Source organism: Rutidosis leptorrhynchoides, chromosome 9, assembly GCF_046630445.1.
Source record: "Rutidosis leptorrhynchoides isolate AG116_Rl617_1_P2 chromosome 9, CSIRO_AGI_Rlap_v1, whole genome shotgun sequence".
Lineage (NCBI taxonomy): Eukaryota > Viridiplantae > Streptophyta > Magnoliopsida > Asterales > Asteraceae > Rutidosis > Rutidosis leptorrhynchoides.
This window is the reverse complement of record NC_092341.1, coordinates 226,685,276-226,757,364: the sequence shown is the minus strand read 5'-3', so window position 1 is coordinate 226,757,364 and position 72,089 is coordinate 226,685,276. Positions and strand designations below refer to the sequence as shown.

The window sequence follows — 72,089 nt, the reverse complement described above, 5'->3', positions numbered from 1 at the left end:
ATTAGTTATGATAGAGGGGGGTAACTGATTGATATCGTGTTTTAAAGAGGAGTTCATAATTTTCTTATGGGATGATCAAAATGCTGATTTACCTCTCAGTATATCACATTTTGAGGGAGAGAAAGAGAGAAAATAAAAAAGAAAATTGATTTTGAAAAGTGGATTCATAAGAACTTGTGTTTTGAAATGATAAAATTCACTTTGACTTGTATACATCTCAGTATGCAACCCGTATAACAATTAGTATCACTGAAGATTTGTACTTTGTAAATATTTCAAAATTTTATAAGTACAAATCTTAACTTTAGAAAAATCTTAAAAATTGGAAAAGATTAAAATCCAAAACGATTTAATTTTTCAAAAATAAATGTTATTTTTAACATGTTACCGAATCTGACAACCAAACAGTACAGATTCAGTATGTCTCAAAATGTTCAAAATTCACTCAATCTTAATGTTTGATGGAAAAACAATAAACTTGTGACTATATTAATCTGGATTAATCAAACTTTGAATTTAAAATGAATAAAATACTTAATGGACTGACATTCGGTTTGTAAGGCCCATTTGACCCAAATTCGGTGTATAAATAGAAGAGTCAAAGTCAAAACCTTTACTTTTCAAATTCTTAAGCAAACCGAATCTGAGCCTAATACCGAATATGTGCCTAATCTACCGAATCCGTCTCTTTTTCAATCAAATTTTTGGTAAATCTTCCTTTTAAACAAGTTTGTTTATTAAGATACATAGATCTGAGTTGAATATGTGTGTCTAAACCAAAATAGATCATTGATTTCATGATTAAGATAATCAGATGATTAAATCATCGAAAAACCGAATTTGAAAATAAAACTTTTATTCTTTAACCAAATCAGACTTGTGTGCTTTGATGATGATATCTTGAGTTTAAATGATGACTGATAAGTAGATCTTTCATGAAAACGACTTAGATTGCATGTTTAATTTTAGTTTAATGGATTCTCTACATACCGAATGTGTTAGTGCTACAGTTACCGAATATGTTTTACTGATTACATGCTTATCTGATTGTTTTATGTTTAAAAGTGATTCTGTTTATGAACATAATGATAATATGACAAGAGATGCATGATTAGGATATTATATGAGAAGTTTTAATGTTACCAAATCTACCATGATTAATATGATACCGAATCTGATAACTTTGTGGTTAGATTTCAAACATTATACTCATGCTTTCTATCTGAAAGTTTTACATGTTGATCTAGTCCATAAATATAAAGGGAAAAGTAAATTTGGTAACCGAATCTATGAAATTTACAAGTTACCGAATCTGCTCAAAGTTTATACAAAATGACTAAGTGTTGTTAGAATTATTGGTTACTTTATTTGATTAATCATGATGAAACTTGTGAAGAGTTTTGAATCTCAATTGTCTTAACATGAATCTCATGGTTGTCAAATACTTGTAAATATTTGGAATAAAAGTTCTTATAAGTTATAAAATCTATAAAAACTTATAAAATTGAAATGAAAAAGATTTCAAAAGGAAATAAGAATAAAGACATGTGATTATTATTAACATGTTATGGTCTTTTATTCTTATCAAGCAACTAATGGCGAACAACTACTTTGTTAACTCTGAGACAAACATTCCTGGCAACTACTGGTTGGCCATATTAGAGAGACATCAGTTATGAGGTTCATTGAGCTATACTGTTAGTGTACCTGAGCTGGATCTAAGACTTCTGAATAGAACTATTAGATTTGTTGAGGTCACACGACCATCTGCTTCTAACCCTCAAGGAGAACCTGCTCGGTTTGAATTTGAGTTAAGAGGTATTAATGGAATGAGGTCCATTACTAAGGCTAACTTCAGGAGGATCTTTAGACTTCCTGTTATTAATAATGCTCCTGCATTGCCTTCCACCATTACAATAATGAACTCAATCTTTCAGCTGGGATACAGTGGAGATACTACTGTCACTGCTGCTAAGTTTCAAAAGAAATTTTTAAACTACAGGTGGTATGTGATCTTCTCAATCATCAATATGTGTCTTCTGATGACACCGGGTTCTGACAACATGATGATCCTGATGCTGAAGCTGTTCTACTTTTTCACCGGAGTTGAAAATCTAGATTATGCTGAACTTCTATGGGATTTGGTTCAGGCACAAGTGATAAGACAAGGAATACATACATTCCTTGTGAAAGGTTTTTCTACATATTTATACATGATGCACTAAATTTTTGTAGTAATAACAACATACCTATTTCGGATTCTCAGGGTATGAGAATGGTGAGATTTGCGGAGGTGAAAATTAACACTCCAATTTTGTCTGATAATCAGTTCACTACACCAATTCCTACTTGGTTACTGAGGCTAGCTAATCCCACGAATGTTAGATTATGTCCTTACCTTGAAGCAGTAGGTATACCTCTTCCGAACCAGGTACAACAACAAGAAGTTGAACCAGCCATGGTTCCAGCCCCAAAGGTTAGAGAGGAACGTGGAAACCAACCTGGACCAGCTGAAACCTCACTTAGGGTAAACCTCAAACGCCCTAGGATCACCCGATCATCTCAACCCATGAGGATCAGAGAACCTAGTCCAGTTAGGGATGAACCTACCATTTCAACTACACCAGAAGGGAGTGAACACGACTTGTCAGCAACTGAATCATCTCCCGAACAAATGAAGAAGAAGACACGTTATGTACCTGATGAGATGATTCAGACTCCCCCAACCACCCGCGTAACTAGATCTAGGACTTCGACTCCTATCTTTCACCAAACAGTTACGGAACCTATTAGTGATACGAACCAAGACTTAGAGCCTTCTAGGACTCCTTCACCCATTTCTGTATCACATCTAATAATAATAGTAAGCCCTACACTAAATGAAGCGCAATCTTCGGTAGGCAAGAGAGCTGAACTCAAGGATGGTAAAAAAGAACACTAAGCCCATCCAATCTAAACAGGATTTAAGAATAAATCCCATCCAAAGCGATGCTTCGGCATCTAGAAAGGAAGTAAAGTCTTCCTCTACAGTAAAGTCTGCGTTGACTTAATCAATAGAAGGAAACTCGGTCATTGAAGTCCAGAACAGCCGAAGGGGAGCCGAAAAACCTTGAAAAGGTACAATGCGTATCGGCCAAAAATCCTCTTGATATACTTAATCCTAGTGATGTTTTATTGCCTCAACGTCCAACAGGGCCTGGAGGTTCGACTTATCTTGATGAGGGAGATCTGTCGCGTCCCATGGAAATGAATCAACCTGACATTCCTTCAGGAAATTTATCAGACTTCCAGCAGACTGTTCCTCTGGTTTAAGAAATTGATCCTTTGGTTCAAACCACTTCTCATCCGGATCTTGAAACTTAGGGTCTGGGTGTTGAGTCTTTAACTGAAAGAGATGTGTCACCTCATGATACATTGATGACTTCAGGAGTCGTGGATATTAATATCTCTGTGAGATCTATAAAGACGGGTAGTTCTTCTACTCCGTCAGAGTCCCATGAGACATATATCATGGAGGCGACTAACCCGAAAGAGTCTTCACCGGTTACAACTTCGGTTGTTAACCAACCTCCATCAGAAGGGGATAATCTGACTAGTAGTACGTATCAACCCACATACAAGAATAATACCACATCTTTATCCTCACATGCCCTCACGATAACTCACACACTTCCACCGACATAACCGACATCATCTGTGGCTGCTTCGTTCTTGGCAATTCTTCCAGCACCACCTGGTTACACTGTTGTTTCACTATCTGGGTCACCTTCTCGAACATCCAACATTTATGGTTTTCAATATCTCTCTGATGATGAGCTGGAAGCATTATACCTTGCTGAATTTTCTAGACATACAGATCTTGACGAAATTCGTGAGACGATGAATATTTATATTGAGCAAGTAAGGTTAGTGTTTCCTCTTTCTCCATGCAAGTCACCTGGACCAATTCACATGCCTGACCATGACGATTTCGATCCCGATAATCTTCATGAGGGGGTGAATATATATGGTTAGGGGTCCAGTGCTTTTCAACGCTCAACATATGAAGCTGGATCATCTAGTCAACACTGGGGAAATGATGAAGTAGTTGAGATTTCTGATTCTAAAAGTGATGAATTTTAGGAGATTCAACATGATAATTTTCTTGATGATACAGTTACACAGAGAGAAGGTGACTTAGGGATGTTAAGAATTTTGGATACGGTGGAACAACAACATGAACAATAGACAGAGGATGAAAATCGTAATTTTGATGATATCGAGGATATTTTGAAGGGGGGGAGTATAATAAATGAGTTCAATAAGCATCACTTTGTAAACATTACAGCTCCAACCGAGGAAGTTGGTTTACATTTTGAGAGGGAGATATTCTCAAATGGCGAAGAAGATACTACAACACCTCCTGATCCTGATGTTCCTTCCAAATTTTAGAAATTATCCTTGAACATGGTGCTGATTATCAATTAAGTGATGATGAAGAGAAGTTGATTCTACGTTCACCATTCGTGGAACAACAAGCTTACAAGATCTTCGGAGAATCTGATCTCATCCTTGCTCCTTCGATGTGTATTCTTGGTGCCTGAAAATTTCACAAGAAGCCAGAATACTTGTAAGCTTATTTGAATGTACTTGAGAAGTATAAACTAAAGAATAAGGAGAATCTTCAGGATCAACGAAATTTAGAGATCAGAAGCATAAATAAGATCTTGATGATTAATAAGGATGGAGTACAGATGCCTATATTCTATGTCACGAGAATGGATGATGAGGACTATTAGTTCTCAGAGGAAAATTTTGATATGTTAAAGATGAACGACATCATCTTTATTTATGACTACTTGACTGATCTGAATGAATTTGCAACAACTTTTCATGCTATTGCATTAAAGGCGGTCTACATGTTTATTCTTGACTCAATGAGATGGATATTCGTTCACGATTTTCAGATGGGGTTAGAATCAGGGCATAAGAAGATTGAAATCAGACAACCGAATCAAGTGATTGATGGATTACAATACATGTCTTTACTCGAAGTGAGTGACTGTCCATATAGATTCGTGTTTGTCAACTCTCATTATACAAAGATCTTCATCAGACTCTCAGACTTCAGGAGATATACCTAGACGGAACGTTAGTATATGCTTTTAAATATCTACGATGGAGATTGGGGAATAAGTGCTACTCAAACGAAGACGGTGAGATCGTCAAAGTTCTTATCAAAAGGTTGAATAGTCATCTCAATACAAGAAGAAACGTAAGGAGATATGAGAGACTTAGAGGATTCAAAACAAAGATTCATTTTACAGTGACAGTGTTCCTTTAGATGTTTCAAAGTAGGATTACATTGTATTTTCACAATTAACACTAAGGGGGAGATTTTTAAGACCCCAAAGGTGTATAGTGTTAATTTGAAACAAGCTTAATAGATGGTTCCTTGGAAGAGGGCTATATAAGGAACCTTAGTAGTCCTAAATAAATAGTAATTGCATTGTAAACTAGTTTAAGAAGTTGTGGAATTGTAATATACCGAAACTCTCTAATACTGAATCTGTTTACTATTCACCCAAATCTCAATCTATCTCTTGTATCTTCGATTCTCATCATGATCTGACCTTTCAGTAGTATACACTATATAATAGGGTCTCAGGTTCCAACTCAAGGTTACACACTCATATATAACCCAAGTCGTGTGGAAACACTCTTAATCGTATAGAAACTTATTCTTGTCGATTTCCAGCCCTAAAACGTTTATTCTTACGTGAATCGGTCAAGTCTTTATTTAGTTTTTATCAAAACCTTAATATCGAAAATTTCACACTCAACATTGAATTAACGATTGATTTATTCTGTCTATATTGATCCTACAAAGTGGTATCAGAGCATTGATATTGTTTTTCAGTTGTGATAATGGAAGGTTTGAATATTGGGTTACTATTGAAGTTTGATAAAATCATTAAAGTTAAATTTGTATGTTAAAATCGTAATTTTGTTAGTGGGTTAGTGATCAAAAAGTGTTTCCAATCGGTCATTATTAACAGTTTACATGAAACAATACGAACTCGTTTAGGAAAAATGACCAAACATTTTTTTTTTTTTTTTTTTTTTTGCAAAGTTGTCTTTCACCTGACCATGTTATACTGCCTGGCGCGCCAAATTCTGCGTTGCGTACAGTATAACTGAGGCCAGACCCCAGATCCAAGTTTAAGCTCGATCTTCAAACCATGCTTTACTGCGCAGCGTGCTACCGAACTACGCGACGCGCAGTATAACTAGGTTCAGACCTGCAGTTTTTGAATACTTTTACACATTCCCAAATCACAAAAATTTTATACCATCAACATTCCAATCAGTTTAAGAGTTTACATACATTCAAATTAAGTGGTCTAAATGAAATCATCAAATTAAGATCTTCAGTCACGCTAACCGTCAACCTTACCCTTGTCATTTCTCATACTTGAATCTATAAAATGATAAACAATTATATTGTAAGCTTACGCTTAGTGAATATAAAAGATATACACACATATACATAATGCATACTATCCGCATTTATACAAACAATGACAAGTAAATCACATAGCATATACTACACAAAAATAAAGTATATTACTGCATCATTATCAATCACTAATTCATTCATAACAATTATGAATATCCAAGTCATCGGTGGCCATCCAGACGACATTTAGTGACTAGTTTATAGTCACACGATGTCGAATGGTCTAACTCATAGTCCACTCTTGTGGTCACTTACCGGTTCAGTTGATTTGTGATAATAGTTATGCTATTCAGATATCTGGTAATCCTATTTTCCATAAGGAAACAAAACATTTTGAATTAGACTCACATTTTTTAAGAGAAAAGATTACTACTTGTATAGTTAAAATTTCTAAAATGGTCACTTGACAACTTTAGTGACATTTTTACCAAAAGGACTACACCAAGTGTTGACTAATAGCTTAGGTTTAATTGATTTGTTCCAAACTAAGTTTGAGGATATGTTAAAAGGTTAAGTGTTATAAAGCTTAGTTTAGAACGTAATTTATTGATTAGAATCTCATTTGTGGTAGTTCTAGAAAATGTAGGTATATTTATCACTGAAGATAAGTTGAGGGACTGCAAGTGTTAAACATAGAAAGTTGGAGGGCTTGGATTCAATTGAAGACTGCTGGGTTAGAAGCATATTGGACTGAATATATATATGTTTTATGGGCTTAAGAGTTGTTGGGCTTCTGGTCAGTTAGTGAGCCCAAGTGATGACATATGCCCATGACATAAAACCCTAACTTCCACTTAGGGATTTCATTCATTCATCACCATCATCTCTCATCCGATTTCTTTCTTTCTCTCTCTCTAAAAAGAGTTCCGTTGTTTTGATTCTACTTCATATGATTTAGATTTTATATTATGTTTGTACTTTACAGATTGTGTGAGATTTTGAGAGTTTAGTTTTATGTAGTAATAATTTTTTTAGCAAAAAACAAGAAATTAATTTAATAAAGGTTTTTCAACAAGATGTGAAACCATAAACAACCACCATCACATGAACTTACAAACATAACGTCCAAATAAATTTATTATTGAGATGAATTTATAGTTTGTGTTTAATTAAAAGTTAATAACTCATTGGAGGTTTGCTATCTTTGTTCATCTTTCCTTACCATTGAACAAATGGCAGATGATATTTGATAAATTGACTTTTTATTATGTTTTACTTTTACAGTATTGTACACTATAAATATTAATGTATAAAAATAGCGGATTTATTAAATCCATAAGGGGAAATATCATCTTCCTGAGTATATATTACGTAGTATAAAAGTAGATGTGTGATGCGCTTGAAACACGTGGTGTATTTTTTTAAACCATTGCGTGAATTACATTATTTATTCATCCAAAAGTTTGTAGGTGATTGATTTATTTATTCAAGATAAATAAAGGTCTTATAATTATAATTAGTAGGTGATTGATCAATTCCATATTGTCCGGTTTTTATATCTTTGAAAGCAACAAAACACACATGAGACTAGTCTCTTGCTTGACAGTTAACACAATACACAACTTGTGTTGTTGATTAAAAACTTTTTATATTTTTATTATTTATTTTTGGATTTTTCTAATGTTAGCCCTTAGAGCTATCCTTAAGGTACTAACTTCCAACTAAATATTATAACTTCCATCTAGATGTCGATAACTGCTCATATATTTTATTATTTAATATTGATTGAAAAATTTTCCTCTCAGTAAATTACAAACCACGTTCATATATTAGAAAGTCAAATCTCTTTTGTTTTTTTTCTCGATTCGCTGTTTACAAACAAAATACACAAACAAATCGTAATATTCAAAAATAAAGGAAACTCGTACAGTATTATACAGTAATCGAAGGAGATAAAAGTTAAGAATAAACAATGATATCGGATTACAGTTAACACTAAACAATTATACGGATGAATGTAATGTGGCAGTTAACAAGGACATGTATTGATTATATTTATAAATCCATATAATAATATACACAACGATCTGAATTGTAATAATGTCATTTACTTGTTGAGAATGAATCAAGTTGGTCTTGATTTTAACATATCTGTATCTTAAAATTGTGAATGCGTATAGTAGAGAGACTATTTTCTCCTTTTTGCTTTTATCTAATCGGAAAAAAGGAAGTTAATAAAATCATTTTGACTTTGGTTGGTTACTAAACGTGTGTAGTATTTAGAGATTTTTTCATTTTTTATTTAATTTGTGGTAGTTGGAAGTTAATCCCTTAAGGATAGCCCTAAGGGCTAACATTAGAAAAATCCTTTATTTTTTAACAACAAACACATTTTACGGACTTCAAATTCATAACTTTAAAGTTGATAAGTTACCTTGATACCATTCATTCAAAAGTACTTAGATTACTATCATTTTATTTATTTATTACTCCGTATTATATTTTTTCAGAAAATATGAATTAAATAAAACAACAACAACAACAAAATCTAATACCACATAAGTAATGTATGGGAGAGGTGAGATGTGGACATTCCTTCCCCTATCCGAGAATAAAGACAAGTCATTTCTCCACCCAAAGTGAAAACACTCTCAAAAGTAGAGAAAGTCATCCCTCTCTCTATTCGACGGATAGAGATATTGCTTCCGAGTGGACCTCCGGTCAATAAGTAGGAAAAAAAATTTCAAATAATAAAATAAAATTAAGACGCCATGATAATGGTAAAATCAAATTTTCATGGGTTTTTAATGTAGCATGGGATTTAATTTAGGCTCTAAGAGTCAGTCAAGTTGCTAATAAATCGACGTTTGCTGTCGACTAAATAACTAGAGCCGTATGAATTAAATAAAAATTAATCTAAAAGTGTTGTTCCCTCCGATCCACAAAGAGTCCCCCTCCCCCCCCCCCCCCCCCCCCCCCCCCAACACCCCACCCCACCCAAAAAACAAAAAAAAAAAAAAAAAAAAATTGAATTAAGATGCTACAAGGAAAATGAGCTTTTAGTAACGAGAACTATTGATCAATAATAACACTAAATTTGTAACCAAATCTAGTTAGTGACCAAAATAGGTTGGTCACTTCTCCTTACCTAAAATTTGTCACAAAACGTTATTACAGACCAAAATACTAAAAGTTGATCACTATAGTGACTATTTGTTTGGTGACTGATATCGTATAGTAACAAAAAATTTGTAAAGAATTTTTTTTTTGGTAACTAAATAGCATTATTAGTGACTAAATAATAAGTTTTCACTAATAGATCGTTACAAATGATCATCTTTCTTATAGTAAGCTATTTTATTAAAATGTTTGTTTTGTCATTTATCTAATATGTGCCGTTCAAAAAAAAAAAAAAAAAAAAATCTAATATGTTATCGAAATTAATTAGTTTCCTCAAATAAATAAGTGACACAAGAAATTATGAGTTGTTTTAATTACTTCCATATTTAGTTTCGTTTTTACTCTTTTCATTCTGGCTCAACTTAGTTGTTGTTGGGTTTTCATGTACTGTACTGAACATTGTATTCCATTTTCTATATATTTAAAAAAAGTTTTGTCGCCGTTTAAAAAGTATATATAAAAATGATAGAATGATAGAATTGGAGTTTAGTGATTTTTCTAGTATTATTTTTACCATACCGTATTTACCTGCCTATCATGAAACGAAGGTTGCGGATTTCTTTCGCTATTGTTCATCCTTGATCCATATGTGGTTGGTCAAATTAGACAAATGTACTGTTTATTTTAGAATATTAGTAAATAAATTTTAAAGTGAATAGGAGTGTGCACCATTTAATTTCAAATCAAATATCGAATTGAATCTAAACAAAAAAAAAAAAATTAAACCGAATTTTTTAAACGGTTTTCGAATCGATCGAAACTGGAACCAAATTCGTAATTTAGTTTTTAGTTTGGTTTTTAGTTTTGAAAATTTTAAATTTGATTATCCGAAAATCGAATTAAAAACTGGATTCAGATTAATAACATATTAAAACATATTTATAATTATAATATTATAATATTCATATTATATTTAATGTATTATTACATTTTTATTAAACAATAAACATGTTATATACCTTGTATACTTAAATTAATTCCACAACACTTATTCCTAATTTATATGTAAGTTTATGTTGGTTAGGATTTTTATTTTTAATGATTTTCGGTTTTAATCGAAACCACACCAAAATCAAATTCGGTTTTCGGTTCGGTTTTGGTTATGGTTTTGATATTTAAATTTGGTTTCGGTTTGATTTTTGGTTTTTATTTTATAAGTTTTAAAATCAAAAACATCGAATCGAATAAATCGAAAATCGAAAATCGAACCGATGAACGATGAATCTAATATAAGCAAGACAAAAGTTGCAATTTATAAATATTTGAATTTCCACGTATACAAGTTTTCGAGATATATAAAGAATAACATGACTACATGTTTTCTTTTATCTTGAAATAACCAAGAAGATGATCATCCCAAGGATGACTCGATTTGGGAGGATCAGGCTACTTCATACAATCATATCTACAGAAACCATTAAACCTTCTTCTTCAACACCTTCACACCTCAAAACTCATATGCTTTCAGTGCTTGATCACATAGCACCCAACATTCACTTGCCATGGTTATTTTTCTACCAAAACTACAAAAATAATGATATCGAAATCCTAAAGAAGTCATTATCCCAATCTTTAACACATTACCATACTTTCGCAGGTAGACATCCCTCACCTTTTGCACCTCATATCGACTGTAACGATAAAGGCGTTGTGTTCATGGAAGCTTCTAATGATCGAAAACTTGATGACTTCATTAATATTAAAGATGAACATGATAAAACTCTAGACCAACTCATTCCTAATTCTCTAGGTTGTGCTAATAACAAAAGTAGCCCTAATATGATGGAGGTGCAGTTGAACCATTTCACGTGTGGTGGAGCCGCATTGGTTGTGACCATATCACACAAGGTTGCTGATGCATTCACTATGGTCAAGTTCATGAACCACTGGGCTAATGTCGCACGCGGTGGATCAGCATACCCTACATCTTTTTCTTCTTACATTGGTGACATGAAACTTTTGGAGCGCTTAGCGGCCGCAGTTCAACTTCAACCAAAAAGGGAAGAAGTAAAACTTGCAACAAAAAGATTTGTGTTCCCTAATTCAAAACTACACGAGCTCAAGCGCAAGATTAACGCCATATGCGCAACTCCTGTTAATCCTTCTCGAGTTGAATCATTGTCATCTCTATTATATAAATGTGCAGTAGATGCAGCTGCAACAATATCAAGTTGTTTTCAACCGTCAAGTTTGACTACAGTGGTGAACTTGAGGAATAAGGTAGAAGGTACACTCATTCCTGATTCAACAGTCGGTAACTTTGTAATGGGCGCAACTGCAAAGATGGCGGATTCAAATCAAATTAAGTGGGATTACGTTATCACTAGTTTAAGGAAAGAGATAATGGAACTACGAGGATCGAAAGATAATGAAGAGTTGGACAAGAAGGTAGCAAAGAATATGTTATCGATTGTGAATAATCGAAGTAGAAACTATGTAGCTACAAGTGTGTGTCGGTTTCCGTTTTACCAAGTGGATTTTGGATGGGGAAAGCCGGTATTAGTAATTTTAAGAAGCGAAAATACGGGTGGTGATCTTTTTGTTTTGATGGATGCTCCTCATACAGATGGTATTGAAGCAACAGTACAATTGGATGAAAAAGAAATGGCTATTTTTCAGAAGGATAAAGAACTTCTTGCATACGTTGAAGATATCTGAACAATTTGTGTTCGACAAAAAGTTAATAAGTGTGTATAAATCTATATTTATCACAGTTAAAAGTGTTAAGTTAAATTTTCATACCTAATTTATTCGCAGTGGTATGAAGAAATGGGTGTTGGAAAAATATGTTGAAAACTGTGTTTTCACTGACTTTGAACACCAATTAATAAATGATCGTATGTAGATAACCATTTAGTCGGTGTTGTATCGAAAATGGAATAAAGTTGAATGATATATTGGATCTCAAAGTTGGTTGTTTGGGTTGTTTTTGCAACGACCTGAAGACGTCGCAAATTTATTAACAGAAAAGTTACAAGTCAGTTTAAATTATTAATGACTTTGATTTTGGATCTAACCGTTAATGTTAAACAGTTATCAAACAGATTAAACGTTGTTAAATTGTTAGTATGCGGTTTGATACATATGAAACATAACTGTTACAGTATAACGATTGTTTTGCTTACTATTATGAGCTTAAAATTTTTGATAACAATGGGCTGCTGTTCTAAAAAGCTTTACAGTTTGTGAAAATGAATATATGGTAGGGTGTTCTATTCAGATTAAAATGTTAGTTTATTAACAGATTATTTGTTAGTTTAAATCCAGTTTTCTGTTTTCATTAGAAGCAGATTTTCGTTGGTTTTCTGTTTGCTATATAAAATGAGTTTATAAATTATAAGCGTTGATAAACAGATTTTGCGTTAATTACAGGATTTCTGCTATTCAGTTTACAAAACTCACTTGCTACAAACTGAATACAGATTTATGAAACTTGCTGTCTGTTCTGCTGCGTAAAAACAGATTATTGTTTTGCTGTTAACTTGCTGCTAATCTGCTGTTAACATGTTGTTAGTATGCTGTTACTCTGCTGTATAACTTGTTGTTAATCTGCTGTTAACTTGCGGTTAGTCTGCTCTTAACTTGCTGATAGTCTGTTTGATGTAGATTCGGGTCAAGTAGTTAGTTCGGGTCAAGCTGTTGCTGATGGTCTCGCGAATGATTCAGAGTTGGGCCTTCTTGTTATTCGGCCCAATATCTGGGCAGACTATTTCGGCCCAACGTATGAAGGTTATGGTTCCAAAAGAATGGATGATCAGTGGGATAACACTAATCCAGTCTCTCTGATCAACCCAGTGAACTCCGAAGAGATTATTAGGAGTTTTTAACCCAACTCAAGTACCTACTAAACAAAGTAACATTATTATATATCTATGAATATCTGCAACTGAACTTGGCAAATATGATGATTATCACTATTTATTGTGGTACGAGAAACGTTTTAAGAAGTCAATTTAAACAAATTCAGAAAATATTTGACATACATTAGTTATTGATATATATTTTGTAACAAATGACATTAGTAAATATGTTTAGTAGAGATGTGGATTCGAACAGAAACTCGTTTTAATAAAAAAAAATAAGAATTACAGATTAAAATTTTAATTTTAATTTCTGACTTAAAAGCTCTCAATATCTTGCATAAGCTTAAAAACACGAGTTGAATCATCGTCATCTCAACTATTTATATCTGCAGACTGCAGTAGATGGAGCTGCAACAAAATCAAGTTCTTTACAGAATTATAGGCAGCATGCTCAACTATAGTGGTGAACTTGAGGAATAAGGTAGAAGGTACACTCATTCCTAATTCAGACAGTAGGTAACTTTGTAATGGGCACAACCGCAAAGATGGCGGATTCGTGTCAGATCACGTTATCACTAGTTTAAGGAAAGAGATAATGGAATTGAGAGGATCGAAAGATAATGAAGAATTGGACAAGAAGGTAGCAAAGAACATGTTAGCGATTGTAAATGATCCAAGTAGAATCTATGTAGCTGCAAGTTTGTGTCGGTTTTCCGTTCTACCAAGTGGCTTTTGAATGGGAAAACCCCGTACTAGTGATTTCAATAAGTGAATATACGGCTACTGATCTTTGTGTTCTAATGAAAACTCCTCACAAGGATGGTAATGAAGCAGCAATACAGTTGGATGAAAAAGAAATGTTTATTTTTCAGAAGTATAAAAAGCTTCTTGCATGTGTTGAAGACATCTAAACAATTTTGTGTTCAACATATGTCACGATAAAGTTGTAAGGAAAAAAGTTAGTAAGTGTGTACATATATAGGGGCGTCTTCAGTATATGTGCAAAGTGTGCAACCGAACATGTTCCAAAAAAATTTAGGGGCCCAAAATTTTGAAAAATAGTAGTTTAATTATAATAAAATGGCAATTATTTGTGAAAATAGATTGTAACGTTTTTTTAGAACTTTTTTGCATTTATAATTTTTATGAGATTTTTTTATATGCATTAAAAAGATTTAATGTCTATAATGGAGCTCATTTTATGTCTCCATCAGGGCCCTCAAAATCGTTAGAGACTATACATATACAAAACTGAGGTGAAAATGAACTTCGTGAGGTCTGTATAGAACATGAAATAATGTAATTTCAAACTTGTAGATGAAATGGAGTTTCCTTTCCCTAGTTGAGTCACCTAAAGGATGTATGATGTTGGAGATCATTATAATAAAAATAACTCCATTAGGACTTGGTATCTATGTTTTGCTTAGCGCATCATCTTTTGGCTCGATCGATCAACAAAGTTTCATTGGTTTAGCGGTTCAACCATTCAACAAGAGTCGTCATTTACTTGTAATCAATGATTTGATCTGAAATGCTAAAGCCTATTTTCTTAATATATAAATGACTTGGAGTTTTATTATCACTTTAAAATGGTCAGACATGAAAGTGGGAGGATAGATTTAGTGTAGAACAGGATCAAAAGCCCTACCAATAAGTAACTTAAAAGGCACAATGTTTGCTTAAATACCTACAAAAAAAGAAGCTAATGCAGAAAAAACATGTCCTGAACAATGAACGATTTTGATGAGATCATATCAATCAAAGTTTAGCATCCAAAGTAGACAATGGCTCAGGCACTCTGTTGCAAAGCTTCATCCCTCATCTTACCTTTACTAACTTTAATACCACCTTTTTGTTGTTGCTCAGCCTTCTTTTGTGCTCGAACCAAAGCTCTTCGTATACGTGGACGCATTTCACGAACTTGTCGAGGTGGCATCACATATGGTTCAAGAAGCTTGTCTCCAAATGGATGCTCGTTACCCGGGAATATTCTCAGCTTACGATCTCTGTCCTGTATGGATGAATAGACTCTTCTTGTTAAGATTCGGGGTCAACAGACTAATGTTGAGGTGACAACTTAGGCCCGTTCAACCTAAACATGGGTCAATCTGAGTTCAAGTCCATCCCACATGGGTCAAAAAGATAACTTTTAACGCTCAACTATAGAGATAGGGGCTCAAATGGTCCGAAATAAGGCATCTAAATCATCCTCAAACTTGTACATGACAAAGTGCATTACTTAACAATGAAAACCTCTTAAGTTAATAGTTAATAGTCATCCAAAGTTTTATCAAACCTTTTTTTTTTTAATTCTTAAAACCGCTATTGCAGGTTATTACAATCATAGCAACGCTATATTGCTTATTGTCAATAAATACATAAATTAATTTAAAATGTTGTAAAAAACTTACATCGCGCAGTTTATTTCTTGGCAGCATGCGCATGACAGCTTTTCGAATGACTTCTGTAGGATCCTTTGCCATTTGGTCCTTCAAACTCCGTTCCTTGAGATGGCCAACATACCTACATATCAATTATACGTGACATTGAGAGATCTTTAAATAAACATGATATCATAGGAAACAAATATTATTTTACTATAATGTAATCATGAAATCACATTACTTATTTGTTGTAAGCTTTGGAAGACTGCATTAGTGACATTAACATTATACAATTCACGGTCAATAATGATAATCTAGAGCAAAAGATATCATACCCAGTGTGCCAATGGTAAACTTTGTTAGTAAGTTTTCTCCCGGTGACACATATATCTTTAGCATTAAGCACAATACACATATCCCCGTCATCACGATTAGGTGTATATGTAGGCTTGTCTTTTCCTTGCACCACAGTTGATATTTGTGATGCCAATCGCCCTAGGACCTGCATTGTTTAAATAATATTACATCCCATACGAAATAATGGGCACATATAATTATATTATAATATGATAGTAAAAGAAACATCTAGCCCTATGAATAAAGGGACTCAAATGTACGTGGCCTAACAGAGTTATCCCATTACCGTTTTATACAATTTTCCCTGGCCACAGCAAGATATGCCGCTAATAAGATTTGAACCTAAGACCTCTTGTGAGAATTTTAGGGAAAGCGCCACATATGTACTATTTATTCTAATCTCAAAAAAAGTACCAATTTTTTCCTATCCTACCCAGCTGAATTGCCAACAGAACCAAAAAGTTTACAATCCATTAATCATTACACACCATTAAACGATATCAAGAATTCAAAGCCACACATATATAATTGAAGTATCTTGTCAAATATGAGAACTCGTAATGGAGCCATCATGGCCTCACTAGGGTTGTTGAGTCATCCACGACATGCTAGCTCCGTCATGTTCGTGGTAACACACATTTTGTATCTTTTTTATTTATTTATTTTGTATTTTTCTTTAACAATTTAGATTAAAGAAAAAATGGATCAAGTTAGTAACAATATTTAGGTATTGTTCATGGGCGAGTGGTGTCGACGTGGTACTGATGGCAGCAAAAGCGTAGGCACAACTCAGGAACCACTGCGACTGCACTAAAATGCATTATTCAGGGCCTAATATAGTTGTAGTATGTGTATCCTAATGTAAACTGTCTAATAAATCCTACATATAACACCAAAATTCAATGCATATAAAAGTGAATAAAGCAGAAACATATACCTGGCCCTTGGCATCAAATACTCTCCATCGCAATCCTTCCAAATTAATACGCCTAATCCCCGCAACTGCTTTCTGCAACAACATTAAACAGATTTCAGATTATACCACATCGGACACAAATTATATACAGCAGTAATATTATCATCAACAAAAGTAACACTATTATATCAAATTAATAATATTGTTATATACATCATACCCAAATAAAATATAATATTCAATATAATACCTAAAGATCTAATATATATCGAACTATACACTTATGGTTCTCAACTGACAGAATTGCCTCAGCAATACGTTATTTATATTTAAGTTGGAAACGCATATATTGAACTGAAAAAAAAATGAAATCCGAGGAGTGTGTGTGTATATATAGATAAAAATATCAATTATTATCAAGATTATGTTGGATAAGAAAGATAGAGTTATGTATTGTATTACCTTGAGATTTCCATTGAAAGATTGAGCTGCAACAGACATTTTATACAAATCTTGATCGATCTATAATCAGGCAAATTTTACGTTTTATTGAAATCGAAAAATATAAATAAAAAGGATTCTAAAACCCTAGAAATTAGATCATTTTGCCGTCGATAAACAAGTGAGTTTTTCACCTCTGAATCACTATTGCGAGTTACTACCAAGCGTGGGCTTTTGAAATTGATATGGGTTATGCTAATTACATATGGGCCAGCCCAAAAGTTTAGCTGAAAAACTTAAATGAAAAGATGCACCACTTTTTGAAAAGAAGAGAAGTAAAAATAAATAAATAATTTGAGTTTTCAAGTTTCGATAGAGAGAAAAAGAAAAAGAAAAAGAAAAGAATTGAATATTGTAGTGAAAAGATCTCATTTTCTTTCTTTTTATCTCTCTTCATTTTTTTTTCATAATCAAACTTAGGAACACACCCTCTTCATTTTCTTTCATAGATAAGTGCTTATAAATAGGCCACCCAAAACATGACACCTTTGAGTCAAATCTAGATGTCGTGGGTAATGATTTCAAGCATAATTGTCGAATAACCGTTATTTCTTTTTTATATTAATCTCTTCTTACATTTGAGCATTTTCCCGGTGCAAATGTTAACTATATGTTGTCTTTGTAGAGGAACAGTAGAATGTGACTGTCAGCTCAGTCATAGTTGAAGCAGGCAAGCAAGGTTATCATCAGACGATGTAGTGTAAATGACAGGTAGCGCTTGTCATATGAAGAAGGAGACTACAATAGGATACGAGGGAGATGTAAGCACGACTAACTAATTATGTTAAGAACACTAAACAAGCTTGGTTTACGAACATAGTTTATGTGGCGCTAATGTAGCTGCTTGTTGAGCATTTCACAAGCCTATCAAAACGCATGCCGAACTTGTTGAAATGTCCCGTTCTTATTGATTAAAAACGTTCCATATTAATTGATTTCGTTGCGAGGTTTTGACCTCTATATGAGACGTTTTTCAAAGACTGCATTCATTTTAAAACAAACCATAACCTTTATTTCATCAATAAAGGTTTAAAAAGCTTTACGTAGATTATCAAATAATGATAATCTAAAATATCCTGTTTACACACGACCATTACATAATGGTTTACAATACAAATATGTTACAACAAAATAAGTTTCTTGAATGCAGTTTTTACACAATATCATACAAGCATGGACTCCAAATCTCGTCCTTATTTAAGTATGCGACAGCGGAAGCTCTTAATAATCACCTGAGAATAAACATGCTTATAACGTCAACAAAAATGTTGGTGAGTTATAGGTTTAACCTATATATATCAAATCGTAACAATAGACCACAAGATTTCATATTTCAATACACATCCCATACATAGAGATAAAAATCATTCATATGGTGAACACCTGGTAACCGACATTAACAAGATGCATATATAAGAATATCCCCATCATTCCGGGACACCCTTCGGATATGATATAAATTTCGAAGTACTAAAGCATCCGGTACTTTGGATGGGGTTTGTTAGGCCCAATAGATCTATCTTTAGGATTCGCGTCAATTAGGGTGTCTGTTCCCTAATTCTTAGATTACCAGACTTAATAAAAAGGGGCATATTCGATTTCGATAATTCAACCATAGAATGTAGTTTCACGTACTTGTGTCTATTTTGTAAATCATTTATAAAACCTGCATGTATTCTCATCCCAAAAATATTAGATTTTAAAAGTGGGACTATAACTCACTTTCACAGATTTTTACTTCGTCGGGAAGTAAGACTTGGCCACTGGTTGATTCACGAACCTATAACAATATATACATATATATCAAAGTATGTTCAAAATATATTTACAACACTTTTAATATATTTTGATGTTTTAAGTTTATTAAGTCAGCTGTCCTCGTTAGTAACCTACAACTAGTTGTCCACAGTTAGATGTACAGAAATAAATCGATAAATATTATCTTGAATCAATCCACGACCCAGTGTATACGTATCTCAGTATTAATCACAACTCAAACTATATATATTTTGGAATCAACCTCAACCCTGTATAGCTAACTCCAACATTCACATATAGAGTGTCTATGGTTGTTCCGAAATATATATAGATGTGTCGACATGATAGGTCGAAACATTGTATACGTGTCTATGGTATCTCAAGATTACATAATATACAATACAAGTTGATTAAGTTATGGTTGGAATAGATTTGTTACTAATTTTCACGTAGCTAAAATGAGAAAAATTATCCAATCTTGTTTTACCCATAACTTCTTCATTTTAAATCCGTTTTGAGTGAATCAAATTGCTATGGTTTCATATTGAACTCTATTTTATGAATCTAAACAGAAAAGTATAGGTTTATAGTCGGAAAAATAAGTTACAAGTCGTTTTTGTAAAGGTAGTCATTTCAGTCGAAAGAACGACGTCTAGATGACCATTTTAGAAAACATACTTCCACTTTGAGTTTAATCATAATTTTTGGATATAGTTTCATGTTCATAATAAAAATCATTTTCTCAGAATAACAACTTTAAAATCAAAGTTTATCATAGTTTTTAATTAACTAACCCAAAACAGCCCGCGGTGTTACTACGACGGCGTAAATCCGGTTTTACGGTGTTTTTCGTGTTTCCAGGTTTTAAATCATTAAGTTAGCATATCATATAGATATAGAACATGTGTTTAGTTGATTTTAAAAGTCAAGTTAGAAGGATTAACTTTTGTTTGCTAACAAGTTTAGAATTAACTAAACTATGTTCTAGTGATTACAAGTTTAAACCTTCGAATAAGATAGCTTTATATGTATGAATCGAATGATGTTATGAACATCATTACTACCTTAAGTTCCTTGGATAAACCTACTGGAAAAGAGAAAAATGGATCTAGCTTCAACGGATCCTTGGATGGCTCGAAGTTCTTGAAGCAGAATCATGACACGAAAACAAGTTCAAGTAAGATCATCACTTGAAATAAGATTGTTATAGTTATAGAAATTGAACCAAAGTTTGAATATGATTATTACCTTGTATTAGAATGATAACCTACTGTAAGAAACAAAGATTTCTTGAGGTTGGATGATCACCTTACAAGATTGGAAGTGAGCTAGCAAACTTGAAAGTATTCTTGATTTTATGAAACTAGAACTTTTGGAATTTATGAAGAACACTTAGAACTTGAAGATAGAACTTGAGAGAGATCAATTAGATGAAGAAAATTGAAGAATGAAAGTGTTTGTAGGTATTTTTGGTCGTTGGTGTATGGATTAGATATAAAGGATATGTAATTTTGTTTTCATGTAAATAAGTCATGAATGATTACTCATATTTTTGTAATTTTATGAGATATTTCATGCTAGTTGCCAAATGATGGTTCCCACATGTGTTAGGTGACTCACATGGGCTGCTAAGAGCTGATCATTGGAGTGTATATACCAATAGTACATACATCTAAAAGCTGTGTATTGTACGAGTACGAATACGGGTGCATGCGAGTAGAATTGTTGATGAAACTGAACGAGGATGTAATTGTAAGCATTTTTGTTAAGTAGAAGTATTTTGATAAGTGTATTGAAGTCTTTCAAAAGTGTATAAATACATATTAAAACACTACATGTATATACATTTTAACTGAGTCGTTAAGTCATCGTTAGTTGTTACATGTAAGTGTTGTTTTGAAACCTTTAGGTTAACGATCTTGTTAAATGTTGTTAACCCAATGTTTATAATATCAAATGAGATTTTAAATTATTATATTATCATGATATTATCATGATGAATATCTCTTAATATGATATATATACATTAAATGTCTTTACAACGATAATCGTTACATATATGTCTCGTTTAAAAATCATTAAGTTAGTAGTCTTGTTTTTACATATGTAGTTCATTGTTAATATACTTAATGATATGTTTACTTATCATAGTATCATGTTAACTATATATATATCCATATATATGTCATCATATAGTTTTTACAAGTTTTAACGTTCGTGAATCACCGGTCAACTTGGGTGGTCAATTGTCTATATGAAACATATTTCAATTAATCAAATCTTAACAAGTTTGATTGCTTAACATGTTGGAAACATTTAATCATGTAAATATCAATCTCAATTAATATATATAAACATGGAAAAGTTCGGGTCACTACAGTACCTACCCGTTAAATAAATTTCGTCCCGAAATTTTAAGCTGTTGAAGGTGTTGACGAATCTTCTGGAAATAGATGCGGGTATTTCTTCTTCATCTGATCTTCACGCTCCCAGGTGAACTCGGGTCCTCTACGAGCATTCCATCGAACCTTAACAATTGGTATCTTGTTTTGCTTAAGTCTTTTAACCTCACGATCCATTATTTCGACGGGTTCTTCGATGAATTGAAGTTTTTCGTTGATTTGGATTTCATCTAACGGAATAGTGAGATCTTCTTTAGCAAAACATTTCTTTAAATTCGAGACGTGGAAAGTGTTATGTACAGCCGCGAGTTGTTGAGGTAACTCTAGTCGGTAAGCTACTGGTCCGATACGATCAATAATCTTGAATGGTCCAATATACCTTGGATTTAATTTCCCTCGTTTACCAAATCGAACAACGCCTTTCCAAGGTGCAACTTTAAGCATGACCATCTCTCCAATTTCAAATTCTATATCTTTTCTTTTAATGTCAGCGTAGCTCTTTTGTCGACTTTGGGCGGTTTTCAACCGTTGTTGAATTTGGATGATCTTCTCGGTAGTTTCTTGTATAATCTCCGGACCCGTAATCTGTCTATCCCCCACTTCACTCCAACAAATCGGAGACCTGCACTTTCTACCATAAAGTGCTTCAAACGGCGCCATCTCAATGCTTGAATGGTAGCTGTTGTTGTAGGAAAATTCTGCTAACGGTAGATGTCGATCCCAACTGTTTCCGAAATCAATAACACATGCTCGTAGCATGTCTTCAAGCGTTTGTATCGTCCTTTCACTCTGCCCATCGGTTTGTGGATGATAGGCAGTACTCATGTCTAGACGAGTTCCTAATGCTTGCTGTAATGTCTGCCAGAATCTTGAAATAAATCTGCCATCCCTATCAGAGATAATAGAGATTGGTATTCCATGTATGGAGACGACTTCCTTCAAATACAGTCGTGCTAACTTCTCCATCTTGTCATCTTCTCTTATTGGCAGGAAGTGTGCTGATTTGGTGAGACGATCAACTATTACCCAAATAGCATCAAAACCACTTGCAGTCCTTGGCAATTTAGTGATGAAATCCATGGTAATGTTTTCCCATTTCCATTCCGGGATTTCGGGTTGTTGAAGTAGACCTGATGGTTTCTGATGCTCAGCTTTGACCTTAGAACACGTCAAACATTCTCCTACGTATTTAGCAACATCGGCTTTCATACCCGGCCACCAAAAATGTTTCTTGAGATCCTTGTACATCTTCCCCGTTCCAGGATGTATTGAGTATCTGGTTTTATGAGTTTCTCTAAGTACCATTTCTCTCATATCTCCAAATTTTGGTACCCAAATCCTTTCAGCCCTATACCGGGTTCCGTCTTCCCGAATATTAAGATGCTTCTCCGATCCTTTGGGTATTTCATCCTTTAAATTTCCCTCTTTTAAAACTCCTTGTTGCGCCTCCTTTATTTGAGTAGTAATGTTATTATGAATCATTATATTCATAGATTTTACTCGAATGGGTTCTCTGTCCTTCCTGCTCAAGGCATCGGCTACCACATTTGCCTTCCCTGGGTGGTAACGAATCTCAAAGTCGTAATCATTCAATAATTCAATCCACCTACGCTGCCTCATATTCAGTTGTTTCTGATTAAATATGTGTTGAAGACTTTTGTGGTCGGTATATATAATACTTTTGACCCCATATAAGTAGTGCCTCCAAGTCTTTAATGCAAAAACAACCGCGCCTAATTCCAAATCATGCGTCGTATAATTTTGTTCGTGAATCTTCAATTGTCTAGACGCATAAGCAATCACCTTCGTTCGTTGCATTAATACACAACCGAGACCTTGCTTTGATGCATCACAATAAATCACAAAATCATCATTCCCTTCAGGCAATGACAATATAGGTGCCGTAGTTAGCTTTTTCTTCAATAACTGAAACGCTTTCTCTTGTTCATCATTCCATTCAAATTTCTTCCCTTTATGCGTTAATGCAGTCAAGGGTTTTGCTATTCTGGAAAAGTCTTGGATGAACCTTCTGTAGTAACCAGCTAGTCCTAAAAACTGGCGTATGTGTTTCGGAGTTTTCGGGGTTTCCCACTTTTCAACAGTTTCTATCTTTGCCGGATCCACCTTAATACCTTCTTTGTTCACTATGTGACCGAGGAATTGAACTTCTTCCAACCAAAATGCACACTTTGAAAACTTAGCGTACAATTCTTCCTTCCTCAATACTTCTAACACCTTTCTCAAATGTTCACCGTGTTCTTGGTCATTCTTTGAGTAAATAAGTATGTCATCAATGAAAACAATGACAAACTTGTCAAGGTATGGTCCACACACTCGGTTCATAAGGTCCATGAACACAGCTGGTGCATTAGTTAAACCAAACGGCATGACCATAAACTCGTAATGACCGTAACGTGTTCTGAAAGCAGTCTTTGGAATATCATCTTCTTTCACCCGCATTTGATGATACCCAGAACGTAAGTCAATCTTTGAATAAACAGACGAGCCTTGTAGTTGATCAAATAAGTCATCGATTCTCGGTAGTGGGTAGCGGTTCTTGATGGTAAGTTTGTTCAACTCTCGGTAGTCGATACACAACCTGAATGTACCATCTTTCTTCTTGACAAACAAAACAGGAGCTCCCCACGGTGATGTGCTTGGTCGAATGAAACCACGCTCTAAAAGTTCTTGTAATTGGCTTTGTAGTTCTTTCATCTCGCTGGGTGCGAGTCTGTAAGGAGCACGAGCTATTGGTGCAGCTCCTGGTACAAGATCTATTTGAAATTCAACAGATCGATGTGGGGGTAATCCCGGTAATTCTTTCGGAAATACATCAGGAAATTCTTTTGCGACGGGAACATCATTGATGCTCTTTTCTTCAGTTTGTACTTTCTCGACGTGTGCTAGAACAGCATAGCAACCTTTTCTTATTAGTTTTTGTGCCTTCAAATTACTAATAAGATGTAGCTTCGTGTTGCCCTTTTCTCCGTACACCATTAAGGGTTTTCCTTTTTCTCGTATAATGCGAATTGCATTTTTGTAACAAACGATCTCCGCTTTCACTTCTTTCAACCAGTCCATACCGATTATCACATCAAAACTCCCTAACTCTACTGGTATCAAATCAATCTTAAATGTTTCGCTAACCAGTTTAATTTCTCGATTCCGACATATATTATCTGCTGAAATTAATTTACCATTTGCTAATTCGAGTAAAAATTTACTATCCAAAGGCGTCAATGGACAACTTAATTTAGCACAAAAATCTCTACTCATATAGCTTCTATCCGCACCCGAATCAAATAAAACGTAAGCAGATTTATTGTCAATAAGAAACGTACCCGTAACAAGCTCCGGGTCTTCCTGTGCCTCTGCCGCATTAATATTGAAAACTCTTCCACGGCCTTGTCCATTCATGTTCTCCTGGTTCGGGCAATTTCTAATAATGTAGCCCGGTTTTCCACATTTATAACAAACTACATTGGCATAACTTGCTCCGACACTACTTGCTCCGCCATTACTCGTTCTGACACCATTTGTTCCTTTCGTTCTATTAACCCCTGGTCCGTAGACCTCACACTTCGCCGCGCTATGACCATTTCTTTTACACTTGTTGCAAAATTTGGTGCAGAACCCCGAGTGATTCTTTTCACACCTTTGGCATAGCTGCTTCTGATTGTTGTTGTTGTTGCGGTTATTATTGTTGTTGGGATGATTGTTGTAGTTGCTGTTGTTGTTGTTGTTGTTGTTGGGCCGTTTGTTGTAGTTGCGATTGATGTTGCGATTGTTGGGATAATTGTTGCGATTATTGTTGTAATTGTTGTTGTTGTTGTATTGGTGATTCTTATCACCGTTTTCCTCCCACTTTCTTTTGACTTGCTTCACATTGGCCTCTTCAGCAGTCTGTTCTTTAATTCTTTCTTCAATTTGGTTCACGAGTTTGTGAGCCATTCTACATGCCTGTTGTATGGAGGCGGGCTCGTGTGAACTTATATCTTCTTGGATTCTTTCCGGTAATCCTTTCACAAACGCGTCGATCTTCTCTTCCTCATCTTCGAATGCTCCCGGACACAATAGGCACAATTCTGTGAATCGTCTTTCGTACGTGGTAATATCAAATCCTTGGGTTCGTAACCCTCTAAGTTCTGTCTTGAGCTTATTGACCTCGGTTCTGGGACGGTACTTCTCGTTCATCAAGTGCTTGAATGCTGACCACGGTAGTGCGTACGCATCGTCTTGTCCCACTTGCTCTAGATAGGTATTCCACCATGTTAACGCAGAACCTGTGAAGGTATGCGTAGCGTACTTTACTTTGTCCTCTTCAGTACACTTACTTATGGCAAACACCGATTCGACCTTCTCGGTCCACCGTTTCAATCCGATCGGTCCTTCGGTTCCATCAAATTCCAAAGGTTTGCAGGCAGTGAATTCTTTGTAGGTGCATCCTACACGATTTCCTGTACTGCTAGATCCAAGGTTATTGTTGGTATGTAGCACAGCCTGTACTGCGGCTATGTTTGAAGCTAGAAAAGTACGGAATTCCTCTTCATTCATATTCACGGTGTGTCGAGTAGTCGGTGCCATTTCCTTCAAAATAGTTAAATGGAACAAGTTAATCATACAGAATATTAAGAGTAGTTAATAGTATTTCGTAGCATAATATGAACTCATTTATAAAAGCTTTTTCTTCATATTAGCATTTTATAAGTTTAAATTCGGGTAGTACCTACCCGTTAAGTTCATACTTAGTAGCTAATATACAATTCAACTACTACAATTCTATATGAAAAACTGATTATAATAATATTTCGCGTTCAAACTTTTATACAATATTTTACAAACTTACAATACCGCTTATTTTACATAAAGCATGAAATATAGCACACAATAACTTTGATACAAGATAGTTGTGAAGATAATTCTAGCTAGTACACAAGTCGTTCAGCAAAGGCAATAAAGACACGTAATTCATACGTCCAGAAACAAGTCATGCATTCTGGTTTTACTAGGACTACTTCCCATCCTTGGTCTTGTGCAACATAACCATTATGGTCGTTGATAAGACAGCGTGTTGTAACGTCGTCAAAGGGACGAGGGTTACGTAATGTCCAACAGTCCCGTAATAATCTAAAAACCTCATTTCTTACCCCAATTACCGACTCCGTCACTTGTGGAAACGTTTTGTTTAATAGTTGTAGCCCAATTTTCTTGTTCTCACTTTGGTGAGAAGCGAACATTACTAATCCGTAAGCATAACATGCTTCTTTATGTTGCATGTTAGCCGCTTTTTCTAAATCACGAAGTCCAATATTCGGATATATTGAGTCAAAATAATTTCTTAACCCGTTGCGTAAAATAGCATTTGGGTTCCCCGCAATATATGCGTCAAAGTAAACACATCGTAACTTATGGGTTTCCCAATGTGATATCCCCCATCTTTTAAACGAAAGTCTCTTATAAACCAAGACATTCTTGGAACGTTCTTCGAATGTCTTACAAACTGATCTCGCCTTAAATAGTTGTGCCGAGGAATTCTGGCCGACTCTAGACAAGATTTCATCAATCATGTCTCCGGGTAGGTCTCTTAAAATATTGGGTTGTCTATCCATTTTGTGTTTTTAAACTGTAAAATAGACAAGAGTTAGATTCATAAAAAAATACTTATTAATACAAGCAATTTTTACATATATCATAAAGCATAAGAACACTATATTACATATATTACACCACACGAATACAACTATCTTATTCCGACTCGCTCGTTTCTTCTTCTTCGGTTTTTGGTTCGTTTTGCCAAGTTTCTAGGGATATATGATGTTCCCCTAATACGAGCCGTCGTTGTCCACATTGGTTTAGAAAAACCTGGTGGTTTAGAGGTTCCCGGGTCATTGTTACAACTTAAGGACTTCGGGCGTTGACGATACATATAAAGTTCATCGGGGTTGGAATTAGATTTCTCTATTTTTATGCCCTTTCCCTTATTATTTTCTTTTGCCTTTTTAAATTCAGTTGGGGTAATTTCTATAACATCATCGGAATTCTCGTCGGAATCCGATTCATCGGAGAATTGGTAATCCTCCCAATATTTTGCTTCCTTGGCGGAAACACCATTGACCATAATTAACCTTGGTCGGTTGGTTGAGGATTTTTTTTTACTTAACCGTTTTATTATTTCCCCCACCGGTTCCGATTCTTCTTCCGGTTCCGATTCTTCTTCCGGTTCCGATTCTTCTTCCGGTTCCGACTCTTCTTCCGGTTCCTCTTCGGGAACTTATGAATCAGTCCACGAATCATTCCAATTTACATTTGACTCTTCATTATTATTAGGTGAGTCAATGGGACTTGTTCTAGAGGTAGACATCTATCACATAATATCAAACGCGTTAAGAGATTAATATATCACATAATATTCACATGTTAAAAATATATAGTTTCCAACAAAATTTGTTAAGCAATCATTTTTCAAGTAAACACGGTCGAAGTCCAGACTCACTAATGCATCCTAACAAACTCGATAAGACACACTAATGAAAAATTCTGGTTCTCTAAGACCAACGCTCGGATACCAACTGAAATGTCCCGTTCTTATTGATTAAAAACGTTCCATATTAATTGATTTCGTTGCGAGGTTTTGACCTCTATATGAGACATTTTTCAAAGACTGCATTCATTTTAAAACAAACCATAACCTTTATTTCATCAATAAAGGTTTAAAAAGCTTTACGTAGATTATCAAATAATGATAATCTAAAATATCCTGTTTACACACGACCATTACATAATGGTTTACAATACAAATATGTTACAACAAAATAAGTTTCTTGAATGCAGTTTTTACACAATATCATACAAGCATGGACTCCAAATCTCGTCCTTATTTAAGTATGCGACAGCGGAAGCTCTTAATAATCACCTGAGAATAAACATGCTTAAAACGTCAACAAAAATGTTGGTGAGTTATAGGTTTAACCTATATATATCAAATCGTAACAATAGACCACAAGATTTCATATTTCAATACACATCCCATACATAGAGATAAAAATCATTCATATGGTGAACACCTGGTAACCGACATTAACAAGATGCATATATAAGAATATCCCCATCATTCCGGGACACCCTTCGGATATGATATAAATTTCGAAGTACTAAAGCATCCGGTACTTTGGATGGGGTTTGTTAGGCCCAATAGATCTATCTTTAGGATTCGCGTCAATTAGGGTGTCTGTTCCCTAATTCTTAGATTACCAGACTTAATAAAAAGGGGCATATTCGATTTCGATAATTCAACCATAGAATGTAGTTTCACGTACTTGTGTCTATTTTGTAAATCATTTATAAAACCTGCATGTATTCTCATCCCAAAAATATTAGATTTTAAAAGTGGGACTATAACTCACTTTCACAGATTTTTACTTCGTCGGGAAGTAAGACTTGGCCACTGGTTGATTCACGAACCTATAACAATATATACATATATATCAAAGTATGTTCAAAATATATTTACAGCACTTTTAATATATTTTGATGTTTTAAGTTTATTAAGTCAGCTGTCCTCGTTAGTAACCTACAACTAGTTGTCCACAGTTAGATGTACAGAAATAAATCGATAAATATTATCTTGAATCAATCCACGACCCAGTGTATACGTATCTCAGTATTAATCACAACTCAAACTATATATATTTTGGAATCAACCTCAACCCTGTATAGCTAACTCCAACATTCACATATAGAGTGTCTATGGTTGTTCCGAAATATATATAGATGTGTCGACATGATAGGTCGAAACATTGTATACGTGTCTATGGTATCTCAAGATTACATAATATACAATACAAGTTGATTAAGTTATGGTTGGAATAGATTTGTTACTAATTTTCACGTAGCTAAAATGAGAAAAATTATCCAATCTTGTTTTACCCATAACTTCTTCATTTTAAATCCGTTTTGAGTGAATCAAATTGCTATGGTTTCATATTGAACTCTATTTTATGAATCTAAACAGAAAAGTATAGGTTTATAGTCGGAAAAATAAGTTACAAGTCGTTTTTGTAAAGGTAGTCATTTCAGTCGAAAGAACGACGTCTAGATGACCATTTTAGAAAACATACTTCCACTTTGAGTTTAATCATAATTTTTGGATATAGTTTCATGTTCATAATAAAAATCATTTTCTCAGAATAACAACTTTAAAATCAAAGTTTATCATAGTTTTTAATTAACTAACCCAAAACAGCCCGCGGTGTTACTACGACGGCGTAAATCCGGTTTTACGGTGTTTTTCGTGTTTCCAGGTTTTAAATCATTAAGTTAGCATATCATATAGATATAGAACATGTGTTTAGTTGATTTTAAAAGTCAAGTTAGAAGGATTAACTTTTGTTTGCGAACAAGTTTAGAATTAACTAAACTATGTTCTAGTGATTACAAGTTTAAACCTTCGAATAAGATAGCTTTATATGTATGAATCGAATGATGTTATGAACATAATTACTACCTTAAGTTCCTTGGATAAACCTACTGGAAAATAGAAAAATGGATCTAGCTTCAACGGATCCTTGGATGGCTCGAAGTTCTTGAAGCAGAATCATGACACGAAAACAAGTTCAAGTAAGATCATCACTTGAAATAAGATTATTATAGTTATAGAAATTGAACCAAAGTTTGAATATGATTATTACCTTGTATTAGAATGATAACCTACTGTAAGAAACAAAGATTTCTTGAGGTTGGATGATCACCTTACAAGATTGGAAGTGAGCTAGCAAACTTGAAAGTATTCTTGATTTTATGAAACTAGAACTTTTGGAATTTATGAAGAACACTTAGAACTTGAAGATAGAACTTGAGAGAGATCAATTAGATGAAGAAAATTGAAGAATGAAAGTGTTTGTAGGTGTTTTTGGTCATTGGTGTATGGATTAGATATAAAGGATATGTAATTTTGTTTTCATGTAAATAAGTCATGAATGATTACTCATATTTTTGTAATTTTATGAGATATTTCATGCTAGTTGCCAAATGATGGTTCCCACATGTGTTAGGTGACTCACATGGGCTGCTAAGAGCTGATCATTGGAGTGTATATACCAATAGTACATACATCTAAAAGCTGTGTATTGTACGAGTACGAATACGGGTGCATACGAGTAGAATTGTTGATGAAACTGAACGAGGATGTAATTGTAAGCATTTTTGTTAAGTAGAAGTATTTTGATAAGTGTATTGAAGTCTTTCAAAAGTGTATAAATACATATTAAAACACTACATGTATATACATTTTAACTGAGTCGTTAAGTCATCGTTAGTTGTTACATGTAAGTGTTGTTTTGAAACCTTTAGGTTAACGATCTTGTTAAATGTTGTTAACCCAATGTTTATAATATCAAATGAGATTTTAAATTATTATATTATCATGATATTATCATGATGAATATCTCTTAATATGATATATATACATTAAATGTCTTTACAACGATAATCGTTACATATATGTCTCGTTTAAAAATCATTAAGTTAGTAGTCTTGTTTTTACATATGTAGTTCATTGTTAATATACTTAATGATATGTTTACTTATCATAGTATCATGTTAACTATATATATATCCATATATATGTCATCATATAGTTTTTACAAGTTTTAACGTTCGTGAATCACCGGTCAACTTGGGTGGTCAATTGTCTATATGAAACATATTTCAATTAATCAAATCTTAACAAGTTTGATTGCTTAACATGTTGGAAACATTTAATCATGTAAATATCAATCTCAATTAATATATATAAACATGGAAAAGTTCGGGTCACTACACTTGTTGCCCCATTAACTAAGAGGTGGGTCGGCGCAACAGCTACATGGACCCCTTCGATCCTACCAACTATACCTGACAATCTAACATAAAACCGCTCTATAACAATTCAAGACAACAAGAAAGAAAGAAAATTATAGCGATCGATTTGGGAGCGTCACGGGGGAGGAAGATCAAAAGGTAATTTACAAGACCGGGGAGTTATGCTTATTTATCAAGGTTGTAAAAGACGTGAGTCGGGGACGCATCGACCATGCTCAAACAACGACGCGTCGGACGCAACGGGAACGCACCGGGCGTTGACTAACGTTGGCTTTTTAAAATATTTTTATTAAATATATATTTATACATAATATTATATATATAATATTATATAGATCGAATCTTAAATATAAACTATATTTACCATAAACATGATCCATTAACAATATTACAAAAAAAATAAAAAAATGACCGACTTTGACCGCCTTTGAATGACTTTGACCGACTTTAACCGACTTTTTCCGAATTTGACCGACGTTTTCCAACTTTGACCGACTTTTTACCTTTGACCGACTTTTTAGAAACGATGCATCGGCCATGCTTAAAAAACGACGCGTCTACCGACGTGTCGGTCAAGTCGGCCGACTTTTGCAACACTGTTATTTATACTTTCGAGCATTCCTAAAAGCCGTGAAACTCTTCGTGTTTAAGCACGGTCGTCTCGTTAATTTCAATGGTCACGTTCGAGACATAAAGATGGACATTTATAAACGTTAAACTTTTAAATACATATATAAGAATAATACTTTTAAAAAGCTATCAATAAAAATAATCACAAAACGACCTTAGCAAAGTGTTTTTCCTGAAATATTTGGCGTCCTACTATACTTCTGGTGTGGTTAGATTGTTTAACAAACGGATTTCCATCGATTGATTTACTATAAATGAATGGATTATTCTACAGGTTTTTAAAAATTTGAACATCTTTAAAATTTTATGTTATGTTTGATTGCACATTTTCTTATACAGAAGACACCTCTGTATTTATGTTTAACATATAGACTATATTTGGCGTAGATCTTTTAGAAATATTTAGTAGCTTTTAACTTTTATGAAAAAACATCTATATAAAAAAATTGTGTTTGGTTTAATGAACTTAAAACTTTTAGAGAGATGGAAAAAACTAAAAGCTATCAGAACTACCGTTTAGCTTTTTGCTTATAGCTTTTGTCATTTTACTATTTATTTAACAAATTAAGCTATTTTACTAAACACCAAAATATATCTAAAAAGATTATAGCTATCAGTTATCAGCTAACAGTTGACAGCTATCAGCTAAAAGCTAATAACTACCAACTATTAGCTAAAATTGTGTTACTAGAGGGTGCGAATAATGCTAATAAAAGCTAATCTTTTGAACCACACAGGCTTGCCTGAATGGCCACTGAGTTGCCCAATGAAGCACACCACCCGGGTTCAATTCTTGACTATGCCAAATTGTTCAAAAAGAGAGTGTGACTAGAGGGTGCGCATAATGCGCAATTCACCCGGTACCAGGTCTCGCGCTCGGGGGCTTGATTACCCGAGGTTTTACCTTGTATGAGGAAGTCAATGTACTCGTTCATAGGAGGGTTTACTCGTTTACCAAAAGAAAAAACTACTAGCTAAAAAAATATCAGCCACAAACTAAAAGCTACGGAGTATCATTTAATTTTGCCAAACATACCCATAACCGATACCTTAGAACCCCTTTCTCCCGGACCTAGAACAAAAAAGTTTACCCATTTAACAGACTTAAATTGACAAAAGCATTTGTCCGATTAATAATGTAGTTCGTATAAACTGAGGATGAAATTGCAAAATTTAAAAAATACGAGGGGTAAAGTGATAATCCGGCAAAGTATCAAATTGAATTGCATTCCGATGGGGTTTTAGTAGAACCCTAGGCAGCTGCGCATACCAACGATACCGGTGAAATCAAAGTAAAGTAAAACCTCAAAACCAATTAATAATGGCGATTTCAATCAGACGAGCAATTATATCCTTTCGTAAATGTAATCCTTTACTTCAAATTCCTCGCCGGAGTTCTAACTTCACCGCCGCTACATATTTTCTGAAAACCGCCGTTAATCCGCGCTCTGATCTTCCAAATTCTCCGGCTATCGGATTCCTTTATGAATCGCGCAGACACTTCGCTAAATCGAGAAAAAAATGTAATCACCTCTTTATTTCGTTTATCGTATACTTCATTTTTAATAATAGAATTAGAGTACTGACACATTTGATCAGATTCTAGAGTTGTATACATTGATTGTTTCTACACGAATTTAAATTTTAGTTTAAGTTTTTACACTTTGTAAATGATTTGTTCGTGTAATGAATTGTAATAGAATTGGATGATTATTAATTATGTAATACACTATGCCAATGAAGTTTGTTATTTGTGACTATAAGTCATGTTTATTCGTGCAATCAAACTTACATGTTGTTGGAATGCTTTTTTGTGCTGTCTTTTGCATTAAATTCTACAGAATATATATATTTACTTAATAACACTTTCAGGGGATGAGGATGACGATGGAGAACTTGCTAATGCTGAGACTATTGAAGTTGTGAATATAGGGCCAATTATCAAGGCAACTGCTATTTCTGAGATGGAGGCAGGGATTGAAGCAGTATCAGTTGAGCTCGCTAAGTTACGCACCGGGAGAGCGTCACCAGGTTCGTATATCGTTCATTCAGTTGCTTTTTAAGTTCCTTGAAAGCTTTTTCTTTGTTAATTTTGTATCTTTTGTGATATTGTTTTATGTAGGAATGCTTGATCATATTATTGTGGAAAGCGGGGGTGTGAAGATGCCGTTGAGTCGGATGGCTGTTGTTTCAGTTTTAGATCCCAAAACCCTGTCAGTAACTCCATATAATCCAAGTGTAATGCTCTCTATACCTTCTTTTGTAACTTGAAGTCATTTGCTTATATGCCTTTATATTAGTTCTCTTGATCGTATGGTGTATAGTTATCTAATTCTCTTACGTTAAAAGTTTTATGATGTTGGTGACTATATATGCATTGTAAGCAATATGATGGGTGTACTTAGCTAATGTTTAGGCATTTTTGCATTGACTATATATCATCATTTAGATTAGTGAATGCAGTTTTTGATTTGATATTGTTTTTGAATTGTCTAGGCCTTGAAAGAACTTGAGAAAGCCATTGTTTCATCACCATTGGGTTTGAATCCTAAGCCCGATGGAGATCGGTTGATTACGGCTATTCCTCCGTAAGAATTTATTTTAAACCTGAAATTTAATTTACTGGCCTGGTTAAGTTTTATCTTGGCTGCTAATTTTTTTTTTTCTTTTCTTTGCAATCAGCATGACCAAAGAGAATATGCAGGTGATTTTATCTTTTATATTGAAAGCTATTTTTAGTACAATCTTTAGCACTTTAGAATATCATGAAAGTTTACGTTCTATACTTAGGCCGTCTGCAAACTGGTAGCAAAGTCTGCAGAAGATCTTAAGCAAAGAATCCGAAGAGCTCGACAAAAGGTATTGTCATCTATTTTTTTTTCCTTGGTTGTGTTATTTTACAATTTTCACCTTTTTTACTATATGTTGAACATGATACAGTATGATTCGAATCTTTCATGGCTATGAAGGATTCTTGTATGTTCATAACAGACTGTCTACCTAATTTCAACATTTGTTATTCTATAATGAGTTATTGAATAAAATGCAGCGTGTTAAATACATCCATCCTGAGTCAATTTTCAGAAAGAGGAAAGAAAAAGCAATGTATTAAATGTCTGACTCATATCTTCAACTTTTCAAAGAATAATTGATTGTTAGAATTTGATTATATGGCTTTTAAAGATTGTTATAGGGATAAATTAGTGATCATAATTCTCGTACAGGCTTTGGACTCGATAAAGAAATCTCTGCCCAAAAAGGAAGGGAAGGATAAAGGGAAGGGCAAAGCTAAACCGGTTGCAGGTTTTTCAGCTGATGAAGCTAAAAGATTGGAAAAGGAGGTGATACCCTATAAAAACATACATTTTTGTTGTTGCAGTATTTGGAATTACTCGGCGAGTACTCGGTCAAACTCGGGATTTTTCGAAAATCAGTCAAAACTCGGGAATTAGATGGGAAATTGGTTAATATCGGTCAAAGTCAAACTTGGTCAACATTCTAGTACTTCTCGAGTTCTCCCCGAGTTTTCGAGTACTCCCTAAAAAGTCCCGAACGAATACTCCCCGATTAGCGATTTTCGCAACCTTGACATTTGCAATCTCTTACATATTTTGACATTCTTTGATACGTATCTAATTATCCTTGTTGTGCCTTTTTGCAGATTGAAGAGATGACAAAGAAGTATACCAAATCAGCTGAAGATTTATGCAAAGCCAAGGAAAAGGAAATCACTTCAAGCTGAGGACAATGATTCATTATGCTTCATGGATGGGTACTTTGTCTTTGTTTTGTTCGATTTAATCTACAATGTTTTTGTCATTAGTTGTAGAGAAGTTTAAGGAGCTTCACGAAATCCGTTGACTGAAGTTTGACGGACAATAGTTTCTGGAGATAAAATTCAGGAATATATATTGATTTATAAAATCTTATATTAGGTTATTTGATTTGATGTGTTAAAGGGGCTTTGAGAGCCTTAAATAATGTGTATATGTTGTTATCTGCCGACTAAGGGTCGAGCCTTAAAGACCAGAAGAGTTGGGTATGCTCCGTTTTCAATTTCTGTTGATTTGGAATTTGGATTCAGTTCCGAACGACTCTACTTGAGTTTAAACTATGCTCGTTGTGTACTTTGGGTAGGGCTGTAAATCAGCCGAGCTACTTGAGCTCGACTCGTTAAAAGCTCGATTAGAACTGAGCCTAAACGAACCGAGTCCGAGCTTGAACTTTATTTCAAGCTCGTTTAGTGAACTAGCTCGAGATCGAGCTTCATATCTCAAACTCGAAGAATCTCGCGAGTCTAAATGAACTTTTCATTTATATGCATCAAAATATTCAATATTTTAATAATATATAATATAATTATAATATAATATAATATAATATAGAATTATAAATTATAATAATTACTATTATTATGTATTATATCAATAATAGTTGGAAGAGTAACGCTAAACCTTTATGTGGATAAAAATTACACAAACAAAAAATATGAAATATAATAAATTTGAATTATACAAAGAAAAATAAGATTATATGATTAACGAGCTTGAGCTTGTTATATATCACACGAGCCGAGCTCGATCTCAATGAAATTTATACGAGCCGAGCTCGAGCCTGACAGTGTTCGGGCTCTTGCTCGGCTCGTTTACAGCCCTAACTTTGGGGATAATTACTATAACATGTGTTCATTTTGGCGTGAATCTGATTATTTTAAGGGTCTAATAAAGCTAGCAACTGCTTATGTGATGGCAATTTCAAATTGATAACGCACTTTGTGTTGACATCAACGAGTTTATTTTTTTTAACCTCGATTCCATCATGGGAAAGGGTCACTATGATTACTGTGACTGTTTTGCTTCTGGATATTATGCTAAGATTGGCATACGTAGAATGTGGTTGTTTCGAGGGATTATTGTTGAAGTAGAAAACGATAACAGTTGCTTGCGGTGGGAAAAAAGAAGCATACAAGGAGGTTACCAGGACATAAGAAAACTAGATGGGGTTTAATTCGCTAGATAATAAAACATAACATAGGAGAGGATACCAATGAGCTAATAGTTCAGTGGTACTCATTGACTTACAAACTAGGGTCTTTACTCTTTACAACTCCTGACCATTGACTTACAATCTAGGGTCTTTACAACCCCGACAAAGTGGGATGATCCTCTCCCGTCTCACCTGGTTATTCGGTGGAGATATTTAACATGTATCCGAATCTTAGTTAGTTTGGTGGGTTTGCAAAGAAAACCAACGGTTAAGTATACACTTTTTGCCAACATAGGAGGGGATCATTTTGTAGGTGATAAAACTAAAGAAATGGCCACATTTCCTCCCCTTTTTTTTTTTTAACAGCGATTGGGATCATCCGAGGGGGACTAAACCACCTGTTGCGATCATCTCCCGTTTCGACTATGTCGATGCAGCGATAATAACCCCGCCCCCATCGCTGCCCGGGAGGAAACCTTAAAACCGATCAAAGAGCACGGGCCAAGTAGAATTCTCGAAGTCGTGTGAAGCCAAGTTAATGGGTGAGTGTATTCGCACAAAAATTATATACGAGTTTGTGTGAACGAATAGTGTATTTTGACAGTTTCTAATGTAAAAAATTATTTTCTTCAATTTCACATCCCCGATCAAAAGGTCAAAAGATATTCGAGACGACGAGATACGACCAAACCCACCCGACTCAACTTGATCCGACTCGGAAAAACAAGTACCCCGTATATAGAAATAGAAAATCATTCAGATTACAGCTTTCATTTCTGTTACTGAGTAGCCTATCCTTTTCGCTTAAGCTCGAGCTAGTTTTTATTCCTCCAGGTGAGTTCACCCACAGAGACAAACCAACAACAACAATGACTTCACCAATTTCAGATGATAACCAAAGTTAGGGTTTTTCTTCTCTCTCGTCTAATTGCATTTCTTTCATGATTATTACATTTCTGTCGCATTTGCAATTATAAATTACTACTGCAAGTGAATATATAGTTACTTATGTCAATTTGCATTCTTCTGCTACAGAACCTGCTACTAAGAGAGTTGCGGTTATCGGTGCTGGTGTCAGGTAGACTATAATATTGAATTTGAAATCGATAACTTCATCAACTATATTTGAATATATCTAATTAATTATGTTTATACTATGTACTATGTAGTTTTCGTTATTGAAGTCACAATTTATTTTCTGTAATTCATGATTTGAGATAACAAAATCATGATTGAAATTGTCCAATTAACATCCGTAAGGTATTAAATGTACGACTTTTTTTTGAAAAGCAAGATAATTTTATTGACAAGGAAATGATACAACGAGGATTACAACATGAGTAACACTAATTTGAGCGAAACTCGATGACCTATACTAGATATAAAGTAAGAGACTAACAAGATGTAGAATACCCTGATTTCGGAGCAGTATTAACAAACTTAACATCAATCACCATTACCCTCATCATCTACTAATACATAAAAAGGATTGTTTGTTTCAATTCTATCTTTGGAATATGTCTTATTATTACCTTCATCATCAATGCCCTTCCCTTTATCTCTTTTCCTTAAAACATTCTGATTTCGATTTTTCTGGGACTCCACATTCCAATTTGTTTCCTCCATAGCAATATTGTCTTTAATACCATGATTATTTTTCTGGGACTCCACATTCCAATTTGTTTCCTCCATAGCAATATTGTCTTTAATACCATGATTATTCTTAACTGCATTTTGCTTGATACCTTTTGCTTCTGTTGACTGCCATTGACTTTTATTATTATTATCAAAATTCAACTTATGAGATACCCTTCCTTTCTTACTAACAACTTTAGAGCCATCCTCAACACACTGGTTATTTAAATCAACTGTTTCACCATCATTGTTGTTTTTCAAAGCGTCTTTTAACACTTGTTCTGAAACTTCATCTTCTGTTTTAGGCCTAATTTTACAAGTATTAAAAGAGTGCCCAAACACTTTGCAATGAGTGCATAAAGGCGGTTTCCATTGATAAGTCACCTCAAGTTTACCCACTTTGGCTGGAAAAGAACCAATCACAGGATAGGAAAATTCGACAAAGCTAGGGAGGTCATCAGCTGCATTGACTTCAGTCAAAACTCTAGCAAAACCTAGTCTTCCACTTTTACTTAAACATCTCTCTGAAGTAACTTTGTCCATCAGCATAGGCCTACCAATACCACTAACTAGTTTACCTATACTTCTGCCACTCCATAGTTCAATGGGTATATTGTGAATGCAAATCCAAATTGGAACTTTTTCAGGTTCAATTTTTTCAAGCCAAACCCCAGGTTCCCACTGATTCACGAAAAAAGGAACATTATTAACTAACCATGGACCACTCTCAAGAACCTCCTTCATACCCTTTTCATTATTAAATTTGCATAAATAAAATCCTGCAGCTGTTTTGACGATTTCTTTAAGGTCATACCTTCGCCACATTCTCCTTAGATGGGCATTAACAACCCTATATTCCATAGAAGTTCCAATAAAATACCCATATAATTGAAGAGAAAAAGCACTACCGCCCTTCTTAACCTCCTCAGCGGAGAAAACTACTCTCTTTTGACCATTAGACATTAAAACTGGAGGAATGAACTCCATTTTTAATTCTTCTTCATCTTTGTTTTGTTTTAAGAAGTCAGCAAAAGTGATGTTTGGATTTACCCATGCTCTTGGGGTTTTAGTATTTGTATTGCCTTGCCCATCACTAGTCTCAACCCCTTCCATTGTTGTAGATTTAATCCCAGAAACAACATTATCTTTATCACCGCTATTATTATCCTGCGTATTCATTAAATTTACATTGTCACCCAATGTAAATTGGGAGAAATCATCAGGAACAACAATTGACTCTCTAATACCATCATTCTTAAATAACTTAACAGCATTCTCAGCAGCAGCCACTAGGTTTACATCAACCTCATTATAACTACCATCTTTTGAACTTTTAAAGAATACAACAGGACTAGCCGGTTTAGCAACAACAATAGTTTCACCAATAGATTTAGCAATAATATCATCGTTACTAGCAACAATATCATCAATAGAATGATCAGTTACAGCAGAATTCTTACCATACCCGCCTTTCTTCCTGTTACCCTTGCGTTTTTTAATTACTTCAGGGAGTATTTTTTCATTAGCAGGAATAGAAGAATCACCAACATAAGGAACAAATTGAGCACTCTTCTTTTCCTTTGACGGACCATCCCCAACTTCAATCAGCTGGTTCACTTTACCCTTCCTCTTTCTAGAACTATAGGTTTTCAGAATCTTCCCTTCTGAATCACGATTATCCTTTCCAGGATGATCAGTTGGCACATCTCCCTCGTTCTTATTTGGCTGATCAACTTCATCTACCATCAGATTGGAACGTACGACGTCTTCCATAATCGGAGATGAACGATCCCCATCAGAATCAGATGAAAACACTTCTCCATTTTCACATGAAAACACTGTTCCACGACTAACCGATCGGTTTCGCAAAACCCTAGTAGCAGTCTCCGTTAAATCTTGGTACTTTTTCTTCTTCTTGGACACCATGATACACAACAGATTGCAATAACAGAGAACAGGATCTATGAACTGTAACTCAAATTTGAAAGCAACAAATCAGACCAATACTCACCAGGGATTTGGTCGGAGATCCAAGACAGTCGAACTGGAAGAAAACGGCAGCGAACGGCGGTGAATCAGAGCCTCACGCGCCGGCGCGTGGAATTCCAGTAGCTGAAGAAGGCGGCGCGTGGGCCGACAGTCGTGTTCGGAACTGATTGAAAATTTCAGGTTTTGCAATTCGAGTGTGTCTGAATCGATTGGCGGGGGTAGTGAGATGCAAAAATCAAAAGAAAGAACTAAAAATTCGACTGTGAACAGTGGCAATATCGCCCTTTTAGGAGAGAGAAAATACAACTGATGTGTAATTTTTCAATGACCCTTTACATTGAATGCAAAATGCAGGTTTTTTTATTAAATGTACGACTTGAACGTTTAGGTGAACCATATGCTTAAATCAATCCATCAATTAGGTTGATTTTTGCTAATAAGATGATCACTTCTACAGTTTTTATTGTATTTTTGTAATGGAAACGTGTTTCGAATTGCTTATTGAAAGGTTGTGGCCAAACGACACCTCTTTCTGCAAAACTGTGAACTGATGAGTATTTTTTTTTTTTTCAGTGGGCTTGCTGCTGCGTATAAGCTTAAGGTACATGGTTTAAATGTTACTGTATATGAAGCTGATGAGAGAGCTGGAGGTAAACTACGAAGCATTTCACAAGATGGTTTGATATGGGATGAGGGCGCAAATACTATGGTACGACTCATTTTTTTTTTTTTTTTTTTTTTATTTTCATTTGTAAAACCATGATCCAACTCAGTTTAATATCAAACATTTGTTTTGGTGATGTCCATCGTATATTTTACCTTGTTATAGACCGAGAGTGAGGCAGATGTCAGTAGGTTGCTTGATGATCTTGGGCTTCGAGATAAACAACAGGCTGTAAGTAATTGTGTTTGATATAAAAGTCATAATACTTCCTGTAGCTTTTCCGGAAATTTATATTCGGGGACCTCTGACATTATACGATAATGTATACAAATTGTTTGTTGTATTCCGTTTACTCCTTATATTCTTTATTTATTGTGGTTAAGTGCGTATACCTTTACTTTTTGCAGCCAATTTCCCAGCATAAGCGATATATCGTAAGAAATGGAACACCTGTACTGGTATGAATTTTTCAACACCATGCTTAAAACTAATCCTATATTGTATATGTTCTTTTTAATTTAAGAAATGAAACTCAAATTTCAAATCAGAAGTAGAAATTATGAATTAATAGAGTTGAAAACACAACCTAATTTCCAATTTTGTTTACAAAATTTTGTAAGACTGATTTTGGATTCTGGAAGTGTAAGTATTCGTGAACCACGGTTTTTGTCCGGTTCTCACGTTTGAAAAACGTAAATCCAAAAACAAAAACTAATTAATTGCCAAAGGGAGTGTGTTGGTGTCTTTTTAATTATCTCAAGTTCGTTTCTTTCTGTATTGTCCAAACTTGTGATTGCAGATACCTTCTAATCCAATTGCACTGATCAGAAGCAATTTTCTTTCTACTCAATCAAAGGTGCGTTGTAGCTCTTGGATGTTTGAGATTGAAACGTCAAATATGAATATATTTTTTTTTTCTCCATTCTATATTATCTTCTTAATTGTGTTCTGCGTCAAGTTCTAAGAGCACTCTTATCCTACTTTCTTCCAATTATATATGATGCATGCTCTTTTCAATTGTAGCTTTAAAATGTTTATTTCCAATTGGGAGCCTTAATAAAAGATTCTTCAGAAAACATGTATTTCGTGTGTGATAGTGTCCAAGTATGCTATGTAGCGTATTACACATGGGTTACACAGACCGTGTGTGTTTTGAGATTAAATTATCTTTAATTATACAAATGTATACTAATATTTATCACCCTTTATTTTTGTCGTGATGTGTTGGAATTGCAACATCAACAACACTACCCAATCCCACTGAAGCGAGATATGGGGAGGTAAGATGTAGACAGTCATGCCCCCGAAATGCCCCTTAAAGGAGAATGCTTGGCTGATCAATATGCATAAAGATAAATGTGTTGGAACTACATACAGTACAAAAGTGAACCCAAAACAAAGTAACATGTAAATAAGCCTTGATAATGTGTAGGATCGATTTAAGAGCATAAATCAATCATTATGACAATATCGAGTTCGGATACCTCAATATTGTGTTTTATATCAAAATCACTTAAAAGAAAAGATCGATTCGCTTAAGATTGAACTTGTAACAGTTGAAAATCGATAAGAACTGATGCTAGACGTTTTGGAACTCAGGAATACGGCTAGGGTTGTGTAATGGTGTGTAACCTTGACTTGGAATCCGAAACCCTCTATTTTTAGTGTCTGACGACTAATCCGCACGGATGTAATTTTAATTAGGATAAATGATTTAGGAGGATATTTTAGCATTGAAAATGCATGTAATAAAAGCAAAAGTTGTGCCTTGGTTGAGCCAGGAAGCTTGCTATGTGCAAGGAAATTTGGGAAATTATGTCTATGTGAGGATGTCTAGACTATTAGATTCTGTGTAAGATAGTCCATTGGTATCATGGGTTATTTATTTAACCTATATATCATGACATTATTACAAGTTTGCAACATAGACAACCAATAAGCTACCATGTCTATATATTAGGGTTGTAAAAATCAGGATTAATCCCTGATTAGTTGGTTTTAAGAGCAGGCCGATTATTCGATTAATATTTGCCAGAATATATTCGGTCAAATATTTCAGTCAAATTAATCGGTCAAAAGGTCAAAAACAGTCAAAGTCGGATTTAGTCAGATTTATTCTATCAAAGTCGGAATCAATTTGTCGAAATTGGTCAAACTCAAAGTTGGTAACATCCGATTACACCCGTTTTTCTGGTCGATTAATCCTTACAAGGTCCGGCCGATTAGTCCATGATTAGCGATTTTTACAAATGGGCCATATGTTGGTTCATATAGAAAGGGTTTCCAGCATCACATAGGGGCAGTTTACATGGGGAACCTCTGTTATATAAAGACCCAACATGTGTTTGGCATACGAGTCTCCACAGCCCCCAGCGTCTTCACTTTGTTTCACGTATTACTACAACATCTTATTAAAGTGGTGTCAGAAGTGAAAAGTTGACGATTCGAGTGATTATATTCTGTAGTATGTTTACATTTATTGGGTTTGTTTGCAAATTCTACAGCTTCAAATACTTTTGGAACCATTTTTTTGGAAGAAGAATGACTCATCTGACACACAAGAAAGGTAATTTATACTGTCTTGTTCCCTTTTAAATATTACATGCCATTAGATACTTTATGTTTGATATTTTTCTTATGCAGCGTTGGAGGATTCTTTCAACGTCATTTTGGGAAGGAGGTATGTTTACAGTAGTCCTTTTTGCTTATTTCATATGTTCTAATACAAGTATTTTGATGATATTCAAGTTGTCATTATATTGTACTTGTTAAAAAAAATTCATCATTATTCTGTTTTGGTTAAACATTTATAGTTATGTACACATGTAAGGTTGTTGAGTATCTCATTGACCCTGTTGTTGCGGGAACAAGTGGTGGAGATCCTGAATCACTTTCAGTGAGTAACTATTCCAGATCTTTTTTGCTTTGTGGAAATTGACATAACTGCTTCGGTTAACAATAAAAATCTTAAAATATCATTACAAAGATTTTATTGAGCCTACTTACTTAAATACATTGCTTGTGTTCTATTTCCCATACAGATGCGCCATTCGTTTCCCGAGTTATGGGATTTAGAGAGAAGGTATGTATGTGACTAAGAATAGGAAAATTCTTTCTCTATATGACCTTCTTCATTGTTGGTTCACTATATCTTTTCATGCAATGTATTCGAATTTTTAATTAGAAAATATGTTATTATTAAATTATTGAATTATAGAATTTAACATGTTATGTGAGGAGACATATGTAATTGATTTAATTAATAATTAGAAGTAGACATATTTACATTCAGGTTTGGTTCTGTAATTTCTGGGGCAGTTCAGTCTATGATATCTTCTAGAGGTGGTAAAAGGAGTCCTTCAGCAAGCACTAAGCGTAGGCGTGGTTCTTTTTCTTTCTTTGGTGGAATGCAAGTAAAACGCCGATTTTCATCTGTCAAGATTTTTTTATTTATTTCAAACTAAATTATCAGATTCTAGTTTATTCTTTAAAGTAGAAATGTTGGTCAATAATTGGTAATCTGTGTTGTGTTATTTCTTTATTCATATGCAGACACTCACCAATGCACTGTGCAAAGAGGTTGGACAGAATGAGCTTAATCTTCAATCAAAGGTTCTTGAGATGTCCTATAGTTGTGATGATAACACTATTGGGAACTGGTCAATCGCTTGTGCACCAGATAAAACCACACAATTAAATCAGCAATCTTTTGATGCCGTGATCATGACTGTGAGTCGATTCATTGTGTGTTCTTTTAGTGACATAAATTTGGTTATTTTCCTTGTTTTCTTGATGAAGATAGTTTGTCTTGGTAACATTCCATACTGTTGGTGAAAATTGAGTCTCTACCAAACATGAGGAGTAAATAGGGGATTTTCATTATTATTTATCATCACATTTTAATTTTAATTTTAATTTCATTTAAATATAGGAGAATTCATGAATATACTTCAGCTTACGTTGATGCTCATTAAGTTGTTGTAGGTGCAACTAAATTGTAACTGACGAAGAATGTGTTCCTAAATCAGGCACCACTTGGTAATGTAAAGGAAATGAAGATTACGAAAACAGGAAGTCCGTTTTTGCTAAATTTTATACCAGAGGTACGTGTTTTGCTGTGCTACTTCTTTCCTGACATGGAAGTCATCAATGTTGCAAAAATCGCTACTCGGGGAGTAGTCGGTCGGGACTTTTAGGGAGTACTCGGATGTTGACCAAGTTTGACTTTCACCGAGTTTTGACCAATTTTGACTCACTTCTCAAGTAATCCGGAGTTTTTGACCAATTTTCCGAGTAATCTCAAATTTTGACCGAGTTTGACCAAGTTTGACCGAGTACTCGCCGAGTAATTCCAAGTAGTGCAACCAGAAGCATTAGTTTTAGTTTTGTCAAAATATGAACACTCGTAAAATCTTTACCAAGAGAGATTTATTTTTACAAGTGCAATATATTAGCCAAAATCATCACCTCATCCATGGACAACGGTGAAGTTTTTCAGTTGGTTTTTGTAATGCAGGTGAGGTATATGCCAGTTTCAGTCATAATATCCACATTTAAGAAAGAGAACGTGAAGCGGCCCCTTGAGGGATTTGGTGTTCTTGTTCCTGCCAAGGAGCAGGACAACGGCTTTAAAACACTAGGTAAAACATGACTGTGACCACCTATGTCGTGTTTCTTAACGATAAAAACTAGTGAAAATTCTGGTTTGCAGGCACTCTTTTCTCTTCTATGATGTTTCCAGATCGTGCCCCTGAAGACTTGTACCTTTATACCACCTTCGTTGGTGGCAGTCGTAATAAAGAATTGGCCAAAGCTTCGAGGTAGCCTTGATTAATACCGTATTTCTGTCAGTATTTTTTTTCTTCCAGTTTTCTTTATACTTTGTCTGACACAATTATACTGTAGCATGAAATTCGCTCAATTTATAAGGAAATATTTGGGAGTTAGTAAATATTTTAAAATGCCCGTTTCTTAGAACATAAAAAAGAATATTAATTATCAATCTCTATGTTAACATGAATCTGTTTATAGTGATGATGATGAAAGAGTAGGTCAATTTAACTTTGAAACATTCTTAAGAGAAGAGATGAACTTTCATGTTGCTATGAATGGTATAGAGGGTATCAGTGAAGCATATTTCTTGCAATAATATACGGAGTATATATTTAAATATTTAATATTTATATTTATTTTATCTGTACTAATAGGGATGAGTTGAAGCAGATAGTAACTTCTGACCTCAGACAGTTGCTTGGAGCAGAAGGGGAGCCAAATTTTTTGACGTAAGGACACACCATTACATTATAACTGTATCTTTAAGATAAGAATGAATGTAGACAGTTTCATACTTGGCATGCATAAGCATCATGCAAACCAAATATATTGTATTGGCCTTTTTTTTTTTTCTAACCCGAATTTCAGTTAGTTTTCATCATAAAATTTTTCACCGCTAAAATTATTTTTAAAAGGTTGAAAAAGTTGAAGTCCCACAGTACATGAACAATGTACAGGTGGCTTATGCTTGAAATGTGTTTGTCATTTTGTTGTTCATGTCATATATGATGGTTGCGCGCATTTATTGTAGTCACTATTATTGGAGCAAAGCGTTTCCATTGTACGGACGAGACTATGATTCAGTAATAGAAGCAATTGCGAAGATGGAAAAGGAGCTTCCTGGTTATTTTTATGCTGGTAATATATTTTTTGTTATTTTTATCTTTTTTTTTTTTAAAGAAAAAAGAATGCTATAAACGAAAAAGATGATGAGAACGAGGATGAATATATTAGGTAACCACAAAGGAGGGCTCTCTGTTGGGAAATCATTATCCTCTGGATGTAAAGCAGCTCAATCTGTGATTTCATACTTAGATTCATATTCAGATAAGAATTGTTACTAGATGTTGTGGTAACCCCTTTTCAATAAAATAAATAATTTAATAAATGAATGAATGAAATTGTGAGGATGAAGTTTATTATCTGCATTCTTTTATTCCGCATTCGGTATGCAGAAATTTTCAGGTGTTTGTAAATTGAAATAATTATTCTTAGCTTGGGGTTGGAATAAGTTGGTAAAACATGAGTGTGGCATTTCATTTCTCTGGTTACGGATGGTTAAAGAGTTGTATGATGCCGTTAACAATGGACAATTATGTTTAGACTAGTTAGTTAACCCAATTTGTATTTTGGATTGGACGAATAAGACCACTCACATCTACGGATGATAATAGATCGGATATGGATCGGTAGGGATGACAATGGATCGGATATGGATCGGTAGGGATGACAATGGATCAGATATGGATCGGATGAGGCCGGATCCATATCCATTTAGTTTTTGTTCATCCATATCCATATTCATTTAATTTCAGTTAATTCATATGACAAATCAAATGTGTAATTGGTATGTTTATTTGATTATATATACGTGTTTTATTGTAATATATCATGGTTAATTCATTATATGATTTCAAGAAAAATATATGTGTAATTATAAATGAATTTTATAATAGTAAATGTGTTTGCATATATTTATTTTTATGTATTTATAATTGTATTTCGGGTGTATATGGATATATCCATGGATGAAACTTTTTCATCTATATCCATATCCGTATCCATTTTGATTCATTCATATCCGTATCCATATCCATTATGAATCGGGTGGATCGGATGGATATCCATTGGATTGGGTGGCCATTGCCATCCCTACTCACATTCATGACATATTTCCTCATCATGATACATTATCACATCAGCAACACATAGACATTTTCTTTCACTAATGGTAATTCATATGATAGAACAATCCAATCAGTAAAGTTTTACATTCAAGCAAAAATTAAAGGTTTAACTACTCATAATCAAAGCTAAATTAACCAAACACATGATAAGAATAGAATTCATAATCGGTGATGAATAATAATAATCGTGATGAATGATTAACATATCATTCATTAAACGAGTGATGAATGATTAATTTATCATTCATTACTCGTTTTGATGAATGAAAAAATTAATCTTTCATCTAGATTATTATCATTCATTATGTATTTTTAAACAATTTCGAATGTTTTTGCTTATATAAATATAGATTATGAGAGCATTTTGATGCAGATTCATGAATCTAAAAAAAAAAAAATTTAAAAAGCAAAAAAAATGTGATACTAATAAAAAATATATAACTAATAATAATCTGTATAGCATTATACGATAACAACTATATTTACAAGTATTAAGATCCTTACATATGACATTCTATACAGATTTTTTTTTTTTTTTTTTTTTTTTTTTTTATTATCTTCAATTTGGTGGATATGTCATAGGCATCATTTAGACAATTTGTAATGGTTAGCGGTGTTACTTGCCTTTTTGCACTTTTTGGAAGAGTAAGATGTTTCTTTGTTGAGTGGAGTATTGGTGGTGTTACTTTTTGGTATTAGTTAGGAGTATTGTGATGATGTGTTAAAATATAATTGAGTTAAGTATTAAATAGAGATATAAATAATATTTTTAAAATAATAAAAAATAATAAAAAGCAAGAAACGGGTGTTTCTTTTGGTGTTTCTTTCCAACAAACGCGAAAGTGACGGGGTGGAGTAACGCATGGATACGGGCCAAAAATGGCGCTTCTTGGTGACTTGGCAGAAAGTAACGGGGTCACTTACCCCGTTACGAATGGTCTTAACGAAGAGAGTAATTTGATTAATTAGAATTTTTAGTTTTATTTTATTTTTATCTTCTTATTCACCTAACTACTAATAATATTTTATCGCATCTCTCACAACATTCCATAACACTATAACACGATATTTACTACAACGCTTCCTCCATCCCATAATAATGTCACATCACCCAGGAGACCACAACAATTCTGTTTACCATAACATACGGTTTAAGAAACCCAAATAAAACTTTATTTCCTCAAATTTTTACTATTTTTACCGGTCGTGCATCATACGGGCTTAATGATATAACGAAAGCGATTTATCATAATTTATCTTTAATTATTTTTAGACGGCCGTGTATATCGCAAGGGCTAAAAACGTAATATATAATTTATCTTTTAATTAATTTTCATTGAATTCCAAACACTTTTCAAGACATGTCACATGTTAAAGTCTCAATTTTTAACTTTTACTATCATTGAATTTGCTTCAATATTAATTTTATATTTTTTCGCAAATAAAGAATAAGAAAATTACTAATTCTATATATAGAGTTACTTCCCCTGAATATTTGTAAAGTGAAACAACATAAGTGCAATTGGTTTAGTTTATTCATGACAGTTACATTCTGTTAGAAACATAATAATATGTTTTTCTTTTTTAATTTGCGACACCACAAAATTATGTTAGACAATGGGGCCAACATAATTATTATCACCTATATGAAAGGACGACGAGGCATTTTATAAAAATTTGTATCCTTAAAATCCACCCAAATCCAAAGTGTGTTCGGTTCCTAAACACCCTTTTCTTTTTCTTTCTTTTCTCTTTAACTATTTCAAATTCTAAAAGTTAGTATCCTTGAAATCCATATTTGGTTATGCAAAACTGAAAATTGAAATTTGAATTCTGATTATAATATCTATAGTATATTTGATATTTTCGTATTATGTTATGAGTCCATTAATAAAGCATGTGTCGAGCACATTCCTTTCAATGGTCATAACATAAGTAACAGAAACAATTATTACATACTCCAAACTTACAAACCAATGAACCCGAGCACAACTAACAAAAACAACCTAAGGCTCGCAATGAAAACAATGAAAAAGAAAGGACTACAATAAAACAAGCGAAAAAATAAAAATCTATCTAACCGGATAGCGGAAGATTAAGATTCATATTCCTCAAACGACAAAAAAGAAACCGCCACAAACACGCTCAAGCGTCTTTGATAAAGTCGCCAAACACCTCCATCTCCTCGTCACGAGTCAATTTCTTTTTTCTTTCATTTCTCGGCCTTCTATCTATCCCCGAAACGGAGGGTGGATTGCAAGAATCGGATACTACGCCTTTTTGAACACCTTCCATATTGTCCATAGCATTATAGAAAGCCGCATACGGATCATTGATAGCCTTTTTATCCCCATTAGATGAGTCGATATTGGACGAAACGGACCGAAAGTCACAAGGGCGTTTCACCACCCCATCCTTCAACCCAATAACACCACAATGATTCGGCCCACTACGGGGTGAAGTCGAAGGCCCAGTCCCATCAACATAACTCGACCCTGAACAAGAACCAACAAAACCTTTGACACAATTGGACCTCAAACCTGTGACAACTTCATCATCAACAAATACCTCTGACCTGGAATCAATTAAATCCAAATCATCGTCAAGCTCATCAGCAGAGTTGGAATCCGGAAGCATACAATCGATTGACGAACTCTTAACCCAATTGTCAAACTCCGGGGGCGAACCATGAGCATCGGGAGTGGGAATAAGGACACTTCCTACAATTAAACCATCAGGCATAGGAGAATTCGAGCCATGAACAAAATCTCTCACAACGTCATTGTGAACGGAGGTTTCTTTTTTTATGATCCTTCTTAGTTTTTTATATAAGTTTCTCCGTTTTTTCGCTAAAAAAAAAAAAAAAAAAAAACAAAACATACTCCAAACTTAATTACTTCGTTCTAGTCATTCGTATCTTGTATAACTACTACTCTCAGTTGTAAGACTAAATAGCTTATGATTTGTGTAGTGTGTAAACACTTTCTTCTTTCTCTTCGTCATCTTTGAACTATCAATTATCAATTATTTTATATAAAATCTCATTTCAATTCAATTTCAAGACTGATTATTAATTCGAGGTCTTCAGTCTGATATGAACTTCCTGAATTAATACGATCGAGGAAATTCTCAAATCAACCTGAAGACCTCGAATTCAGAATCAGTCTTGAGATTGAATCACATTGAACTTTTATTGATATTAAACAATTGATAGTTGAGATTACATAAGAAAAGGAAGAAAGTGTTTACACACTACATAAATCATAAGCTATACAACATAGAGTAGTATTTATACAAGATACGAATGACTAGAACGAACTAATTCAGTTTGTAGTATGTAATAACCGTTTTTTTTTTCTTTCTACTTTTGTTATGGTCATTGCTTATTTCCTTTGAAGATACGTGCTCGACACATGCTTTATTAATCGACTCATAATATATTAGTTTTTTTTACTGTTTTTATTTTATATAAATTTGATTATTCTCATTATTAATTAATCTGTACATCAAAAGGAAAGAGCATTTGTACCGTAGACATTGTCCGATTAATCAAGTTCGAAGAAATTTTATAAATGACTTTTGCTTTATATGGCTAATATAGTTTAAACGGATCACAACTAAACCTTACTATTTTCATACTCTTCTATTTCTAATTCTTATCAATTTTAGAATTGTACGATAGACACTCTATAAAGATGATTGATTTAGTTCCATATCAATTTGTGCCGCCGAGTATTTCATTAAATGTTAATGACATTATTGTCTTAACGGTTAAATGGAGTACAATTGAATGAAATATTTTCATTCAACTATCAACGATATTATTATTTTGTCAGTGAATAATGCTATATTTTACCACATCAATCGTAACATTATCACAAATACTCTTTTATTTCAAGACATTGACATTCATATCACTTAAAAAAATTTGTACATTCCCTCCACATTAGAGTAATTATAGCAAAGAGTCTTGTATGCTAGCGAATTTTAAGTTTATCCCTTCTATTCTATATCGTTTTTATATGAACTGCAATTTTGTAAAAACAATATAGTTCCTTTTAATAGCTAGTTAGTGATTTCAATTTTTTACAACAATTTGAACATATCCAGTGGTTTTGATTTATTTCGTACCTCACGACTTTCATTAGGAGGATAATTTTACTGGATCACCGGTCTATACGACAATTCTAAGGAGTTTAGTAAAAAATGTCTAGAGAAATTCTACAAATACATAATTTTTATCAAATCCTTTTTACATAATGATAATTACCAATAAAATTAGGAATGATAAAGAAGAATGAGAGAACTCAAACAATTAAATTCTTTGGATTCTTTTGTAAGTGTACAATTCCTCGAATATCTAGCATAGTTTTTTTTTTTCTCATTTGAAATCCAGTAGGGACCTACTACTCTTTAACGACATTTATTGACTGATTTATTATGTTTCATGGACAACATATGTGTATTTGATATAGTTGGATTATTGAACAATCTAATTCAAAACGTGTGTTATATCAAATTTTATTATACTTTTAGCCCACTCAGTTTAAATACATTGAAAATTGAAAAATTTACTCCCATTTGTTACATTAGCAAAATTGAAATATAATGACAATATACATTCTATTTTCTATTAACTTACTGAAGGTGTAAAATTTTTTTTAAGACAATTATTTGGAATTACTGACGGAGAATAACACACATATCCGATCATTTTCCATGCATATACACATTTTCATGCGGAAACTCAAACCGCATTACAGGAACCCTATTTTTAAAACCATATCGAGGGGCAGACGGAGCAAACCGAAATATGAAATACGGGTCTGTAAAATTTTTCCGAAGTCACTTCATAAATCGGGTAAATATTCTGGAATATTTTAAGGGACTATATATTATACATTTTTAGTTTATGCAATATTGTATAACACATAGTGAATATATATGACCACAACATCCTCACATCTTTCCAACTAAGCATGTCATGTTCAAAACAGTAGATAATAAATCAACCGACATCTCTTCTTTGATATTTGTCCTATAATATACGGAGTAACTATAATAAAAACGCATGACGTGGCACTTATTTGTATGCTGCCACCCCTGCCCAAAATAATCCATTCTGCTTATTCCTTCTCTTCTTCCATACACATTATTACTGCAACTACCTCCATTACTCTTTTCTTGCTTTTATTTCCAACACCCATTCCTACCTTTTCTTTTACTCACTAAACACACACACCCCATTAAATCTTCAAAAGGAACTATACCAACTACCATTCAACATACATCTTTATCATTTTGTACATTTCATATTTACACCTTTTGTACTAATTCATATTCTACCTTCACAAAAAATAAAATTCAAAACAAATTTCTTAGCCTAATCACATTGATCTAGTTTCAAGATTCTTGAAATGGGTTGTTTGTTTTACATATTTTTTGTTACATGGGTTATCATGATCTCTCACACACATGAATTCCAAACAACACAATCTAGAACTCTTCTTCAGTTAAGAAAGCATTTGGAGTACCCAATTCAGTTAGACAATTGGGAACATTACAATGGTGATTTTTGCAATTTTCCTTCAAGTCTTCATGTAAGTATCAAATGTGAAAACAACTTGGTCACTGAACTTAAACTCATGGGAGACAAGTTTCCAAATTTCAGTCTTTTTCATGGATTTGCAATCCCAAATCAAACGTTATCCGAATCTTTCTCTATCGATTCGTTCGTTGTTACATTAACAAGATTGCCTACATTGAAGGTTCTTAGTTTAGTCTCTTTAGGAATTTGGGGCCAACTCCCTGATAAAATCCATAGGCTTAGTTCACTTGAAGTCTTAGATATGAGCTCAAATTTTATGTTTGGTTCTGTTCCTAATGAGATTTCAAGATTACAAAAGCTTCAAGCTTTAAAATTAGATGCAAATTTCTTCAATGAATCTGTTCCTGATTGGTTTGGTTCATTATCAAACCTCACCATTTTGAGCTTAAAGAACAATAAGCTAAAGGGTCAATTTCCTACTTCAATCTGCAATGTTACAACAATTACAGATTTAGTTCTTTCACAAAATCAGCTTTCTGGTAAATTACCTGATTTGAGTACTTTATCCAAATTACAACTTCTAGATTTAAGGGAAAATTGTCTAGATTCCGAACTTCCAATCTTACCAAACGGAGTGATTACGGTTCTTTTAAGTAATAACTCGTTTTCAGGTAACATTCCTGAAGAGTTTGGGAACCTAAATCGACTTAACCACCTTGACGTTTCATCAAACGCCTTAGTAGGAACACCACCATCTAGTTTGTTCGTGTTGCCAAACATTACTTATTTGAATTTAGCATCAAATATGTTAAGTGGGTCGCTTCCAAGTTCGATAAAATGTGGAAACAAACTTGGTTTTGTTGATATTTCTAGTAATCAATTAACGGGTAGGCTTCCTTCTTGTTTAGATACGGTTTCTAGTAACAAACGAGTTGTCAAGTTTACGGGGAATTGCTTTTTTGTTGGTAATGGAAACCATCAAGCTTCTGATTGTAAAGAAGTGAGTAAGACAAAGAAACGCTACGTTTGGGGACAAGCTTCGTGGGTTCTAATCGTTGTCGTCGTTTGTTTGACAATCTTTTTAGTATTATTTGTTATTGCGATACTAATCGTTCGTAGAAGACGTTATCCAAGAGATACAGTCATTTTAAAGCATACTGCACCAAAACTTGTTGAGGACAGTGCACCAATTGAGATATTTTCTGAAGATATTGCTGATACTAGTAAGTTACACTTATTAACTTTTAATCTTGCATGAGATATAACTAACTTTAATTCAATCTCAATCCTGTTTATGTTAAACAAACTTTGTTTTAACCCATTTCAAACTCTCGATGTTTTTTTTCACTTAAGCTAGTAGTTCGCAAAGTTTACATCTTTAGATTTTTTTGGCATGTGGTATTGAGTATCGTTGTTGTTGGATCGAGTATATGATATGATACTAATCAACTGCATAGTGGCTATTAATGTTAGAAATTATCTATAATAGACATATTTATGCATTTTGAGGGGGTTTTTTTAAGGTGAAAACAGAGTTACCATATATAGAATTTTTAGTCAAGTTGGTTACCTTTTTAAAAATTTCAGCATGAAAATAATGCACTAATGGCTTTTTCAGGGGTTGTTTCTGAAGTATCAGATCTAGGATTACAAATTTCCTCATCGTGTCGAGTTTTTTCTATTGAAGATTTAGTAGAAGCTACTGACAACTTTGATCAATCGGCTTTTTTGGGCGAAGGCTCTATTGGGAAGGTATCTTCAAGCTTTTCTTCAACTTGCTAATAAAGTTTGAATTTTGAGACCAATTTGAACTCAAAATTTGAAATTATTCGCAATTTTCTCAGAAAAAGTACCATTGAAAGCAGTTGTCTTACAAATTATTTTAACTGCATATATTGAGTTAATGTTTATTTTTGTAGCTTTACAAGGGAAGATTAGAAAACGGAAGCTATGTCACGATACGTTCACTTTCATTGTTCAAAAGATACTCAAAACGAAACTTGAAAATTCGATTGGATATGATTTCAAAGCTTCGACACCCACATCTCGTTAGTTTCTTGGGTTATTGCATTCACAATGGGGGAGTAGAAGATTCGAACTCCAGTAGAATCTTTCTAGTATACGAGTACATTTCTAATGGAAACTTTCGAGCTTTTCTCTCAGGTTGTTGCTACATTTTTATTTTATTTTTGAACAGTAAACACCCAATTCCAAATATTTAACCACCGGACTCGAACTCACAACCTTAAGGTTGATAATCAGATTCATATATGAGCATACATTTTTTAATTGTTTATAAAGGATTTAATTGTTATGTGCCTTATCATTTGATATTTTTGCCATATGTGGCGTTCAATGGCATATGCAGATAAGGATCCGGATCAGGTTCTAAAATGGCCAGACAGATTAGCAGTTTTGATAGGAGTTGCAAAAGCTGTACATTTTCTACATACAAGTGTGATTCCTGCTTCTTCTAGTAACCGTTTAAAGACAAACAACATATTGCTTGATAAACATCGAATTGCAAAGCTGAGCGATTATGGAATGTCTGTTATCACCGGAGAGCTAGAACAACTTGAGGTATATCGTCTTCACTAATTATGTTATGATTTTGGAATCAAATCTTTGTACTCAAATTTATTTATTTTCATGATGTAGGCAAAAGGAGATGGACCTAAATCATGGTAAATATCACCTTCATTTCTTTTTGTGTAGAATGAATAAACACTTACAATAGTAGTGGAGATTAATAATTAATCACAGTGAGACTAAATTTATAAAAAATGAATACAATTTCTATGTTTAGGGGTATATAATCATCTAAACTACGATCTCATATACTCCATTAGTACTAATGTAAATGTAAATGTACAATTTGGCTTGTCCCAAAACAAATGTCCACTTTATATTACAGATTGATCAAAAAGATTTGTGAATACTCTTTCCGTCCCAAATTAAATGTCTTGTTAGTGTCTGTTACACATTTTTAAGAAAAGTACAAAAATTTCACCTTTTGGAAGTCAAATGTCACTTTTGCCTTGCTTTAGGCATAGACTTTTATGAAAAAGATGTATGAGTAAAGGTAATTTTTGTTGTCTATTTTTTGATATATATTTATTTTGTGACAAATTAAAATGGAAAGTTGACACTTATTTAGGACGGAGTAGGACGGAGGGAATAATAAATATGATTTTTTTTTTAAATTTAATTGGACGACACTCTAATGAACACACATTATTAAAGTTGTATGCTTTTATAAGGATAGACACAAAACTGGAACGAATGGAGTAATCATCGAAGAACTTTGTAAACTACGAAATTCAGAGTTTAAGACACTTATGCAAGCATAGCACCTCCCCTGAGTTTTTTGTATGTTGCAGGCACTTAAAGAAGTTGGCAGATGATGTATATGATTTTGGATTCATATTGCTCGAATCACTTGTGGGGCCCATTGTAAGTGGCAAAGGCGAATCGTTTTTGCTCAATGAAATGGTATGTTTGCCATCAATTATTATCAACTATACAATAAAATGTTGTCTTCTTTGGCCTAAAGTGAAATTATTATTTTTCATTTTCGTAGAAATCATTTGGAAGCCAAGATGGGAGGCAAAGAATTGTTGATCCGGTGGTGTTAACAACATGCTGTCAAGAGTCTTTAACAATTGTGATATCGATTACCAACAAATGCATATCACCAGAACCAGCAAATCGGTCATCTTTTGAGGATGTGTTGTGGAACTTACAGTATGCGGCTCAAGTACAGAATACGGCTGATCTAGACCAGAAATCAGAATGTGCATCAATTTGTTGATTCATTATTTTAAACTTGGTATGTAGCTTTAGTTTGTAGCACAAAATCAACGTTGATTACATCATTCATATTTTAGGCTACATAGAGTCAGAGTTGTTAAATTTTACTTTATGTGATTACATTTATTGGGTAATCATTATGACGACGTATAAAACATAAATATAAATAATAGTAAAAAATAAGGTGACATTAACGTGTAACTCTTGGAATGAATCGAAGAAACACTAGATAAGTATTGGATCTCACAAATAGAAATGAAATCGAATAGCAAATCTCCAATTATATTGATGACAAGGTTGTTGGATACACACATAAAAACATAGCTTTCAAGCTTGCTTTTGCTAGATGTTTGCCCTCCAACTATTGTGCATCCGATTATTTCTTTCCACGTAATTGCACTTTCTTATCCTTGTTCTTAAAGAGCATTTGCAAATGAACAGATTTTTACATGATGTCACCTAACGTTTTAAGCCACTGAATGCCAAAACCATATTACAACCACCAACACCAAGTATGAATACATCACTCATGAAATCAATTCCTAGCCATCCACCCGGTATGAATACCTTCATCGCATCCCATGTTCAGGTTAAAATCCCAAACGCTTCACTGTATCTTCATCGACGAAGTTGTGTGATAACGCGTAAAAAGTCATATTTTTACTTCCGTTATCTCTCTCATTTAAACTGTGACGACCCGAAAATTTCCGACCAAATTTAAACTTAATCTTTATATAGTTTCGATACGATAAGCAAAGTCTATAATGTTGAGTCACAAAAATTTTGGAACTGTTTCATATATTCAAATGACCTTCGACCACTTCCGACGATTCACGAACAATTGTTTGTAAATAAATATATTAATATAGATATATAAATATAGGTATATATATATATATATATATATATATATATATATATATATATATATATATATATATATATATATAATAAATTAAAATAATAAAATACAAGTTAATTATAAGGATCACATAGGTAAAATAATATACAAAATAATTAAGTATAATTATTCCATGAATGATATCCTACAATATATTATATAATATTACATAATTAATAAATTGTAATATTAATATATTAAATGTGGTTACAAGTTGAAAATAAAGATGTATACTAATATTATTATCATTCCTTCATTTTTATTAATAATGAGGTTAATATTAACATCGGTATTATTAATATTACTATATATAATATACAGATATGAAAGTGATACACCTAATGTGTTATAATGACTAATATTATTATTATCATTATTAATATCATTAATATGATAATTAATAATTTAAATATATATATATATATATATATATATATATATATATATATATATATATATATATATATATATATATAGTTATTTTGATTATTATTATCAATATTATTTTTATAAGTATTATTACTAAAATTGTTAGATTGATTATAGTTATCATTATAATGCTAATTACTACTTTCATATTATTATCATTACTTTTATAATAATTATTATCATTATTATTATTTATTATCATTATTATTAAAATAATTATTATTATTAAAATAATTATTATTATCATTATATTTATTAAAAATTAATTGTACATATACAATCTGTGGAAGCTAAAACTGATGGCATCACTTTTCAATCTTTCCATAGTTCTGTTTCTATTTACAATCTGTTACCTGTCCATCTCAATCTCGATTCCAAACAGAATTACGCGTAGTACATATTACTTTATGCAATTGAGAAGGAATTAAAAAAAACAGATAAATACAAAATCTGTTTGCTTTCGTTATCATCTACTTTTATTTTTCTTCGTGATTGAGAACTCTGTCCTTCCTGTCTCCAATCTGTTACAAGTCGACTTCAAATCCATTACAAAACAAATAACAAAAATTTGTTACACATCACCATCAATTCCATTTTTCTTTCTCTTCTTTTCTTCATCCCTGTCTGATCATGAAATATTCTGTTGACCACTATTACTAGATAACAAATGAGTATACTGCTACAATTATACGTTTAACCTCATTTAATTCATTTATATAACTACTATTAACTCCTGCTAATGGGAATTAAAACAGAAATTTACGAAACCAAAACTTACTTGATTATCACCATCTCCTTCACTCTTCTCTCTCACTCATCCCTCTCTCTCTCCCCTATGGCTATCGTGAACGACACCAACATCTGCTGCTACACTTCTGTTTTCAAACACCTGCTATAGACTGAACAACCATCACAAAACAACCGGTATAAATTCTATTTCTTGTTTCTTCTTCGTGATAAAACCAAACATCACAATCAATAACCACCATTAAAAGAACCACCTGCAAACCGAGAAAACACCACTCTTGACAAACCCACTTTCACCCTCATCACTTTCATTCACCAACGACACCATATTCGTCACCATTTTCTTTAAACACCATCGAATTCAATCACCACCTAACCACCATAATTAACAGTTTAGAAGTTTTGCTTCTTTTTGAACATGCGCCCAAACAACCAGGGAAAAACAACCCCCAAAGACCAATATAAATTTGATTCATTTATTGTTGTACGTGTCTGTTACCACAATCAATCGTGCCACCTCAATCCACCGCAACTCCATCTTCAAAAACTCTCGCCATAATCACAGCAAAAACCCATAATACATAACTGATGCTACTCGTTTTATTTTTCTAGTTTCTCTGCCTTTTAACATATAAAGAAGACATATATTTTTCTTTGTCACTTTATTATTAATGATTTGCATTAGCATGTGAGACGATTCTTTAGTAATGGCCGACCAAGGATTAACAAATTGAATAAATTAAATTCCAAGAAAACCGAACCACTATCTTTTGTTTCTTTTCTTTCGGCTATTTTGTTTCCACCGATAGGATAACAAATTTTATTATTAGGAAACAGATTAATGGACTTCTAGAGAGGGCTACTATATTTCGGTGCTCAATTGGGCCGTGACCCAACCCAAATTATCTGTTGAGCCGTTGCTGTTACTAGTACATGGTCACGGGAAATCGGTGCATATATATATATATATATATATATATATATATATATATATATATATATATATATATATATATATATATATATATATATATATATATATATATATATATATATATATATAATTCTGTTAAGATTAAACGCGAACAAAGAAAAGATGATGATATGATTAAGATGATGGTGACGGGGAGATATGGATGATGACTTTATGATGATAGTATTATGTTGATGGTAATGATCGTTAGTAAAGAGGATGATGATATATATGTATATAACAATAACTATGATTTAGATGATTATTTCGGTAATGAGACGAAGATGATCATGAAAGGATCACGATGATGATTTGATAAATGATATAGCTGCTGATGATGATAATTATGCATTGAGATAAGATGATGAAGAGATTTAGGGATTTGATGATAATGACATATTTTATTTGTGATCGATTAATTGAAGAAGAAAGAAACAGTATATTAAATGGGTTAAGTATAATCGGAGTATGAGTTTAATCAGATAAACTGACATGGACGAATGGTTTGGGTGCTAGCGGGTGAGCGAGAGGTCGAGGGTTCGAGCCCAGGTAGGGGCGTTATTTATTTTTAAGGCATGTTACAATAAGGTAGCCTTCTTTATTATTTTTGTTATTATTATTAGTATTATTATTATTATTGTTATTATTATTATTGTTATTATTAATGTTATTGATAATGCTAAAAACGAACATATATTTCATAGCATTATCCCTCAAAAAAGACAAGCTTTTAGTTGCAATTGTTCTATTTACAAGTGATATTCGTTTAAATATTAATGGGTGAAGATAAAAGACAGATTCGAAGAATTGAAGACGCAAATGACCAAAAAGCTAAAAAGTACAAAGTACAATCCAAGTGGTTCAAATTATTGATGAGAAACGTCTAAAAATTACAATAGTACAAGCCGTGAAACACAAAGTACAAGATATTAAATCGTACGAAAAGGCGTTCGAAAATCCGGAACTGAGACATGAACCAACTTTCAGCGCGCGACGCAATGGACCAAAAATTACAAGTTAACTATGCACAAGAATATAATATAATATATAATTAATTATATATATTATTATATATTACAATTATACGCAGCCTACGTTTTGGATTTAATCTATGAGCTGGATTTCAGAACTCCGCACTCGCGGAGCTTTGATGAAGAAAACCTCCGCACTCGCGGAGCTCAACAGTGAAACGTGGGCCTATAAAAGGCCGCGCATTCTGATCGATTCATTACTCTTTTTTCAATCTCTCTCTCACGGTATATGTATATATATATATATATATATATATATATATATATATATATATATATATATATATATATATATATATATATATATATAATTTATAATTTTAATTTTAATTTAAGATTAATAATAATAAGGGTATGTTAGCAAATGTTGTAAGTGTGTAAGTCGAAATTCTGTCCGTGTAATGCTACGCTATTATTAATCATTGTAAGTTATGTTCAACCTTTTTAAATTAATGTCTCGTAGCTAAGTTATTATTATGCTTATTTAAATCAAAGTAATCATGATGTTGGGCTAAATATTAAAGACGGGGTTATTGGGCTTTGTACCATAATTGGGGTTTGGACAAAAGACCGACACTTGTGGAAATTGGACTATGGGCTATTAATGGGCTTTATATTTGTTTAATTGAATGATAGTTCGTTAATTTAATATAAAGATTTACAATTGGACGTATCTATAAATAACCACATACACTCGATCGGACACGATGGGCTGGATATTTATAAATACTAATAATCGTTCATTTAACCGGACACGGGAATGGATTAATAGTCAATGGACTCATTAAAACAGGGGTGAATTATGTACAAGGACACTTGGCGTAATTATTAACAAAGTATTAAAACCTTGGGTTACACGCAGTCGATATCCTGGTGTAATTATTAAACAAAGTATTAAGACCTTGTTACAGTTTAAGTTCCCAATTAGTTGGAATATTTGACTTCGGGTATAAGGATAATTTGACGAGGACACTCGCACTTTATATTTATGACTGATGGACTGTTATGGACAAAAACCAGATGGACATATCGAATAATCCAGGACAAAGGACAATTAACCCATGGTAATAAATTAAAATCAACACGTCAAACATCATGAAACGAACCGGAATTACTAAAAACTACACTACTGTACGGTTAGGTACACTGCCTATAAGTGTTGTAGCAAGGTTTAGGTATATCCACTCAATAAATAAATAAATAATTTGTGTAAAATTTTATCGTATTTAATAGTATTTCGTAATAAAAATATAACTATTTCGTACCCCTCTGCTTTAACATCAAGTATTTTTGACGCCGCTGCCGGGGACTTCATAAACGTCGAAAGCAAAACGCTATAAAAAAGAGATTTTTATTAGAATTTTAATCTATTTTTGTAAAAATATAAGTTTTAAATATTAAAAACAAAAATATAAAAACATAAATATATATATATATATATATATATATATATATATATATATATATATGTATATATATATATATATCTATTTAGGTGTTTTAATTAAAAAAAAAGTTATTTTTTTTAGAATTATAAAAATCTAATAAGTAATTGTTAAAATATAAGTTTTATTTAATTTATATTTTATAAAAACTAAAAAAAAAAACTGAACTGGGCCAGTTTATTTTCGAAACCCAAAATAAATTTTAAACTAAAAACTGAACTGGGCCGAACTGTTTAAGCCCAACCAGCGAACGTAATATTATTAAATTCCGCACTCGCGGAGATATTGGGCAGCAGACACTCGCACTCGCGGAGCCTGCTCTGGCAGAAAACCTAGTACGTAATTAATGCTAATTAGGGTATTTAATTAATTAATTATTATTATTATTATTAACCTAATTAGGGTTAAGTATTTTATTAATTAGTTTTAGTTTATTTTATTTTGTATTTTTAAGTTTCAATTAGTTTTATTAAATATAAAATTGATACTTTTATAAAATAAATAATATAAAAATAATATTTTTATAAAAATTGTATTTTTATAACTTTAAGTTTTATTTTTATATTTTGTATCTTTTTATTCGTAATTGTATAAGTTATCGTTCGTAACTAGTTTTAAGATATAGTTTTTGCCGTAGCCATTTTATATTTCTAGATTTCTAGGTTTTGCCGTAAAATCTCTTAAGTGCTTTTTCTTTAGACTAAGATTTAGGTGCTTTAGAATTTTACGACGTCGCTTATCACCTTAATATTTTATAGATTTTAGTGACTTTTAAGTTATTGCCGTTTTGAATATAGAATTCCTTTTAAGCTTTAATACCTTTAGACGTAAGTTTTAATTTTTAGTGTTTAGTACCTTTTAAGTTTCGACGGGCTACTCTCTTATTATTATTTTTTCGATCTTTGTTTTTCGACGCTTATTTTTCGACCTTTTATTTTCCGAAGCGCTCTTTTTCTTTCTTATTTCTCGACGCTCTAGTTTTTAGGACATAGAATTTTCTATTTCTTCTCTAAAATTTCTTTAAACTTCGACGAAAAATTATTTTAAGCAGTTAAATTGATAGACATCTAAAATTTTCTGGTTCGTAGTAATAGTTAGATTTGTTAGTGGCGAGTTGTGGGCTTCCGATTTAAAGGGTCCTGGCTACCTGCTGCATCTATTGGCTATTCGAAACGTGGGCAAAATCAGAAAAGTCTATTAATTTGATAACTTATATAATTTTTATCTTTTATAACTAATAGGATATTCAGTGAATGCACCGAGCAAAACGTTCACCACCTTTCATACATTCACCACCTGTAACTCGATCAAAACATCTAGCCAACATTGTCGCCGTTGATTTTTCTTTAGAATCGTCATTTAGTCGACCAAGTACTCCAATTCAAATTTTTGATAATTCATTTTTTGAACCAGACCTCACAATTGAGAATCCGGAGGATATTCAGGGACAATTCAGAGATCCTGAACCACTAATCATTCATCATGAACCACAAATCACTCATCCAGAAATTGTCGAGGAAGAAACCATTAAATCAGAATCCTCTAGTGATTCAGATTCAACAAATTCAATCATGGAAAATCTGGAACCTCTAAGTATGAAAGACCGAATGAGAGCTAAACGCACTGGCCAAGGTCACGCAATTACTCAACCAGATATTAATGCGCCAGATTATGAAACAAAAGGACAAATCCTACACATGGTAACTAATCAATGCCAATTTAGTGGTGCGCCGAAGGAAGATCCAAATGAACATCTTCAAACCTTTAATAGGATTTGTACTCTATTTAAAATCAGAGAAGTGGAGGATGAACAGATATATCTCATGTTATTTCCCTAGACTTTAAAGGGAGAAGCCAAAGATTGGTTGGAATCATTACCTGAAGGGGCGATTGATACATGGGATGTTTTAGTTAAAAAATTTCTTAAACAATTCTTTCCGGCATCTAAAGCCGTGAGACTGCAAGGAGAAATTGTTACGTTCACGCAGAAGCCAAATAAAACTCTATATGAGGCGTGGACAAGATTTGGAAAGTTGTTGAGAGGATGTCCGCAACATGGTTTAGACACTTATCAAATAGTACAAATATTCTACCAAGGATGTGACATCACTACACGAAAAGACATAGATATAACAGTTGGTGGTTCCATTATGAAGAAAACCGCAACTGAAGCTTACAAAATTATTGATAACACTGCTTCCCACTCACATGAGTGGCATCAAGAAAAAGATATCGTTAGATCATCTAAAGCAGCTAGAGCCGATTCTAGCCATGACTTTGATTCCATTTCCGCAAAGATAGATGCTGTCGAAAGACGAATGGAAAAGATGACTAAAGATATTCACTCAATACGAATTAGTTGTAAGCAGTGTGGAGGACCACATTTGACAAAAGATTGTCTCAGTATTGATAAAACAATAGAACAGAGAGAGAATGTTTCATACATGAACCAAAGGCCTGGAAATAATTATCAGAATAATTATCAACCGCCAAGACCAAATTACAATCAAAACTAGAATTATAACCTAAATGTTCAATACAACAACCAACAAGGTCCTAGCAATCAACAAGTATCCAACAATACTTACAATTAGCAAAGACCTATTTTTCAAAATAAACCACCACAAACCGATGATAAAAAGCCAAATTTAGAAGATATGATGTCAAAGCTAGTTGAATCTCAAACACAATTTTTCATATCTCAGAAACAAACGAATGAACAAACTGCTCAAGAATTTAGAAATCAACAAGCTTCTATTCAAAATCTGGAACAATAAGTGAGCAACCTAGCAAGGTTGATAGGTGAAAGAAAACCAGGGAGTCTACCTAGCGATACTAATGCTAACCCCCGGAATGAAACAGCTAAAGCTATTACCACAAGAAGTGGTATTACACTTAAACCACCTGAAATGCCTATAAATTCTAATGACTCTATTTCTACTACACAAGAACCACAATCTGAGCAAGATAAGGAAACAGAACCGGTAGTTGAAAAGGTTAATGAAGATAATACAGTTAAGGCAAAACCTTATGTTAAACCATACCAACCACCACTTCCTTACCCGAGTAAAATGAGAAAAGAAAGACTTGAAGCCTAGCAATTAAATTCTTGGATATGTTTAAACAAATAAATGTTTATCTTCCTTTCATTGATGTGATTTCAAGAATGTCAAGGTATGCTAAATTCTTGAAAGATCTAATCACAAATAGAAAGAAAATGGAAGAACTCTCGGCTGTTACTATGAATGCTAATTGTTCTGCAGTGTTGTTGAATAAGATACCAGAAAAATTATCAGATCCAGGAAGTTTCACAATTCCATATTTTCTGGGTAGTCTTAGTTTAATAGAAGCATTGGCAGATTTAGGTGCTAGTATAAATTTAATGCCATATTCATTATACATTAAACTAGACCTTGGAGAATTGAAACTAACACGAATAAGCATACAACTAGCCGATCGATCAGTAAAATATCTTAGAGGGATAATGGAGAACATACTAGTTAAAGTTGGTACTTTAGTATTTCCAGTAGATTTTGTTATTCTGGACATGGAAGAAGATTCTCGAGTTCCTCTTATATTAGGAAGACCATTCTTAAACACAGCTAAAGCAATAATAGACGTGTTCGGTAAGAAACTGACCCTAAGTATAGAGGACGAGAGTGTTACCTTTTCTATTAATAGAGCCATGCAACAACCGCAATCTGCAGATGATACATGTTGTTATATTCAAACTGTAGATTCACATGCAGAATTGTTAGAAGAATTTCCAGAATTACAAGGAACAGGAGAATGTTCTTTAGGAGAAGGAACTGAACCAATTAATGAAGCTGAAATGTTAGCCACACTCATGGCTAATGGATATGAACCAACAACAAAAGAAATTCAATTGTTAAAAGAAGAAGACAGATATCGATAAAAATCATCGATAGAAGAACCACCGACATTAGAGTTAAAGCCACTTCCAAACCATTTGAAATATGCTTATTTACATGGTGAATCTGAATTACCTGTAATAATATCGTCTTCTCTTACAGAAAATGAAAAATCTCAACTCATTTCCATGCTAAAAGCTCATAAACCAGCTATTGCATGGAAGATTCATGACATTAAAGGAATAAGTCCTTCGTATTGCATACATAAAATCCTTATGGAAGAAGGTCATAAAACCTATGTGCAACGCCAACGAAGACTAAATCCTAATATACAAGATGTTGTTAAGAAAGAAATTATTAAACTGCTTGACGCAGGTTTAATTTTTCCAATTTCTGATAGTCCATAGGTAAGCCCAGTTCAATGTGTACCTAAGAAGGGTGGCATGACTGTCATCACAAATGAAAAAAATGAACTTATTCCTACTAGGACTGTAACAGGATGGCGTGTCTGTATTGATTATAGAAAATTAAATGACGCCACCAGAAAAGATCACTTTCCCCTACCTTTCATTGATCAAATGTTGGAAAGGTTAGCTGGAAATAGTTACTATTGTTTTCTTGATGGTTTTTCCGGATATTTTCAAATTCCAATAGCACCCGAGGACCAAGAGAAAACCACGTTCACGTGCCCTTATGGTACTTTTGCTTACAAACGTATGCCATTTGGACTTTGCAACGCCCCTGCAACCTTTCAAAGGTGCATGATGGCGATTTTTCACGACATGATAGAAGAATGCATGGAAGTTTTCATGGATGACTTTTCAGTCTTCGGTGATACATTTGAATCATGTCTAGTTAATCTTGAACGAATGCTTATTAGATGCAAACAATCAAATCTAGTTCTTAATTGGGAGGAATGCCATTTCATGGTTAAAGAAGGCATCGTTCTTGGTCAAAAAATTTCAAAGGAAGGAATTGAAGTGGATAAAGCCAAAGTACATGTAATTGCTAAACTTCCACATCCCACCAATGTTAGAGGAGTTAGGAGTTTTCTAGGGCATGCCAGTTTTTACCGACGTTTCATAAAATATTTTTCTAAAATTGCCACTCCTATGAATAAACTCCTAGAAAAGGATGCTCCATTCATCTTTTCGGATGAATGTATCAAATCTTTTAATATTCTTAAAGAAAAACTCACTAATGCGCCGATCATGATAACTCCAAATTGGAATCTACCATTTGAACTTATGTGCGATGCAAGTGATTTTGCAATGGGAGCCGTTTTAAGACAAAGGATTGAAAAACGATTTCAACCTATCTATTACGCTAGTAAGACGTTACAAGGAGCACAAACAAATTACACAACTACTGAAAAAGAACTCCTTGCTATTGTCTTTGCTTTTGACAAATTTCGTTCATATCTAGTTCTAGCTAAAACGGTGGTCTATACTGACCATTCTGCTCTTAGATACCTATTTTCAAAATAAGATGCCAAACCACGATTAATACGTTGGATCTTACTCATACAAGAATTCGATATTGAAATCCGAGACAAAAAGGGAGCAGAAAATCTCGCAGCTGATCATCTTTCTCGTCTTGAAAATCCTGAATTAGAAGTTCTAAATGAATCGGCTATACAAGATAACTTTCCTGATGAATATCTTTTGAAGATCGATTATAATGAAATTCCATGGTTTGCAGACTATGCAAACTACTTAGTATGTGGATTCCTTGAAAAATGGTTGTCGTACCAAAAACGAAAGAAATTCTTTAGTGATATAAAACACTATTTCTGGGAAGATCCACATTTGTTTAAAAGTTGTCCCGATGAAATAATACGCCAATGCGTATTCGGATATGAAGCTAGTCAAATCTTAAACCATTGTCACACAAGACCATCAGGAGGGCATTATAGGCTTCAACTTACAGCAAGGAAAGTCTATGACGCTGGATTCTATTGGCCTACAATTTTCAAAGACGCACAACTTCTTTTCAAATCTTGTGATGCATGTCAAAGGGCCGGAAAAATAAGTCAACGTGATGAAATGCCACAAAATGTCATTCAAGTATGTGAAGTATTTGACGTTTGGGGTATTGACTTTATGGGTCTATTTTCAAAATCTTATAATAATCTCTACATTCTCGTTGCCATTGATTATGTATCTAAATGGGCGAAAGCACAAGCTCTCCCAACTAATGATGCACAAGTTGTAGTCAACTTCTTAAAATGTCTTTTTGCTAGGTTCGGAACACCGAAAGCTTTAATAAGTGATCGGGGTACTCATTTTTGTAACAATCAACTTGAGAAAGTTCTCAAAAGATATGGAGTGACTCATAAAATCTCAACCGCTTATCATCCACAAACAAGTGGACAAGTTGAAAATACCAACCGAGCTTTAAAACGTATTCTAGAGAAAACCGTAGGATCAAATCCAAAAGAATGGTTGATAATGCTAAAAACGAACATATATTTCATAGCATTATTCCTCAAGAAAGACAAGCTTTTAGTTGCAATTGTTCTATTTACAAGTAATATTCGTTTAAATAATAAAAGGTGAAGACAAAAGACAGATTCGACGAATTGAAGACGCAAACGACCAAAAAGCTCAAAAGTACAAAATACAATCAAAGAGGTTCCAATTATTGATAAGAAACGTCTCGAAATTACAAGAGTACAAGATTCAAAACGCAAAGTACAAGATATTAAATTGTACGCAAGGACGTTCGAAAATCCGGAACCGGGACATGAGTCAACTCTCAACGCTCGACGCAACGGACTAAAAATTACAAGTTAACTATGTATATAAATATAATATAATATATAATTAATTATATTAATTATATATATATTATATTTATAAATAAATCGTCGGCAAGAAAGACTCCAAAAGCTGGTGAGCTGTATTCACAAACTCGGCGACTCGCGGAGTTTGAAGGCCAAAAGGGTCGCGAGTCGCGGAGCCCCAATTTCTGAAACTCCCTATAAAGCTCGCGCATTCTGATCGTAAAAATCCATCATATATCCATCTCTCTATCTATATCGTATATATTTATATTTATATTTTAATTTTAATTTTAATTTTAATTATAATTCTAATTCTAATAATAAGGGTATGTTAGCGAATATTGTAAGGGTGTAAGTCGAAATTCTGTCCGTGTAACGCTACGCTATTTTTAATCATTGTAAGTTATGTTCAACCTTTTTACTTTAATGTCTCGTAGCTAAGTTATTATTATGCTTATTTAATCCGAAGTAATCATGATGTTGGGCTAATTACTAAAATAGGGTAATTGGGCTTTGTACCATAATTGGGGTTTGGATAAAAGAACGACACTTGTGGAAATTAGACTATGGGCTATTAATGGGCTTTATATTTGTTTAACTAAATGATAGTTTGTTAATGTTAATATAAAGATTTACAATTGGGCGTCCCTATAAATAACCATTTACACTCGATCGGACACGATGAGCGGGGTATTTATATGTACGAATAATCGTTCATTTAACCGGACACGGGAATGGATTAATAGTTAATAGACTTGTTGAAACAGGGGTGAATTACATTCAGGGGTAATTGGTGTAATTGTTAACAAAGTAGTAAAACCTTGGTTTACACACAGTCGATAACCTGGTGTATTCATTAAACAAAGTATTAAAACCTTGTTACAATTCGAATCCCCAATTAGTTGGAATATTTGACTTCGGGAATAAGAATAATTTGACGAAGGATTTCGCTCTTTATATTTATGACTGATGGACTATTATGGACAAAATCCGTATGGACATATTAAATAATCCAGGACAAAGGACAATTAACCCATGGGCATAAAACTAAAATCAACATGTCAAACATCATGATTACGGAAGTTTAAATAAGCATAATTCTTTTATTTCATATTTAATTTCCTTTATTTTATATTTAATTGCACTTCTAATTATCGCATTTTTATTTATTGTTATTGTATTTAATTGCACTTTTAATTATCGTACTTTTTAATTATCGCAAGTTTATTTTATCGCATTTTTATTATTAGCAATTTCATTATTGTTATTTACTTTACGCTTTAATTTAAGTCTTGTATTTATATTTATTATTTTACATTTGGTTTTAACTGCGACTAAAGTTTTAAAATCGACAAACCGGTCATTAAACGGTAAAAACCCCCCCTTTATAATAATAATATTACTTATATATATATTTATATTTTTTTAAAAGTAAACTAATATAGCGTTAAGCTTTGTTTAAAAAGATTCCCTGTGGAACGAACCGGACTTACTAAAAACTACACTACTGTACGATTAGGTACACTGCCTATAAGTGTTGTAGCAAGGTTTAAGTATATCCATTCTCTAAATAAATAAATATCTTGTGTAAAATTGTATCGTATTTAATAGTATTTCCTGTAAAAATATAAGCTATTTTATATACTACTCTGCTAAGACATCAAGTATTTTTGGCGCCGCTGCCGGGGATCCTCTTAAACGCCGGAAGCGCAACGCTAATATATATAAAAAAAAAATTAGTTTACTTTTATTAAAATTCGTTTTTATAAAAATACGTTTTAAATATTCAAAATATAAAAAGAAAAACAAAAATATAAATATTTTTAGGAGTTTGATAAATATTTAAGTGTTATTAAGTTTCTTTAGTTTGTAAAAATATAAGTGTTATTTAATTTATTTTATAAATATATTTCAGAAAAATATAAAACAGAAAATTAGAAAACATAAAAAAAAAAAAACGCGTAAAATAAAAAACTGTTCCAGAGTTGAAAACTGGAACCCCGCGACTCGCGGGGTTTGCAGCTTCGATAACCGTGACTCGCGGAGTTTCTCTGACGCACCGACACAGAACCCTAATCTGCATTAATTACGGAGTATTATTAATTATTATTAATTAATTTGTATTAGGGTTAAATATTTAATTAATTTAGTATTTAATTTAAGTTTTAATTAATTTGTATATTTAGTTATTTAAGTTTTATTAATATATAAAAATTAATAGTTTTAATAAATAAATAATATAAAAATAATATTTTTATAAAAATTGTACTTTTTACAACTTTTTGTATATTTTTATATTTTGTCCC

The 72,089-nt window shown here is 33.3% G+C and overlaps 5 protein-coding genes across 6 annotated transcripts; 4 read left to right on the top strand and 1 right to left on the bottom strand.

The window, feature by feature from the left end:
* Nucleotides 1–10,981: 10,981 nt before the first annotated feature.
* On the top strand, nucleotides 10,982–12,277 carry LOC139868559 (epi-neemfruitin B synthase L1AT-like). The gene has a single exon (XM_071856894.1). The coding sequence runs from the start codon at nucleotides 10,982–10,984 to the stop codon at nucleotides 12,275–12,277; it is 1,296 nt and encodes a 431-aa protein (XP_071712995.1).
* Nucleotides 12,278–14,969: 2,692 nt separating this feature from the next.
* On the bottom strand, nucleotides 14,970–17,706 carry LOC139867391 (uncharacterized). Its single transcript, XM_071855764.1, has 5 exons — nucleotides 17,542–17,706; nucleotides 17,101–17,172; nucleotides 16,142–16,308; nucleotides 15,834–15,945; nucleotides 14,970–15,433 (listed from the first exon to the last, which is right to left on the bottom strand). The coding sequence occupies exons 1-5, from the start codon at nucleotides 17,578–17,580 to the stop codon at nucleotides 15,212–15,214; spliced, it is 612 nt and encodes a 203-aa protein (XP_071711865.1). The 5' UTR covers nucleotides 17,581–17,706; the 3' UTR covers nucleotides 14,970–15,211.
* Nucleotides 17,707–33,428: 15,722 nt separating this feature from the next.
* On the top strand, nucleotides 33,429–36,294 carry LOC139867045 (uncharacterized). 2 transcript variants are annotated; one of them, XM_071855365.1, is made up of 8 exons: nucleotides 33,429–33,751; nucleotides 34,101–34,259; nucleotides 34,351–34,466; nucleotides 34,725–34,816; nucleotides 34,911–34,932; nucleotides 35,019–35,087; nucleotides 35,278–35,342; nucleotides 35,453–35,553. In XM_071855365.1, the coding sequence occupies exons 1-7, from the start codon at nucleotides 33,550–33,552 to the stop codon at nucleotides 35,338–35,340; spliced, it is 723 nt and encodes a 240-aa protein (XP_071711466.1). In that variant the 5' UTR covers nucleotides 33,429–33,549; the 3' UTR covers nucleotides 35,341–35,342; nucleotides 35,453–35,553. The 2 variants fall into 2 exon arrangements, with proteins under 2 accessions (XP_071711466.1, XP_071711464.1); XM_071855363.1 differs by lacking the exon at nucleotides 35,278–35,342 and adding an exon at nucleotides 35,890–36,294 and having other exon boundaries at nucleotides 33,433–33,751; nucleotides 35,453–35,569.
* A 1,694-nt stretch (nucleotides 36,295–37,988) lies between these two features.
* On the top strand, nucleotides 37,989–47,791 carry LOC139865922 (protoporphyrinogen oxidase, mitochondrial). Its single transcript, XM_071854032.1, has 18 exons — nucleotides 37,989–38,114; nucleotides 38,250–38,292; nucleotides 41,412–41,547; nucleotides 41,668–41,733; nucleotides 41,910–41,960; nucleotides 42,302–42,358; nucleotides 44,007–44,068; nucleotides 44,146–44,182; nucleotides 44,333–44,398; nucleotides 44,544–44,584; nucleotides 44,795–44,915; nucleotides 45,055–45,231; nucleotides 45,531–45,605; nucleotides 46,019–46,142; nucleotides 46,214–46,322; nucleotides 46,710–46,784; nucleotides 47,087–47,193; nucleotides 47,290–47,791. Exons 1-18 carry the CDS (start codon nucleotides 38,084–38,086, stop codon nucleotides 47,397–47,399), a joined length of 1,488 nt encoding a protein of 495 aa, XP_071710133.1. The 5' UTR covers nucleotides 37,989–38,083; the 3' UTR covers nucleotides 47,400–47,791.
* Nucleotides 47,792–53,659: 5,868 nt separating this feature from the next.
* LOC139867665 (probable inactive leucine-rich repeat receptor-like protein kinase At3g03770) lies at nucleotides 53,660–57,702 on the top strand. The gene is made up of 7 exons (XM_071856028.1): nucleotides 53,660–55,013; nucleotides 55,409–55,542; nucleotides 55,710–55,953; nucleotides 56,159–56,370; nucleotides 56,449–56,474; nucleotides 57,171–57,282; nucleotides 57,371–57,702. The coding sequence occupies exons 1-7, from the start codon at nucleotides 53,660–53,662 to the stop codon at nucleotides 57,599–57,601; spliced, it is 2,313 nt and encodes a 770-aa protein (XP_071712129.1). The 3' UTR covers nucleotides 57,602–57,702.
* The last annotated feature ends 14,387 nt before the right edge of the window (nucleotides 57,703–72,089 follow it).

What these genes read in the sequence shown, in the direction of transcription:
- LOC139868559 (XM_071856894.1), top strand. Translation starts at nt 10,982, where the DNA reads ATGACTCGATTTGGGAGGATCAGGCTACTTCATACAATCATATCTACA.
- LOC139867391 (XM_071855764.1), bottom strand. Translation starts at nt 17,580, where the DNA reads ATGTCTGTTGCAGCTCAATCTTTCAATGGAAATCTCAAG. An exon ending in TATTTGATGCCAAGGGCCAG is followed by an intron (nt 16,309 to 17,100) that starts GTATATGTTTCT and finishes TAAACAATGCAG; the next exon opens with GTCCTAGGGCGATTGGCATC. An exon ending in GTTTACCATTGGCACACTGG is followed by an intron (nt 15,946 to 16,141) that starts GTATGATATCTT and finishes ATTGATATGTAG; the next exon opens with GTATGTTGGCCATCTCAAGG.
- LOC139867045 (XM_071855363.1), top strand. Translation starts at nt 33,550, where the DNA reads ATGGCGATTTCAATCAGACGAGCAATTATATCCTTTCGTAAATGTAAT. An exon ending in CGCTAAATCGAGAAAAAAAT is followed by an intron (nt 33,752 to 34,100) that starts GTAATCACCTCT and finishes TAACACTTTCAG; the next exon opens with GGGATGAGGATGACGATGGA. An exon ending in CACCGGGAGAGCGTCACCAG is followed by an intron (nt 34,260 to 34,350) that starts GTTCGTATATCG and finishes TGTTTTATGTAG; the next exon opens with GAATGCTTGATCATATTATT.
- LOC139865922 (XM_071854032.1), top strand. Translation starts at nt 38,084, where the DNA reads ATGACTTCACCAATTTCAGATGATAACCAAA. An exon ending in TTCGAGATAAACAACAGGCT is followed by an intron (nt 41,734 to 41,909) that starts GTAAGTAATTGT and finishes TACTTTTTGCAG; the next exon opens with CCAATTTCCCAGCATAAGCG. An exon ending in TCCTGGTTATTTTTATGCTG is followed by an intron (nt 47,194 to 47,289) that starts GTAATATATTTT and finishes TGAATATATTAG; the next exon opens with GTAACCACAAAGGAGGGCTC.
- LOC139867665 (XM_071856028.1), top strand. Translation starts at nt 53,660, where the DNA reads ATGGGTTGTTTGTTTTACATATTTTTTGTTACATGGGTTATCATGATC. An exon ending in GGAGATGGACCTAAATCATG is followed by an intron (nt 56,475 to 57,170) that starts GTAAATATCACC and finishes TGTATGTTGCAG; the next exon opens with GCACTTAAAGAAGTTGGCAG. An exon ending in CGTTTTTGCTCAATGAAATG is followed by an intron (nt 57,283 to 57,370) that starts GTATGTTTGCCA and finishes TCATTTTCGTAG; the next exon opens with AAATCATTTGGAAGCCAAGA.